Raw genomic sequence first — 72,089 nt, 5'->3', positions numbered from 1 at the left:
GAAAGAGAGCTGGTGAATCAGGAGAAGAGAGAAGGAGAGGATGGCTAACCAGAAAAGAGGAAGGAGGGAAAGGAGGGAGAAGGAAAATGAGGGGAACCGCCGGGTTTTCTTCTTGATCCGCGTAACCCGGTTGAGCTCCAAGGCTGAATTCACCTATTTCTCGGCCACTTTCCGATGAATTGTCTCGAACCATGACCTAGAAACAACTTCCTAGCCTTCCCTCTTCCATTCCCATTCAAAATTAGAAGGAATTTGGTAGTAATTTATTCAAAAACCGAAAGTGGGTGCCGTGAAGAACATTGCTCGAAATCCACCACTTGTGAAACGTTTTCCTTCAATTACCACTACCATTAGACTTCCCTAGAACCCAGGAACAAAGCCCAAGCAGTGGTGGAGGCGTTGGAACAAGTTTGGAGGTCGAATCGAAGCACATCAAATTTTAGGGTCCGCATGGATTTTGGTGAAATTGAAGTATTTCCAAGCCAAATTGGCCTCGGTCATAGGTATGAAAGTTGTTCTACTCATTGAGATCTTCAAATCTAAAAATTTTGGTAATTTTTGGAGATAGTTGGATTTTTCGGCGAACAGGGGTGGTCGACCGCCACCCGCGGCGGCCCGTGCGACGGCGCGTGGCCAGTGGCCCGCCAATGTCATTCTTAGCATGTGTTTAATGTTCTAGGTTCATTTTTGATAATTGATTGACGTAAATTGAGTAATTGAACCAAAGTTCGTTACTATTCGTGGTTAGGTAAAAATATGAATTGACGATCCGACCGTTGGATCGTCACCAAATTTTGATACGTTGTAATACGTAATATTTGAGGATTATAGGTACTTATGGATTGGGAATCCGATTTATGGATCTTTCGGAATTGGAGTTGTAGGTTCATAAAATAGAATGTTAACCGTCACTTGGTTTTGACAATTGACGGAAATCCGACCGTTGGATGGTAAGGAAATTTTAGGATGTTGTTCTAGAGATATATTGTGTATCTCTAGAAGTTATGGATTGGAAATCTGAGTTGCAGATCTTCCGGATCAAACTACGTAGTGACGTGTTTTATATAAGTTATATATTCTATCGATATGGTTTCTGAGGTTTGATTTTGATTATCGTTATAGGCACCGATCGTCATGACGCCTTGATGTGTTGTGCTAGGGAGTTGTAGGGCGAACTCCAGGTGAGTGGGCAGTTTTGTTTTCCGTATATACCTATATAAATGAGATTTTTCCCAGGAAATCAATTTAAGTGAAATGCGATATGATATGCCATGCAAAATGTATGCCTAATTATTTATGCATTAGTAATTGCATACATGCATGATTGGTGCTGCGGACGCACAGGTAAGTGCCAGGTAAGTTCATAAATTAAATTATGTAATTGTTGAGTTGATGTGATTGAAAGCTTATAAACCTGCACTAGGGTGATTGTGATTTAGTAGAGATGATTCAGGCCTGTATATATATAGTCACCCCTGCACCATATGCTCACAATTGGATCCAATTTAGGTGCATATCGTACAGACCATTAGAGGTGGTTCCAACTCGTAGGTGACTAGCGATTTATCGCTTAGCTATCAGGAGAGGATAGCGTGAGCATAACTATATTTCACCCAATTTAGTCGCATAGACCTTTCAGGGGTTCCGACTCGTGTGTGGTGTAGTGTCGTACAAGTCACGTGCGATGACTCCAGTTAGATAAGATTGATGAGATTGATTATGAGTTATAGATTCAGCCGTACAGGCCACTATAGGTGGATCCGGTTGACATATTGTTTGGCATGAGTTACTTATGTGATTTGATGAGATATATATATATATATATATATATATATATATATATATATATTGGCATGGCATATAATTCACATATCACTACTTCTGAGTATGGTATTGAGACAAGTATACGTATTACATATTTCTGGGAAAGTATACGGGTTTTACAGTGAGGGGTTAGCGTTTTGATAATGAGATGATTTTCGAAAAACTTTGTTTTACTGACCCACTCAACTTTGTTTTGCACCCCTCCAGGTTCAAGATAGCAGAGCTTTGGTGGCCACGAGGAATCCAACGGTGTTCTGACAGAATTCACAAAAGTAGGACTCACCCTCGGGTGTTACATCTTAGTAATTATATCTTTAAAGCTTCCGAACTGTGTAAATGGTTACGTCACTCTCACGTGACGGCCAGCATGCCCTCCCTCGGGATGAGGTGTGTCATCATGTTTTTTCCCTGTCTTTTCCTTTGGCCTTGTTCTTACCTGCAAGACAAGAAGAAAGAGAGCAATCAGTCAGCACTTGGAATTAAGCTTCCAGTCAGGAACTGACTGCCTAGAACCCCTTGCCTGATTACTTACCTAGCATTGTTCTCGAGTACTCATCTTCGACATCTTATGTTTCCAGAGAAGATACCACATCTGCCTGAGGAACAGATAGGGCAAGTGAGAAGGATACAATGAAGTATGTGGAGACAAGCGTAACAGAACACGTGCCAATACATTCACTACTTTGTCAACAACCAAAGTATCCCATATCATTAGGGTCGAACGTACTTTAGATTTGATGGACTTATTTTGACCCTCAGATTCTTGAGTCGGCCTTATACTCTGGAGGAAACCAGAAAACCCTCTAGCCCAGTTCAAGAATAAGCCTGTGGAAAGTTACTTCTTCGAAAGCAAAAGTATCTCATATCATCTCTTCTCCATTTGCTTCTCCTTATCCTTGGTGCTATTTACGACACAATGAGAAGGAGAATAAACAACCGAAAGTCGAAGTCGAACCTCCGATCCAGGTTGCTTGCTTGGAAGTCTGATTGCTTACCTTGTTTGTTACCTCCTTCGGCAAATCTCCTAGCTCGGCGACTTGGGGGACTCCTACTATAGGGTTTGTATCGCACTTGACCAAGCCCGAAACTACAAGTAAGCTTCAAGTGAAATTGATACCTTACCTTGTGCATCTTCATCGGTTAAAGATACCACCCCTGGATGGAGGAAAAGTACTTCCGGAGAAGATGCCACATCTACATATGAGATAGATAAGGCAAGTGAAAATGATATCACACTTCGGTACTTAGAAGTTTCGTGATTACGCAATGGCTTGGATCTTGCAAGTCCCCAACCGAGGAGCTTCCCTCACTCGGGAACTTAAGGGAGCACTGTTTGTACCATACTTGACCAATCCCGAAACTACTGAGCACCGGTCAACGTTATACCGTCAAGGACCCAGAAGAGTTTCCCTCCAACCAGGAGGCCAATCATAGCACGACACGTGTTGACATCAGAAGCCAATCATAGCACGACACGTGTTAACATCAGTAGCCAATCACAAAATGACACGTGTCAATGTCAGAATGAAACTAGAAACTCTCTTCTATAAATAGAGATCATTCTCTCACAATATTTACTAATGTCATTTGTACTAAATCATTCACTAGTACTCACTAAAGGAGAGCTTGAACCTATGTACTTGTGTAAACCCTTCACAATTAATAAGAACTCCTTTACTCCGTGGACGTAGCCAATCTGGGTGAACCACGTACATCTTGTGTTTGCTTCCCTGTCCCTATCCATTTACTTACTTATCCACACTAGTGACCGGAGCAATCTAGCGAAGGTCACAAACTTAACACTTTTTGTTGTACCAAAGTCCTCGTTGATTTTGTGCATCAACACAATAGTACTATGAATATGTAAGATATGCATAAAGCATCGCAATACAATAAATCCCCAAGAGAAGGGTTTCACAAATATTTAGCTAAATTTGAAAGTTGATGAAGAAGAAGAAGAAGATTTTTGGCAAAGATAACAATTGGCTGAACGACAGGGAGGTGTGCATTGAAGAGAATAAGAAAATTGAGAGAAGGTTGCTAGAAATCGTGCATATATTTTTTAAACCCTAAAACTAAGGAGTCATTTATTTTCTAAACCCTAAAACTGAGGAGTCAAGTACGTAAAAAATACCTAAAATTTCTACTTAGGAAACACACACACACACACACACACACACACACACACATATATATATATTGGTAGGTATGGCATACCGCCGTCATACAAAATCAATTACCAAAGTTATGTCATTAATTGTCTGTTCGGTAAAATGCCAACCGATTATGAAAATATGCCAAAACTATATCATACCATTATGAGCCGACCGGTATGATTCGGTCGGTAAATTGGTTTATGGCAAAATTTCCCACCCCTAGCTACTCCTACTACTTCTCAATTGCATATAGTCCTCCATGGCGATTTTCTATCCAAGTTAGGTATATCGATAATTTAAAAAGGAAGCGTGATTGCGATATATATGGAGGTTTCAGATAAGTACCGCCAATTATTTTAGTCATTGAATTATTTCCTTAACTTAAACACTTCTAATAGTTCGTTACGTGAGCTTGTGTTTGTGTGCCATCAAGGAGGCTAAGTCCCTGTGATTTTGTAAATCTAAAGCTAAAGAGCATGGCATATATTTTATGTGTAATGACTTTGGTTCTTAAAGAATAGTAGGCAATTCTTATATACTTTGAAAACGGAAATCAGGTATGAATCTCATGCTTGATTTATAAGTGCCATAATATTTTAGATTATAACCATTTTTTAGGTAACGAGTATATGAATGGCAGCACGTTCGTTTGTTTGTTTGTTTTTTTTTTTTTTTTTGTTTTTTTTTGGTGGCTAGTTTTCTGTGAAGATGTAGTAGAAAATGTCAAAGTACAGAACTTAATATCGTCATCTCAAAATTAAGTTTGCTGCCAGTTTTGGTTAACTGGTATCAAAGTGTTATTGTGCTATTAATTCGTGTTACTTCAGTATACCAATATACATTAGTTGGACCTTTTCTTGTAGAGAGTTGAATAAGGAAGCCTTTGGCATCTGATATAATTTATTTTGTATCATTTTTTTTTACCCAAGTGATATTGGCATGCAATTTAATTCAGGTTTAGTTTTTGTATTGTTTTCAATAGCAACGGTTATATTTGTCTAAATTGTCCAACCTGCTAGATTACATTCCAATCTTAAAAGTGTTGAAGGTTATCAGATAATTGCATATCTTTTTTATAATATTTTAATTTCTGAAGTTTTTTTCTGCACTTTGATAAACACAAATTGTACTACTTATTTTATCCTTAAAAATGAGATTTTGTAGTGATATCTTTGCTTTTAGTTGAAGTCATGACATGTTTATGTATTTTTGGACTTAAATGAAAGAAATTTCATGGTTTTATGTTTTGATGGCCAAATTAAGGAGATGAAAAAGATCCTATTATTTTATTTTCTTGTTTGTCGCACATGTTGGTTGGCATATTGTCCATGTTGTGATATGTTTTTATCATAATAATGTTATGTAGTTGTAAACACAGAAATTCTTGAAACGAATGAGACAAGAACACGTGCACAAAATAATATTTGTGTTAATGATTTAGGGGTTACAATCTCTCTCAAATTTGATCCTCTGATTCGATCTTCGTAAGGTGTTGATTTGTGGATGTGTGATTGATCCAAGGGCCGTCGAGGCTTGATCTTGGATGAACGATTGAAAGTTTTTTTCAAGGGCCGTTGGGGCTTAATCTTGAAGGTTGAGGGAAGTTTCTTCAAGGGCCTTTGGGCTTGATCTTAAAGGTTGATGGATGAACGGATCTTCAAGGCTTTTGGGCTTGATCTTGAAGAACTGTTGATGAACGGATCTTTAAGGGCCTTTGGGGCTTGATCTTGATGAACAGTTGATGAATGGATCTTTAAGGGCTTTTGGGCTTTATCTTGAAGAATGGTTGGATATGTAGATTTGTTGATGTTGTTGATCCAAATGGCCGTTGGGACTTGATCTTAGGATGAACGAATGATGAACGATGAACGATTTCTTCAAGGGCCGTCGGGGCTTGATCTTGAATTGGTGGAAGTTCCTTCAAAGGGCCGTTGGGGCTTGATCTTAAAGGTTGGGTTGATGAAGAACGAAGAGCTTTCTTGATCCTTCAAGATTTGCTTGGGAGCTTGGAGTTTCAAAGCTTCAAGGTTTTGGTGTGAGGTGAATTGGTTATGACTTGGTTCCCCAAATGAATGCCTTGGCTTCCTATTTATAGAATTCCAAAACTTGATTTTTGGGTTTAAATAATCAGATGAAATAAATCATTTCTGCCTAGCGTTGACACGTGTCATGTTTGATGACTTTTCTGATGATTCTCAATTTTTTGTTGAGTCACATGCTATGTGTAAAATTTATGTGACACGTGAACGTTGAAATTCTAATTATTGATCAACATTTATTCACCGAAATTTTGATGTCTACAAATGCCCCCACTTCAAGGCGTGCCATATACATGTGCTTGTCACGTGTAGGAGATGTGTTTTGAAGTCCCTTAATGTAAATGTGGATCCAAGGGCCATCGAGGCTTGATCTTGAATTGGGCTGGAGATTTCTTTAAGGGCTGTTGAGGCTTGATCTTGAATTGGGCTGAAGATTTCTTCTAGGGCCCTTGAGGCTTGTTCTTGAACTTTTGTTTCAAATTTCTTCAAGGGCAGTCGAGGCTTGTTCTTAAAGGTTGGAATTGGACCACAAGGAGCTTCGCATGGTAGATGATCTTTGGCTTTGGTAGTGGATGAATCGGCACTTATTTTGTTGCGCTTGTTGACTTTCCACAGCTTTGATCTTGAACTGGGTTGGAGGACTTTCTGGCTTCCTCCGATTGTTGACTTTCCACAGCTTATTCTTGAACTAGGTTGGAGGATCTTTTGGCTTCCTTCAATTGTTGATTTTCCATAGCTTCTTTTGAACAGGGTTTGGAATTTTGAGCGAGGAATATGAGAGTTTCTTGGTTTCAAATCAGACTCCTTCTGCTGGGTTGATTTGAATGTGCAGTCTGCATTCTTCTCTGCTTGTTTCTTTTGCACGGCAGGCAGGCACGACGTAGAGGTGATGGTCTGTTTCCTTTTTCAATCCTTCCAAGTGCCGACCATTTGCTTTCTTTCTCCTTGTCCCTAGCTGAGGATGAATTAGCACATTGTCTCCACATGCTTCGAGGTATCATTTTCACTTCCCTTATTTGTTCTCCAGGCAGATGTGGTAGTTTTTCAGGAAGCATAAGATGTTGAAACATGAGTACCTTGAAAGCAAGGCTAGGTAAGCAATCAGGAAGGGGTTCCAGGCAGTCGGTTCCAGATCGGAAGATTGATACCAAGTGCTGGCTGATTGCTCTCTTTCTTCTTGTCCCGCAGGTGAAAACAACAACAAGGAGAAGGACAAGGAGAAAGCATGATATGAGATACTCTTGCTTTCAACCTTCATGATATGAAATACTTTTGCTTTTGATGAGTTGTTTGCAGAGGTACCCTAAGGAATAATGAACACTGAGTGACTCGAGACGCTTTGTTGGGAATGCATTCTCGGAGATGAAGAAAGGTTATGTATGTCTGCTTTGCCATGAAGGGTGAAGGTCGACATTTATAGGATTTAATAATCGGTACTATTCTTTCACTCTTGTCGGCAACCGTTGGATGATTGAATAGTAAACTTCACGTGCTTTCTACTTCACCAAAAATCTTCGACAAATTGCCCGTGATTTGCACAAAGCTGAGTGTGTATGTGACAGATGCTAACACGTCTAGAAACGCAGATGCCTTTTCGAGATCTGAAATCGGCGCTTAGATAAATTGCCCGTGATTTGCGTAAAGCTGAGTGTGCATGTGACTAATTCTGACACGTCTGGAAAACAGATGCTTCTCTGATTTCTGAGCTTGCCTCTTCAAGTTATGAGCTCCGTCGAGTGCAGAGGTTGCATGTGACAAGTGCGGACAAATCTGGAAAAGAGGATGGCTCGTGGTTTCTGAGCAAGCCCAGCTTTGAGAAAGCTAGCACTTCTTCAATTTTTTGAATTGGCCTCTTCGAATTCTAAGCTTGCCTCTTCGATCTCTGAAATCCCTTCGAGTGCTAATTTTTATAGAGCAGTACGTTTCAAAGCACACTTGAATTTTTGCCTGTAGAAACTCCCTTCTTGCACTTGATTTGTTCGACCTCTTCTTTCTTCAACACTTTTGAAAATGTCTGGCCCCTCCAACCATCGTTTTGACTTGAACCTTGGTGAAGAGGCAGCCATGCCTTCTCAAGACAACATATGGCACCCATCTTTCATATCTTACTGGTCCTCTTATCGTTGAGGATTCGGTGATGAAGAATGATATGACCGATGCGGTGGTGGCCAGGAACTTTGTCACTCCCAAAGATAATAGACTACTTTCCAAACGGTCTGATGAGTTGGCTGTTAAGGATTCTCTGGCTCTCAGTGTGCAATGTGTAGATTCTGTGTCTAATGGCCCAACGTCTATTTGCTTGAACACGTCAAGTTGAATCATTGGCGGCTGAAGTGATGAGTCTTAAACAGGAGATTAGAGGGCTCAAGCATAAGAATAAACAGTTGCACATGCTCACACATAACTATGCTACAAACATGAAGAGGAAGATTGACCAGATGCAGGAATTTGATGGTCAAATTTTACTTGATCATCAGAGGTTTATGGGTTTGTTCCAACAGCATTTGCCTTCGTCTTCTGGGGCTGTACCGCGTAATGAAGCTCCAAGTGATCAACCTTCGGTGCCTCCTCCTCCTGGGGTTCTGCCTAGTAGTGAGGCTCTGAATAATCACCCTCTAGTTCCTCTTCGATCTGGGGCTCTGCCGACTGCTGAGACTTCTCCTGAGCAACCTTTGTGAAGGCTCCCTCTTGTTTGTTTATTTTGATTCATGTATATGTACATATTTGTAACTTATCGGAAATATCAATAAATGAGCTTTATTTCATTTAATGTCTATATATACATATATATTTCATATGGTGCTGATCCACCATTCATTTATATATATATATATATATATTTTTTTTTCTTTTCTTTTCTTGCACATGGTGCCAGATGCACCATCATTCTTTTATATTATTATCATTTATTTTTTTTTCTTTGCTTTCGGTGGTGCTGATCCACCATTATGCTTCATTATCCAATTTTTTATTATATTTTTTTTGTATAAACTTTGATGATGGGCTGGGGAATTTGCAGGGAAGGACGAAGACGGACGGAGAGCTGCAGTCGAGGCTTCATGACCGGCTAGTCGTTTGACGGTGGTTATTAAAGTTTTTCGCCATTGCTGTTTGCCACAGACGGAGAGCTACAGTCGAGGCTTTATGACCGACTAGTCGTTTGAAGGCGGAAAGCTACAATCTCTCTCAAATTTGATCCTCTGATTCGATCTCCGTAAGGTGTTGATTTGTGGATGTGTGATTGATCCAAGGGTCGTCGAGGCTTGATCTTGGATGAACGATTGAAAGTTTTCTTCAAGGGCCGTTGAGGCTTAATCTTGAAGGTTGAGGGAAGTTTCTTCAAGGGCCTTTGGGATTGATCTTAAAGGTTGATGGATGAACGGATCTTCAAGGCTTTTAGGCTTGTTCTTGAAGAACTGTTGATGAACGGATCTTCAAGGGCCTTTGGGGCTTGATCTTGATGAACAGTTGATGAATGGATCTTCAAGGGCTTTTGGGCTTTATCTTGAAGAACGGTTGGATATGTAGATTTGTTGATGTTGTTGATCCAAATGGCCGTTGGGACTTGATCTTAGGATGAACGAATGATGAACGATGAACGATTTCTTCCAGGGCCATCGGGGCTTGATCTTGAATTGGTGGAAGTTCCTTCAAAGGGTCGTTGGGGCTTGATCTTAAAGGTTGGGTTGATGAAGAACGAAGAGCTTTCTTGATCCTTCGGGATTTGCTTGGGAGCTTTGGAGTTTCAAAGCTTCAAGGTTTTGGTGTGAGGTGAATTGGTTATGACTTGGTTCCCCAAATGAATGCCTTGGCTTCCTATTTATAGAATTCCAAAACTTGATTTTTGGGTTTAAATAATCAGATGAAATAAATCATTTCTGCCAAGCGTTGACACGTGTCATGTTTGATGACTTTTCTAATGATTAAGTTGATGCCCGAATGCGGGTGCTTGGAACTAGCATACCAATGGGCCAGCAAGCGTTCCATCGTGGATGAAACAGCGGCCCAACTCTTCTCGCTTTTGATGTCAATCATCAGTGGTGGAGAGTAAATTGGCTAAACCGAGTCTCGTCGAATCCTGGTGGACAGTCTCGATGCCTACCTTGATGACCTTCTGGACTGAGATCCGAGTCGACCGTCCATCTTCATTAAAACCTTGTAGGGTAATATAGCCGACGTGATCATCATAATAGCGGGCCTGAATCATGTTGGTTTCAAACGACTAAGTATCGGCCAGGTGGACCACAACTAATTTACCATTAAAAAAAATGAGAACTTGATATAAAGAAGAAGGAATGCAATTTGTTTGATGAATCCAATCCCTACCAAGCAGAGCATTATATTCGGTCTTGGAGTCGACGATAAAAAATGCGGTCATGTGATTGCGACCTGCAGTGTTGACCTCTAAAGGGAGTACTCCTTTGGTCTGAGACATGTCACCGACAAAGCTACTCATGGTGATTCCTGAAAGGATGAGCTTGTCATTGGATCGTCGTAATGCTTTCATAATGGATATAGGCATGATATTGACCGTTGCTCCGTAATCGATGAAAATCTTGGATATTGGATAGCCTTCAATATGGGCCGTGACGTACAACGGTTTTAACTGCTGAAGATTAGTCGAGGAAGAACGGGGAAACAAGATGTCCAAGGCTGTTTTAAGTTTATCGTCGCCATTTTGTGACTCGTCTTCAGTCGTAGTGACGAAATCAATTTGTGTTGCTTCCTCAGCGACCACATCACCGTCCAAGGAACTTGGTTGGTGTGTAGTCAGCTGAAATTTGGCCGGTAGAACATGGACCATGCTGATTTCCATATTTTCAAGAACTGAAAGGCCCATTGTGCGCTTGTGTGTTAGAGCATCCGCGGCTGGATTGCTGTGCGTCTCAATATATTCGTGTGCTTGTGCCACGCAATCCAACTCTGTGTCCTTTTGACTGTCATCTTCGGGCTTGCAAGCATTTGGTGTCAGACTCTGCTCTTGCCGTATTTTGCGAGCTCGTTCCTCATAGACGATCTAGGCATTCTTAGTGTCCAGGTAAGCGTCCAGACGTGCCACCCGTTTTTTCTCATCTGCCGTTACACCGAACAAGGATACAGCCGAAAAAACTTCGAAGTGATATCGAAGGTTGAAGGTCTTCAAGAGAAAAAGGGAGTTCGGCTATGTTAATATCCGTGTATCGATCGACCTCGAAGCAGAGAACCCTAGCCTCTCGAATGTGCTGGAATTTGCTTTTATTGCTAGATTAGTGGTTTTTTGGATGATCTACTCAGCATCGGGGCAAGTTAATACCAGGTCAAGAGCTTTTTGGCAGGCCTTGGGCAACCCATACAAGTCGTTGGCGGAATATTTCTTGTGAAATTCTTTCATATATTCTAATGATTCACCGAGGAATGGGGGGTGCAGATTCTTCCGAACTCTGATTAGTGGGTCTTTTAAAGGTAATGGGGGCAGTTGGCTTTCGGCCTCTTTCTTAAATTGCTCAAAACGAGCTTTCATTTCCCCAGGCCGAAGAAGAAGTTTGATACGCTTCTCGGCTGCTTCAATGGTAGTTTCGAAGTCCCGATTGGTTTCCTTCTGCCCTTGTAATTCAGCCATGATTATTGGGGTTGGCCGATCATCTCCGCTTCCTGTTGTCTCTTTCAGCTGCCATTTAATGGTCGAAATAGGCTGGGCCGCTTACCGTCGAGCCAAGCAATCTATATGCTGACGTCGACGTTTTTGAGATTTGGAGAGCCTGGTATACATGCCGGTGGGAGAATTGTAGTTGTACCAATGCTGGTCACGTGGTTCAGGTGGCCTGAAGGTTTTTTTATTTGATGATGAGCTTGAACTACTAGAATTGCGTGACTAATAATCCTCGTTGTAAAATAGTGCGTCGAAATCAAGACGCCTTCTAACCGATCCATAACCATCTGTCTGTTTCTTTGGGCCGAGCCTATCGAATACTTTCTAGCGTTGGCCTTCACTAGGTTCTTTTGAAGGTTTCGCCGTAATCGCCGATTGGTGTTGTGATGTCGGCATCTGTATCGGAGGCAGTTTCTTTTTGGGCTCGGGTAATACAACGTGTGCCTTACAATTGCTACACAGAACTATCAGCCCACCATTTTCATCTTCGCTGGAGTCTGACACGGACTCGACTATGGCCAGTCCTGATAGTTCGATGGGTGGTGCATTGGAAAACAGGTCGATCTTGAGTCGAGGCTGGGAACCTTTCTTCAGGATATATGGTATGATCGGCCTACCATGTTCTTCGTCGTTGTAACTTAACATAGGTTCAACTATGGTCGGCCCTGAGAGCTTGGTAGGTGGCGCGTTGGAAAATAGGTCGATCTTGAGTCGAGGCTGGGAGCTTTGCTTTAGGATGTGTTGTACTGGGGCAAACCTGACCTTCTCTTTTCCTTTGCTTTTGGGCAAACGGGCGTCTACCATGCCAACTATCGCCGAAGGGAATGGATCTGCATCAACCGTCATGCGTTTTTCAAGAAACTTTAACTTGCATTTGTCAATCCAGCTCTGAATATCATCACGAAATATGACACAATTGTTTGTGGCATGTTTGGTCGAGTTATGATATTTGCAATATGTCATTCCTTTAAGTTCTTCAGCCTTGGGAATATTATGCCCTGACCGAAGTTTAATGATCTTCGCTGATAGCAATGGATCAAAAATTGCTTCGACCTTTGTGATATCAAAGGTATAAAGTTTTGATGTCCTTGCTGTTTCTTCAGTGGCCGAGCAGGTTTTGACCTCCTTGGAATTAATTTGACGTACTAAGACTCCTTGTCTTCGGTCGACGCGTAATTGACCGTAGGGTTTTTGTAAATAGTCCTTCGAGATGAGGGTTTCGCCACCTTCTCTTCTTGGAGAAAATAGTCATATTGCTCGACATGCTGGGCTAATTCATACATATCCTGAAAGTTTGCCCTCAAAAATTTCTTTTTGTATTCTACATCGAGTCCGTTCAAAGCAAGTCTAACAAACTCGACTTCAAGGAGAGGTACTCGGCACCAATTCCTGGCCGATTTAAATCTGGTAAGATAATCCATTGGTGACTCATCAGATGCTTGAGCCATCCTTGTCAACGAAAAAACTGACATTTCCACCCCTTTGTTGGAAATGTGCCCTAAAACCAATTATATGATGATACTTTATGGACATTTCACATGTTAAACTAATCTAGTTTAATATCAAGGGCAAAGATTATTGTTTGAGCCGTCTCATATAAATGTTATACGCTTAAACGATAAGTCCAAGGAATATGTGATTGGGAGAATGCGATCTAAAGAAGTTAGATTCATGAGACCATTCTTTCTTAGACACATCCTAAACGTTCCTAATCATAGGATTGCCAATTGGGCATTGGCAGTTCGTTAAGATCAGTACTTGTTGTGTCTTCTCTCAGGGAAAGTGACTAGTCTCGAGTCATTGGTGTGTGTGACATCAAGACAAGTACGTAGGTGCTCAATAGAGAATGAGTTCACTGAACATGATCAACAAAGAGTTCTCATATTCATGTCACATGAGAACTCATGGTTGGGATAATGCAAAGTAGTCCTTTGACCTGAGGCATCATAGTTGTCTTGTGGTTAGGTACTTCATCTTTGATTATGTCAAAGTCACCCCATCCGCGAGTGTCCACGACATCGTCGGGGTTAAGCCACTTAGCCATGGAGGCAAGTGAATGCACAACAAGGGATTTCTAACCTTCAAACCGTTTGGGGGAGAATACTCTATGATATGATTAAGAATATCTGGCCAGAGTATGAATGAGATTTAGGAAGTCGTTCCAAATCACATTCAAGGTAATCATATAAGCACACGAATCACATTGGATAGTAGACATGAATAAACTATCAAACCAAACAATGTGGTCAAGAGTATTGTATTAGAGAAATACCGTATTGCATTTGTAATCCTAAACTGAATAGGTTTTCCACCTCTTCTGATTAGCTTGGGTAACCATGATATGCTGCTAGGTGTCACTCATGGTTTGTGGAAGCCCTAAACGTGTATAATCACTAAAGGGAGAATTGAAAGTAAGTTTCAATTCACAATCGATTTGAAATGGTTTTAATCGCCCACTGCCTCGCTAAAAGGAACCTAATGGATCGTACACCGTGTAAGGTGGAGATTGAAAAAACAATGGAGATGAGTAAGAATAATTAAATGGTTTAATTATTTATGGCAAGGATTAATTAATATGTTAATTAATCAAACGAATAAGTTTGTTAAAGACCTCGGGATAGTTTTGGACCTTAAGGCCCAATGGGCTTCTAACGTCAAGCCCATTGAATTAAGTTGTATGACAACTTAATGAATAATGATTCACAAAGGCCCAATTAGCCCAATAATACCCTAAGGCCGGCCATTTAGAGATGGAGTGAGTTTTGGACTTATTTACAAGTTTGCCACTCCAATGAATTAAGGTATAAATATGACTTTATAGCCAAAATTCATTTAGGGTTTTCTTTTGGGGAAAGGATGAGAACATAAGCTCTCATTTCTCTCTAAAGTGGCCGGCCTCCTTGGAGGGTTTAGCTAGCAATCCTACTACTCCAAGGTCACTCATTTCTTCTCCAATCTAACCTTGGTGAAGAGACTTAGAGGTTCTCAATTTTGGGAACTTGGAGAACCATTTTGATCCATCCAAATCCATAGATCTAAGATGCAAGGAATGAAGACCCTCTTTTTGGGTGATTAGCCTTTGCTTATGCAAAGAGGAATCTACAAAGGTATAATTTCTCAACTAACAAATGTTGTTTTAAGTTGAGTTAAGGTTCACCAATCTACTAGGCTTTGAATTTCATGGGTAATGTTTTGTTTTTGAGTGCATACAAGCATGATTCCACCTTTAAATTTGTTAATTGCATGTTATTCATGTTGCTCAAATGAACATGTTTTTCACAAAATTTCCTTCACCCTTGCTGATAAAATTGCTCGTGAAATCTCTCGACCAATTCCTCCCAGCTTTGGATGGAATTAGGGGAAGGTTGATATACCAGGCAAATGCTGACCCTGTCAATGAAAAGTTGAACAGCCGCAGCTTGTGAAAATCACTGTTGACATCTCCGCATTGCGCGGTGAAACGAGCCACATGTTCTAATGAGGATAAAGACCATTCTCTCGACCAATTTTTGAACCGTTCCACATAAGCTGGATATGGATGGATGAATTTAGAGAACTTCGGCCCCTTTTCATGGTCGAATCAATCATTCGCTGGACCTCGGTTATATCGACGGACGTTACTTCCATTCTATGGTCGGGTCCATCTGTCCTGCTACTCGATCTTCCTTTTTTTTCTAAGTCAATTGGCTTGAGCCGAGTAGGGATTGGCTCTGCCTGTACTATTGGTAACAGATTGCTTGGTGGCAAATATGTTGATGTTGTGTTGAGTGCGCGGCCGACTTCTGCGTCTTGCAATTGAATCCGAGAAAGGAACACGTCTCGGCCTCTTGGGTTCTCGAACCTGAAGACAAGGCTACTATTCTTACGAAGTTCACAAATCGTCGTCGTCGAATTCGGTCACAGTGATGGTAATCGTCAAAGTAAACTCACGTCGAATAGACACCAAAGTGTAAGGGCACAAATACTCAAAGAGGATATATGTCTTAACAATAAACGTGGTTCGGCCGTCGGAATGCTGAACTCTAAATCCCACTTGAAAGTATCTAATCATAAATTAACTCGGCATGCAATGTGCCGAGCCTAATAAACTGTAACACCTCACTTCGCCAAGAAGGCTAATGAGATGACCTCGACCAATAAGGATTCAGAAATCCTTTTCGACCAAGACTTGCATAGAAAAGCAGTCACCATCGACGTAATGCTATCTATGCCTACTGAAGATGCTGCGAGACCAGCTGGTTCTACGGTCAGAGCGCGTTCTATGCTGACTGAAAATATCACCGGTTGCCTTCACAGTGCTATTTATCCAAACTGAATGTGTGTCGGCGAAAAAAGAAAATGAAAAAATCTTGAGGTTGTTGAGAGAATTTATGCAGGGCAGTTGTGTGTTGAATTGAAGGGGCTTGTTTCGATATCTTCCTTCCCTATTTATAGCAGGCAGACAACCTGTATTGAATCCTAATCACTCCCGGATTAGAACTCCTTCTCATTATCCAATTTCATTTCAGCCAATGCTATTCCTACTAGGACTCCGAACATAACTCGTTATCAGACCGTATTCAATCTCAGCATCCTGATCCCGTCGAGACTCCCTCTCACAACAGGATTCATCCACATTCCATTTTCTAATAGGAAATGGCTAATTTCGACCGTGCAGCCCATGGGTTAAATATCTCCTATTAAAACCTATACACGACTTCTGGGCCGAGAGAGGATTTAAACCCGGCCTATCCAACACTGGGCCGAGTTAATTCTAACTCGGCTCAAACAATATTTTGGGCCCAAACAAGTTCAGACGAGGATTAATGAAAAATTGTGATGTATATTAATTAAATGTATTGAATGGCATTTAAAAATGTTGTATACAAACAAAAGTTTCCTTTAAAATTTGTAACAAAATTAAATAAAAAAATTATTTAAACAAAAAAATAAAATAAATTTATAGTTATGCGTGACAACATTTTTTAAATATTTGTCGTGCAAATATTAAACAATTCATTTTTTTAAAACTGGTTGTGACGAAATTTTAAACAACTTCGTCGCGCAAACATGAAAAAATTTGATTTTTTTCCCAAAATTGGGCGCATTTGTATTTCGACGCGTTCAATTCATTTCACTGCTTTTGTCTATCTCAAACTCAAGCTTCTCTTTCTCGTTTGTAATTTGAACTCCTTTCAGACCCAAGCTCTGCTCTCTCTCTCTCTCTCTCTCTCTCTCTCTCTCCATTTAGTTAACCTCCTTACTATATCTCTCTCTATCTCATACTCAATCTTAGTGTCTCCCTCTCTCGCCCTCCCTTGGTTTCTCCGTCTCTCAGTCATTCTCCATCTCAAACCCACATCACTCTGACCTGACACCGCATGCAACTTTACTAGGTAAGGACCCAATCTCCCTTAATTCATCTCCCTTAATTCAATTATTTATAAGTGCAATTTTCTGAATTTTGATCTTCAATTATTTTAGTTACAACATTTAAGGATTTAGGGTTGGAATAGGGAATCCTGGGATTTAGGGTTAGAATTGGGAATTGTAGTTGCTCATGGTGTAGGGTTCTTGAATTAGGGTTTGAATTACAGATTTACAAGTTGTGGTATTTTTTATTTTATTTTAGGGTTTTAATTATGAGAAATTAGTAGGGAAGGGAATTTAGATGTCCAATCATCGTTGATGTAGCCCTGTGTTGGATTGGTGAATGTTCTGAATTTTTGTTATAACAAGCTAACAACTAATATTGCTATTTTTCTGTTGGATTCTTGAATCGTACTATATATAGCCATGTGTTGTCATTGTCCTGCAAAAAGGAACCCTAGCTATGAACATCTTGTAATGTGATTCAACGGAAAGGAAAATTAAAGTGAATTTGGTTGTGTTAAATTCCCCAATTTAGTTGATAGGACTCCAAAGAATTTCGTAACGGTTCAAATTGATCTTACCATTCGTTGTATATATACTAGTGATGTTTTCATGAAACGTTCAACCCTGTGTAAAACTAGAAATGAGGTAGCTTTGAATTGTTTAGCTAAGAAGGGAAAAGAAAGTAGTTTAGTTCATAGACGATAACCTCTACAATACCACTTTAGATGTAAGTATTGCTTAACATATACATATACAAAATAAAAAATTAGTTGCATGATCAATGATATTAAATACTAATCTTATAGTGATAATGCACAGTATAGAAAAACATGAATGATACGTTGAGAAAAGGAGTAGTGCTAAAGTATGATTAAGACATTCCCAATTGCATTATATTAGCTGGTCTAAAAGGAAAAGGCTAGGTTCAATATTTTAAGGATGTCCTGTTTCATTTGCTAAACAAAACTCTCACTCACTTCGTCACAATGTCACTGTCTATTTGTCCTTTTTTCCAGTTATATTTAGCAAAGAGCTATCCAAACATTAGTAGTGGGATATGAGCATGATTAACTTAGGATAATAAAAAGATATTCAAAAAACATCGCCTGCATGCATAGATTCCAAAATAAAAGCCTCATAATCATTGCTGCACCAAAAGTATGAAACCTACATTACAAAAGAAAAAATTGAAATGAATTACATCTATTTAAGTTCATGTCCTCATACTATTTTCATTTATTTTTATTCGAATTCACACCAAGGTATTGAGTGATATGAATGGTTTTAGATGATGACATGGGTCATTGGTTGATGTATTATATGTGCCATAAGCTAGTGAGTTGGGTAGTTATAAGGATTGCTTAGTCATTAAGCTTTGTATTTGGTATAAATAGTGGTGAGAATATTCTTCATCGCATCTATAAGTGATCTTCTTCAGTGCATAAAAATGTTGAATGCTTAAAAGTGTTTGAAGACTATTGATTTGATAATATGTTGGCTTTAACTTTGTAATGGCATGCATTTGAAGATTATTGTAGATGGGTAAATTTGTTTGTTTGTTTTCATGAAAAAACATGTTCATTGCAATACTCAATTTTATTCCTATCTCATGTTTTCATTCACCTTATATATGTGAAATGAAATGCATATAATAAGATGATATCTAAACATATTCATGATTGTTTTTGTAGATGTCGAACTTAATATCAAACCAATAGGTAGCTAGTAGGGGCAATCAAACACTTTCTCAATGAGGGAATGTTGCTGCCACCTCCACACCTGATATGGCCACGACGGGTGTCCCTCTAGTTGCGCCTTTGGGGCAATGGTATCTACGGCTGTTGTGTCATCGACTTCTTCAATGACGCATCCTGTCCTAAGCGCCCGACGAACTCATCGACGATGCTGAACTTCTGAGGAGGCTTAGCCATCTGGTGACGCTTCCTCTATCTATGGAGAGGGGTCCCAGATAGGTAAGCTTGCTCCATTCCTCCTTCCTGCCTTCTCCTCCTCTTTTGGTGTATATTAGTGCAAAATAATATTATATGAAAACATATTTAACCAAAAAAAAAAAGGGAACATATAATTATGGAGATGCTCATTTAAAGTGATTCTATATCCTTGATTGTATACACCAATTGAAGTACTTCAAACACAATAATCGTTTTGATCTTGTTTTCAAAGAGCATCATAATTAAATACTATTCTTGATTTTTGAAGAAACTTGTATGATTCATAAGAGCTAAGAACACCTCCCTAAAAAACCAAATGTGATATAAAAGGAAGCATATATTAATTGTTGTAAGTATAATTTTGTTCATTGAAAAATTAAGCACAAATCTCTCATTTATTGTAGAATATGTTTATAAAAAATGCCTCTTGATTAGCAGCCGCCTTACACACAAAAATTATAAAAATATATATGTAAAGAGCATATTATCATGTACATGTTAGAGAATGACTTAGCAACTAGAGGCATAAAGTGCAGATTAAAGTGCATTATTAGTTGTAGATAATCAAACTTCCACTTAAAAGATGGATATTCAAAATCCCACCTTGAAGTATAGAATGTGAACTGATCTTGTGTAATTAAAATGTGAACCATAATATAATTAAGGTATCTTATCCTCTCTAATAATTGAGCACCAAGGTAAACAATATTTGATGCAAATCGAACTGATCTTTGAAATTATGCAGAGAATAACATGCTTGCTAGCTAGTTATTTTGAATTGTGATTTTGACCTATATTAATGATTGTTAAGTAGCACTGAGAAGTCATATCAACAAGTTGTAAATTTTGTTTTAACGTCCCCAATTGGTATAAACTGTTTGAATTGTTGGGTGGATGTCTTGTTTTTGTTGTTATATTGTGTGTAGGTTTTAGGAAATGTTTTAGTTTTAGGGGAGGTTCTGCTGAATTTTTGGTAGAAAATAGAATTCGTCTAATGTTTACTTGTTTATTTGGTAGGTAAAAAAAAAAAACCAGGGGGCCTTGTAAACTACAAAAGACTACACATACCACTCGCACCACGATCTAGAAGATCACCATTATGTGGGATCCTCGACATCGTGCGGCTACAACAAAAGAGCAGCACAGTGCGTTGGCCACTGACATTGGCTGCGTTATCAGGAATCATTGCCCCCTCAAGTGGGAGTCATGGAGAGATGTGCCACAAGAAACCAAGGACGCCGTGCTTTATGAATTAGTATTTTCAACCTCAAATACTAAATATTCATTAAAGTATACAAAGATTATAAATTTTAAGTACTATTTATTTGTTTGAGTTTTGTAGCATCACTATGAGCTCTGCAACCACGATTCCAACCAAATGGAGTACATCAACAACGTTTGCTCTAGTAGGTTCACTCAATGGAAGAGCAACCTCCATAAGCATTATGAGCTATATGACGGTTCGAAGGTCGCTTTAGAAGTTAGGTGCCCTATAGAGTTGCTGGACCGTCGGGATGAATGAGAGTGGCTCCACGGCCATTTTCAAGATGAGAAATACTTGGTACGTATAATTTATATTTCAATAATATATTAATAAAAAAATTTACCATTTAAAAAAAACAATTCATTTTTATGAATATCTAAACTAATACGTTTTTTTTTTAATTCAATAGAAAAAAATGAAGGCAAACTCGATCAATCGGTCGAAGAAGAAACTTCTTCACTGATCCGGGTCACGACGCTTCTCTTATAGGTTGGAGGAACGACATAAGGTAACCGTATATTTATTTTAAGTTTTCAATATTTTTACTCTTTATTACACAATTGGTAATCTACACTTTTTAAATTTTTTCAGGGGGTCAAAGTTTCCTGAAATTTACATGTATATTCAAATTTATAATATTCAATTTGTATTAATATTAATTACATGTATATTCAAATCAATTTGCTTTTTTTTTTCCATTTTTCTAGTCCACCATGGTGGAGAAGGGCCAGACAGTTCTAGAGGAGGTGGCTTCCCAGCTTCCCTTAAAGACCCCGATCAAGGAGGTGTTTCCCCTTGAGGATGCTGGGTTTCAGATCATGATTGACACACTTGATCAGACCTTCGGTCGTCAGCATGGGAATGTTCACCGGGGGCTTGGGAAAGCCCGCATTCGAGACCTGTCTGCCTCATCCTCTAGGCAGAGAATTGAACAAGTTGAAATGTTGACGTCTGAAGTGGCAGGCTTGAAGGAGTAGATTGCGGCCCAGCAGTCTTAGATTGTTTCCCAAAACAATTTGATTCACCAAATACGTCGTGCACTTCAGATCTCTAGCATTCAATTCCTCGACGTTGAACTACCTCCAGAAACGACCTCCCAACCCCTCGCCGCAGCAGTTACATCTTCCAGCCCCCCGCCACAGCAACTACGTCCTCCCAACCCCTTGACACAATAACAACACCACCAGTCAGAGATTGTGACGTTGTAGACTTCTTTTTTTAGTTATGTTTTAAATTGTTTTCGAATTTAAAAATATTTTTTTTCCATTGTATGTACATTTAGAATAATTTTTCAATTCAATATTCTTCTTTACATTTTCTATTTTTATTTTCATTAAATTCATTTTTACATAAACGAAAATAATAATAATAATAAATTATTTATAAAACTAATTTAAAATAAATAATAAATTATTTAAAAAACTAAGTTTAAAATCTTACTGCGACAACCTTTATATCCGTCGCGCAAGAGTTTATGGGTCAAACCTACTTGTCCGTTGTGCAAGAGTTTGTATGTCGAACTTGTATGTTCGTCGTGCAAGACTTTGTGGGTTGAACCCGTGTGATCGCTGCTCAAGAGTTTGGGGGTCGAAACCCAGTTTTATCACTCGGTACGCGCAACGATCAAGACTTCCGTCACACAATCTTCATTTTACGCGACGAAGACTTTTCCTTTGTCACACAATGCCTGACGTCACGAGCTTTGCGAGACGGAGACTTCACCGCCCAATGTTTCCAGCAACAGTTTTTCCCTTTACGTGACAGTTTCCCCTTCGTCGCCTAAGAAGTTATTGCTAGTAGTGTTAATTGTGGCAATGAGAATTATAATATACTAATATTTATCTAATGTGATTTATTGTAGGAGAAGTAACATCCACATTGCCTATTTCTGCTTGCTCTGATCGTGATGATAATGTATCCTGACAAGGTTGAATTGAGTGAAATCTCAAGTTCTATGTTCTTTAATCCTACAATATATCGTTTTGGATTCTTGATTTCGTGAGCTGATTCTTGATTAGATCTAGGTTCTTTCTTAATATTGAGTTGCTTTTATGTTTAATCTGGTTTATTTCTTGAAAACTTCTTAGATTCTTAATAGATAATTGGTAGTATATTAGGATCGTTGATTGTTTGAAGGTTGATGCCATTTCTATGAATCTTGATTAAGAATTGGAAAAATTAGGTTCTCATTCCTATTTTTCCTACTCCATTGATTAAAATCTTATCCATTTTCAATTTTTTATCAAGGTCCTTAGATTATAATAATCGTCATTAATTATTTCAATAATAATTTTTTTATTTCAAATTAAATAAATATATTCATTTAGTGTTAGAAACGTTACATTTGGTATATTTATATTTATGGCTAAATTTTATATCATATATTTTTATTTTTAATTTGTACCCATTGTTAATTTGCATCTCATTTATTTAATTTTTACCCATTTTCTTTTTAAATTTGTATCCATAAATTAATTCATTTTTGTGCCCATATCTTTTAAACTTTTATTTATATTTGTATCCATATTTTTTAATTTATTTGTACCCATTTTTAATTTTTGCTAAATGTACCCATGCCATTGCTCTAAAAATCCCACCAAGGTGCTAGGCGACTGGCCATCGTCCCGATTAATGCCTAGGCGTTTGAAAATTAAGAAATGATGCCTAGACCAGATGAGGCACCCGCCTAGACCACCTAAGTACCAACCTATGTGACAACCTGTTCCTAAATTTACGTTTTTTATTTTTTTTAATCGAGGGAATTGACGAAAATGCCCCTAAAGGCATAGACTTTGACTTCCGTAGAGCATCGTTTAGAGAAACGTATGACTTATTCTTTTAGAACATTTGTGTAGTACTCATTGGTATGAACACATAGGTGAAAGCTGTGTGCGAGTCCGGATTATGACGGTATAGTTACGGACGTTTGAAAATGGTTATTTATATTTTAGATTATAAAGTGTTAAACTCCCACCTTGTGGGAAGACTGACCAATCAAATTAAAGGGTAAGGACCAATCAAGAAAAGGGGAGAAGAGAAGCAACCAATCAGAGGAGAGAGAGAGAAACATCCTTTCCCCATTTCTTCAACTCGTGCACACAACCCGCCGGTGACCCGGGTTGTTTCCGGGCAATCTCCAATATTTTTTTTCAGGACAACTACACCCATTCATCACTTGCAACCTCTTCCATAACCTCTCATCTACCATTTCCACCAAAAATCAAGGGTTTTTAAGGCCTAAACTGAGTAGAACTTCATCGGAGAACCCGGAGGTTCTCGACGGTGATTCCTTCGATCCGGTGAGTTTCACCACTCACCATTACCCTTTATAAACTCCCCTTGGACCTAGGAACAAGACCCAACCAGTGATAGGGGGCCTTGGAACACTGGAGAAGTCGAATCGACGAACACCTATTCTAGGGTTTCCAATGGGCACGTGGCGATTTGAGAAGTCGAATTGACGAACCCCCTAACCTTCCTAAGATAAGTTTGATACCCCAATTCCATAAGTGAAGTCCGATTGATGAAATCTCACCATTTGGACATAGTTTTGATAGAGGTCGCTACTTGATCCTTATATGAATTGATGATTCGACCATTGGATCGTCACCTAACTTAAATACATTATAGTATGTAATATTTGAGGATATTGAAAAATTATGGATTAGGAATCCTACGTACGGATCTTCCCGAATTGGATTTGTAAGTTCGTAAAATAAAGCGTTGACCGCCACTTGAATTTGCAATTGGCAGAGATCCAACAGTTGGATCGAAATGAAACTTTAGTATGATGTTCTAGAAGCATAATGTGGATCTTTGGAAGTTATGGATCTGAAATCCGAGGTGTGGATCTTCCAGATTGAGATACATAGGGCTATGGACCCTACCGCCAACCTCTGACCGACGGTTGAATTTTAGTCAATGGGTTTCAAATCATTCTAGAACGTCCTTGGGGGATTTTTTTTTTTGTAAGTTAAGTGTTCTATTGATAAAAATTTAAAGACATGATTTGATATTTATTTTAAGTAACGATCGTTCGTGACGCCTTGATATTTGTGCTTGAGAGTTGTAGCGCGGACTTCAGGTGAGTGGGCATTTGTTATATATATAAATATACATACATACATACATACATACATATATATATATATATATATATATATATATATATATATAGTTCCCAGAAATGTTTTTATATGGAATTATGCTTGCTTGCCATGTCATAAATAAGTTACATTTTAAATAGTGCATTGTTACACTTATGAACTGTATTGTGTGATGCTACGGAGACTCAGGTAAGTTTCAGGTGAGTATTATGTGATTGAATTAATTGTATTGCCTTGGCATGCATACATTTATTTAGAGCTCATCATGGCTGCACCTCGGTGTTAGTGCTCTCGCCCGAGGCCAGGGCATAGTCATTCACGTGATGTTCACCTCCCACACCGCACGCTCACAATAGGTGGTTCCGACTCGTAGGTGACCCGTGATTATTCGCATAGCCTTCACGTGATATAGCACTTGAGCGTACATATTTATACCCAGCTCTGTCGTACAGACCACAATAGGTGGTTACGACTCGTGTAGCATATATTGATGAGTTATAGGTCCAGTCGTACAAGTCACGTTAGGTGACTCCGACTGGCATACTATTTTATATTGGTTTCACAACCTGGCTTACATCTTTTAGTGCTTAAACCTTATGCTATGGCATACTTTAGTTTTCGCTAGCCTTGTGCATTGGTTTTTCGTACTTACGTAGTAGTATTTTCTGGAAACTATACATGTTTTACAGTGAGGGGTTATTACTTTCAGAAAAGAGAAATGTGTTTTCTAAAGCTTTGTTTTTGTGCCCACTCACCTTTCTGTTTTGTTTTTTTTTTTTTTTTTTGCCCCTTCAGGTTTTAGTAGCTGAGTTTTCGTATCGACGAGGATTATTGGCATATCCCAGTATAGGTGGCTACCTATGGTTACCTTACTGTGCTCTACTTATGCTCTATTATCACGTGTGAAATGGGTTCATACCCGCTCACCGCGCACTCTTGTATTTAGACACTTTATGGCTTCGTCACCTTCCAGGTGTCGGCCAGCACAGCTTGATTTAGAGTCCTAGTGAACATTCCGGGTATGGGTGTGTTAGCCTAGCCCGCCCAGACCCGCTTAGGCACCTGCCTAGGTTGCGACTCACTTAGACAGAAAATAGATAACTTTCAATTTGCATTTAATTTTTTTCAATAAATTGTAAGAGACTTGTTGAATATTTAAATGATCGCACACTATACGCTTGTTCCCCATATTGTCATATGTTCCAATACGTCATAATATATATGTCATTCTATTTTGTAGTTTATGATGAAATTATATATATTTTAAGTATAAACACACTTATTTACATGAAATATAATGGATTTACTTAAATCCACCTAGTCCGCCTAGGCGCCCGCCTACTTTAAAATTGATTTTTAGCTATTTATTATATTTTTAAAATATTATTTGAATTTGTTTAAAATTTCATAATTTGTGGGTCATTAAATGCATAAATACATGAGTTAAATCTCTTAAATGATGCTAAGGACCTCAATCAAAATATTTAAACAAACAAACAAGGTTTCAATCTAACAATTAGATTGATTAGAGATGAGAACCAAAACGACCCTTAAGAATTACTACTGAAGATCTAAGAGACTAAATGCCATTGCTTACGAATTTCTTTTGTAGATTTGTGTTTGATTGAAATTTGCGAAGGCCAAAGACAGTGATTTCATTGAGTTGAGTCTTAGTGTTCAGCAGTGAAGTAGTTGTTTGGCTGCAAGTCTTGATACTTCTAATTCTTGGAAGTAGTATGATAGCTTCTACAACTGTGAAAATTGAAGGCTTGTTGGGAACGTTGACAATTAAACTTGGTGACCATAATTACACAAAGTGGGCTTTTTAGTTTAAATATGTGTTGAAAGACTACAAATTGTTTGATCATTTTGATGACACGGCTGTGTTTCCACCTTAGTTTGCATTGGACATTGAAACTGGAGTAACTAAGGATGTTACTGCTACTTTTCAAGAATGGGAATCCTCTGATTTAGCACTCCTGAGCTTGTTAATTGCTACTTTGTCTTATGGTTGAATTCTTAATTTATTTTGCATGAACACAAGCACGTCGATTAACCACGATCGCATAAGTTAATTTAATATGATTAAACAGAATCCAACTTTTTGCTAACCATGCATGTTAATATAATTATTTATACTGACTTTATCCTCGCTTTCGCACACATCCACATTAAAATAGTCCACAATCCAATATAGAGACAACGGTGGAAACCGTCGCTTATGGCCTTTTTGTACAAGTGGGTAAAAACGAGTCTAAGGAATTCCCTCCTTTATGAGAGTTTCATACCTATGTGTTAGTTATTTTCTGCCCATTACTAACTTTAGTAAACATAAAAAAGACATTCTCAATACCTATTCCACAAAGCAAATATGAGACTTTGATATAATTACTTAACTCATGATCAACTTCATCACAATCAATATAGGTAGGCAATGATAGAAGGATGTGAATTTGATACATGCCTAAGAGTACAATTGTTATCATAACGAGAATGTATCTGTAAGTTAATCATTGAACCATAACATGCTTTCGGAGGCCAGGAATGTGAGTATTCATAAAATAGTCTTCCCAATCAATGCATTTGGGATCAAAGTTAAATTCTTTTGCGTCTATGTAACACTCACTTGTCAACTTTTGCAGCTCCTCTGAATTGTTGTCATCAAATCTACAATTAAAACGTGTTTAATTTATTATTGTCCATGCTCTTCAATAGTGGAAAATGAGAATAAGTGTATGGCTACAAAAGTATAGTATACGTACATGCCCTTGAATAACATGTAGGGTTTGTATAGCTCTACTAAGCGCATCACCAATGTGAGTTTCCGGCTATTGTTAACATACATGTCCTGGAAATATCCCCCTGAAGCTTTACTTACAAACTTTAATCCCTTCAAAATTGCAAATACGAACATACGAAAGGAAATTACTGATCTGAAAAAAACTACCATGTTTGATAGCAATTATTAACAATACAACGAGTATTAAACGGATATTAATTGATTCAAGAGACACTTTGGATGCGGTCCCTAGCTATAAATATTCTTTGATTGAAACCTTGTTAGTTTTTAGTTTTTTATTGAGGTTCCTGACATTAATGTAATAATGTAAGTTACTATAATTTTTAAATTAAAAATTAAAAATTGAAATTTGTAATTGTTTATATTAATGAGATTTTAAATAAAACCCATAATTTATGGGATTAAAAATAATAAAATATAAATTATACTCTCTATTATATTGTGTGTGTGTGTGTGTACATATATGTATGGGTACATTAACCAAAATTAACAAAAAAAGTTATTGTACCAAAACATGGATACATTCTCAAATCAACGAAAAAGAATGTACCCATATAAGTTTAAACACGGATTAAAAAATTTGAATGGATTTTATATTAAAAAAAGGGTACATTTTACGTATAACAAATTGATATATTTGAGAATGGGTACATTTAAGATTAAAAAAATTGAAAAATTATATGAATGGGTACATTTAAGATTAAAAAATTGAGAATCTTTTTATATATATAAAAAAAAAAAACTAATAGGTACAAACTTAATTTAATTTAATTTTTTATTATTTTGGAAATGTTTGAATTGAAAATTAATTAGAAGTTTAATAGAGGTGTGAGTATTAAACCCTAAATTAATTACTAATTTTTATATTAAAAATTATATAATAAACATGTAAATTCATTATCACATTAATGTTACGGACTTGAATCAAAATTTGAGAACTAATAAGATCTTAGTCAATGAACAGTAAAAACTAGGGACCGGATACTAATTTTTCCTTGATTCAATCTCGATCACACAAAGCACGAGATGAAAATATTTTTGTGTACCCAGAACAAATGTGATACACCACATGTTATAATATAGATAGGTAAATTGATATGTCTCACTTTAGAGTATACTTTATAATAACCCTCTACTATGACATGTGATGTATCGCCCTATATTTTATGTACACTGAAAAATCTCTCCACGAGATGAGATGACCCATACTTGCAATCGCTATTATATATTGTGGATTTTTATATTATGTTATATAGCATTGCCGAGGAAATAGAAAGAACAAACCTGCAAAGGTATCATGAAGCAAATTTGCATGTACATGCGAAAAGAAGCCATAGTCCTAAACATTGTGCACTTGCCGACTTTAACAGCGTTTCCATCCTTATTAACCCAGGGACTTTTGGTGAAGTGTCGGAACACAAAATTATGAATATCACAAAATTGGATAGGGTTTCCAAATGAGGATCCCACATGGTAAATGACAATAGAAGATTGATTTGCATTCACAACCATAGCTGAAATAATGGAATTTACCACCATGTCTACGGGAATCTGCGCAATTTATAGAATTTAACCACACTTTAGTTACGTATTAGAAAAATTTTGTTTCTATTAAAATGCTTACAGAAATTTAACAAAAAGAAAATAGAGGAGAAATACAAACCAGAATGGTGTACGTAATTTCCGTTAACTTATCATGCATACATGTGTATGCATATACATGTACATAATATACATATATCTAATTGTATGTAGTGTTGGGAGGCATCAAGAGATTGATTGACTTTGAACTCACCATATCAAATACAGACATAGGATCAACAAGTAGGCATGTCAACTTTCCTTTGCAATAAGCAGCAATAACGCTATCAATGGTTCTGTAATAGGAACAAATATGTGATTTTTGTTTTGTGGGATCGCCATACATTTTTGTTTTCGTTTGTCTTTCAAAGGCTATCAATATTGACACTTATGTCTTTTAATTATTGAATAACGAGATATATTTCAAAAACTAAGAATTTTATGGTGCATGATGCAAGATCATTACCTGAAACCTTGAATCCAACCTGGAAATGGCTCCTTATAAGTGCTGGTAACCACGGTTGGACGGATGATGACTAGCGGTAAATTCTCTCTTGAGTTCTCTAGAAATATTTCTCCCATTGCCTTCGTAAATACATAGGTGTTTGGCCATCCATAAAGTTTGGCCCTGATAATTAGGAATTATATTAACGAAAAACGAAAGATAATTAGCATAAATCAACTTTGGAATGGCACAATATAGTTAAGAGTTGCAAACTTCAACCAGCACTAGCATTTCTTTTACTTTTTATGTCATCAATAAATGGGGAAAATAAGCCAAAATATAAAATTTATATGTGAGGGTCAATAGGGCACAATTAGGTATTGATGCTCAACAACCTTTCAATACCAAAATCCTTCATGGTGCTTCTAATATTTTCTTCTGAAGCACCTCGTGCTTTTAGTTCATTCAATTTCTTCTCTACAACTTTCTTTTCCCGTACTTGGAAGTTAAATTTGGTGGTGCCTTTAGCTTTCTCATCCATGAATGAAGATGAATCCTCTGGTACGAGTCCTTCCCTTTCACCACACACATAAGCTGGAAAACAATCATTGATCACCATCAGTTAAGCAAAATGTATCCAATTAAGGACACAAAACCCAAAATAAAAAGGTTTCATTACCCATATATATTTAAAGATAATGTATCTAAAAAAATGATAATTGAAGATGACTCAAAAAAGAAGAGGATAACTACAGTATGGGACAAACAGAAAATAAAAGGAAGAGGAAAAGGCTATACTGATTGAAAAACGTAAACTGACCGGTTGATACGTGGAGAAGCATCTCTAGTAATATACATTTCATTGCAAAGCTCAACACATGCAGAACTCCAAATGTATTCACGTCTAGTGCAATATCATATCTGCAAATATGTATACACTTGGTTGTTTACTTATCACTTTAATCAAGAGATTGTACATACAATTACTAACAGTGTATGTGCTGTACATTATACATGTAAAAGATATTGTAGTATGTACATAGGATTTCAATAGTGAAGTTTGTGATTAATTTTTTTTTCTTCATACAAGTGGTAATTGGGAAGGACATAAGTCAACACATGACCCCAATTGCAGGGTGAAAGCTCTTACCGTTCATCAAAATTTGTCGTTGCTGCAGAATTAAGTATAATTTGTATTTCAGTGAACATTTCTTCCCTCAATTTGAAGTCTTGCACCCCCAGGTTTTCAGAAGTTACATCTCCTGGGACAGCCACAACTTTTTCCGAAATAAAGGAATCAAAATCTGCACCTAGCTTCTCCCTTAGAACCTTGAACAACGCCTTTCCTATGATCTTAATATATAAATGTTTATCAAAAAATTAAAATAAAGTGAACGTCATTAACTATAAAAACGTCATTAACTATAGAACTAAATAAATGAAAATGAAATGAAGCGTTATGTATATACAAACCTCATTATGCATTCGATCATTGGCTGAGTTGGTATCCGGAGCTCTTAAAAGAAGGTAGACCTTTTTCACATCCGGTTGAACCCTTAGTATTTTCTCCAAAAATACTGCATATGCCATATATTAGCAAGTAACTCAGAGAGAGAAAGAGAGAGAGAGAGAGAGGTGGTATACCCATTGCAAGGAAGCCTGTGGCTCCAGTAACCAAAATAGTCTTTTCTTGAAGATATCCCAGAATGGTCTTCAACTCCATTGGTGAAGTTTAGAATAAAATCAAGAGACACAGAGAAAGTGAGTGGTATTTTGTTTTGAGTATATTCAGACGCTTCCTTGGATTCGGAGCCTTGGAGGGAATTAAGTCGTTGGGATATACCAGTACTTATACTAAAATTTAGAATGCATTCATGTACCACGTATTCAAAGTGATAGTTGCAACTTGGAAGACGTGGTTGAGTACTCAAAACGAAAACTTGGTTCTTATTAATAAATTTAAATTAATTTTTAAAAAATTAGGTTAGGGAGGGCATTTAAAATCTCCTTAACAAAATATAAGTACACATATATTCAATCAGTGAGGCATTGTGCTTGGGTAGAGCGGAGTTGTGCTTGGCTAAGTATCAAGTGAGATATTGCCCTAAATTTATAATAGAATATTTATGCTAATGTCGAAAATAAAATTTTGATAAATTAAAACCCAAATTATAAAAATCATGTATTGAACTAAAATATCCTTTGGTCCTTCATTATATATATTTTTAGAATAATATGATTTAATATCCGCATTTTCTTTTAGCAAACGGTATTGTCTACATTAAAAGGGATGAGAAGTGAGCTAAGCCTTACAATAGACTAGCAATAATGTGGCCAAAATTCGTATTTGGTGAGAATTGAACCTAATACCACTTACTTACAAGTAAAGAAGAATATCACTAGACTGTATTACTAAGTGACTAATACCCGCATTTTTAAGTATATAGAAAATTTTGTTATTTAAGCTTGTTTGTAAAGGGGGAAAATGATGATTTTCCTTTTGTTTTACAAGCAGAATACCAACTTTTATTAGAAAAGTACTAATACCACACCCTTTGAGAACTTAGGACAGCTATCTACACCCATTAATAATTGTTTTTTTTTTTGTGCTTCTAGGTATACCATTCTTGGATTAGAGACACACGTACAAAGTGCTGTTGTCATGGACAGTGTGTGTTGTTATGAGCTGACTACTCTTCATACGTGGACATAAGGGTTTTGTGCTACGTCCAGTATTATATGATGTAATGCTGCTTCTAATTAGTTGACTAGTATTGCTGTATCATGTACACATATAGTTATTTTCCTACAGGATAATGCTCATAACTCAATCGGTCGGGGAGTTTGATTTTAATTATTATCAATACTATTTGAGGTTGTGAGTTAGTTCAGCTGCATTAGAAAGAGAAAATTGGATTGAATACCTGGAGCTTTATTGACCCGCGATCAAATATAAATCTTTTGGTTTTTTTTTTTCGAATAATTGACATATCCAATAAGCATATATACTGTGTTAATTAGGTGTTGACCTATTTTCAAAGTAGGACTCGAACGGTTCGATTCGGTGCATTTTACATTCATATCGATTTTTGAGGAAAACCGTCAAGCTCATCCTATTTTATCGATGCATTTTATGCTACATCTCGTTTAGGTATTACTATTTTTCACCAAAAACTACTTTACTTTAAAGTTAGCAAAAAAAATGCTTGGTAAACATAAAAGCAACCTCCAGATGAACCTTTAATAATTTTTTAAATTCCCTTCATTAGTAGCTTGCGCGGAGGAAAAAATATTCGTCACTCAAAAATGCCAGGAAAGGGGAAAAAATCGCAAAATTATGCGACGAAAGACCTCGGTCTGGGTTGGTGAAACATAAAAGCAATCTCCATATGGGCTTGAAGTCCAGAGTCCACCAGCAGACCCTAACAGCCTTGCTGGGCTCTGCTCTGCCTCGGCCCACTACGCATGTAGCAAGCTTAGGCTTGCTAGGCTTCGCTCACACGACCTGGCCCGCCTATAGCAAGTTTTGCTTGCTGGGCTTGTCACCTATCATGGCCCGCGATCACCAAAGCCAGCCCATATGTTGAGGTTGTTTCCCCACGGCCCAAATCGAAGCCAGCCTGCGTCTGGGCTTCAGGCGCACCATCTAAGCCAGCTTCTATGCTGGGCCTGTGTCCCCTCGCACCAAATTTGGCCCACAACCAGTACCTTGGGCTGCTGGGCCTATCCCAAAACCCCGGCCCGTGGCTTGCAACCATGCGAGGCCCATATGCCCCTTTAGATCTTTGCCCTACTCACGGCACCCAAGCCGAATGCTATTGGGCCATGGTTTTTCGAATCCAATGCTAATTTTTGGCATTTTATATAATTTTAACCCGAACATTATTATTATTTTTTACTTCTACAATCAACCATGTAAGGTCCAATCTATTGAATTAATTAAAGTAACCAGCATTCCATTAATCTGACAATTAATCCAAAATTATTGGCTTGAAGTCCACTTTTTGGCATTAACAATTCAATAAATTATTTCATTTCTTTGAACCGCTGGCTCCCTTTCGTAGTCGCGAAGCACTCACACTTGAGTTTCTGAAACAACCTGAATCCACTACCCTTAGTTATATATTGTATTCTGTGTTCTTACAGGTACCTCTTTTTATAAACCGGAAGTTCATAACTAAACTCGAACATGTAGTTTCGAAGTTAGTGCATTTGAAACCCGAAGTTTTCATAAAACAATACACCGATGAAAACCTGACATTTTTCATGTAAACCATATCTTAGAACCCGAATGTTCTAACTTTGATGCTTTTGGATATCTTATTTCCATAGCACCAATCACAATCTTATTCCCTCCATTCAATGAATTGTCGAACCGTAACAAGTTCAATTTCACTGACTTGGATGTTTCTTAACTGAAACCACTTTATGTGAGTACAAGACGTGAATCTCCACTTGATTATCAAGAAGCTGAGAAACCATTGTAGCCAACAATGGCATGGAAGAGCTGAATAAGCCTCCGCCCTGATCTTTATTCGAAGACTTATGTCCAAAGCATTACCCACTGAAGTACCTCCCTAACGAGGATTCCATGGCTCTTTGGCTCACTCCTATGAACCGTTTAATCATGAAAGACATTGCCTTAAGCATACCATGTTTACGTCTATGAATGAGTACGATCCTGAAGTTTATAAATCCAATCGAATTTTGACTAGAAAATACTTTTCTCATCCTTCCAAGTTTCTACCTCGCTCCTAAAGTAGTAGTGTAGAAAGTGGAAGTTTACCAAATTCTCGGATCTGATTACTACCACAAATGTGAGAGAAAGGTTTAGACCCAGCTTCGGTTGGAGTCTACCGAACGTTATAGACCTAGTTCGACAAGAGTCTACCGAATGGCTTAACCTAGTTCGGTCAAAGCCCACCGAATCGTGGTGCTCTGCTTCAGCAGGGATGCACCTAAGGGCATGCTCTGCTTCCACAGAGGTTCACCGAATGTTTACGTCTAGGTCTGTCTCTCTCACTATCTAATTTCGAGTTTATTTTTACAACATATGGTAGAATTCGGGCTTGCTAAGGTGTGGCATCATGCTCAAAGGGTGATCCTTGGCACCTAAGACCTAAAACTTCATGAATAAGGGATAATATTTCCAAACCTTAACCTTACATAATCTACTTTCATCTTGATGGAATAGATCATTGGTTATGCACCTGTTTGTGTTCCTACCAATGTCATTGAGGAGTACCATTTTAGTAATCAATATGTGAGACTAATTTTGCTCCACCAAACATCGTTGGAAAAGCAGACTTTTGACATAGATGACCTTGTTAGCCGAATCCCCTTAGTAAACCATGTACTTTGTGAACACTTTTCCATGTTCTTGGATTCAAGTTTGGTGTATGTTTTAGTTATGGATAATCTTATCGATATTGTCCTTGAATATGAGTTAATTGAATCATGTTTCTTGTACATATGTGACCAATGTTCAAGAGATTCGAAAACCACGACGAAGGAAATTCCAATGTTCAAGATTTTGGACCACGATGATCCACATGGTTCAACGCGATGACGAGTGGAGTGGCACCACCCCCACAAGGCACCACCATGGCAACCACCACGGCAGCCACCACCATGGCAACTTTTGGCAAGCCCATAACCCATAGTGAACAGCAAGCCCAAGCACCGAGAACAGTCTAAGCTCAGCGCACGACCCAAGACATGTAGGCCCAAGCTATGCCAAATACAACCAAGCACCTCGTGCCTCTCCAAAACACATGGGCCCAAGCCCAGGATGAGTTGACCCTAGCCATGACCCGGCGTAAGCCCAGTGCACATCCGAGTCGAGCTCAGGCCCCACTCTCACGCATGCCGCACGTGCAACAGCCTACTCCTGTGGCCCAGCCCATTCCCGTGGCTTCCTAAGCAGCCCAAACCAGTCCAATAGTGGTTCAACCATCCCGGCTTCAGATTTCTGGACCGACGATTGAATCAGGGGCATTTTCACCCCATTTTTCTGCAAATTTGATGCTTGCCAACTCAAATCTCGAGCTCGGAGTCTACCACACTTCCACTATTCAAGGAGACGCATTCCTTCCAAGTTCTTCTAACTCAAATGGTGAACAACACTTATCTCGACAAGTTATAAAGTTGATAAGCACCATTGCACAACAAATGACCTTCGTGAATTAGCTTTTGTAGCGCCCCAAGATGCAACGTGCCTTAAACAAGGTGTCCCAAAGTAGGACAAGGGAAGACGAAGAACCTTTCTAGTAGCGTTCCGGTAAGCAACCACTCGACCAGCCACGAACCTAGCTTTCCAGCAGTGTACACTCTTAATTGGGCCCCCGAGATAGTGTATACTCTTGTCTTAAATCGGGGAAGAGTATGCACTCTCAGTTAGGCCCACAAAAGAGCATACACTCACTGTTGGGACTACACTCTGATAATCAACATGAGCAACCTTCCAGGCGAAGTGTTCATTTGCAGCTAGGCTGGCAAGGAGTATTCTCCACCTCAAATCAGAGTAAGCAGCATGATGAACAGAGATAAGCAATCACTCAATCTATCTCAAGTTCAACCGGCAGCCTACGAGGAATTCCCTCGTCTGCTAGGAACGAACCACATGCACTACCACCACGGTATAGACGAGCCGAGCATATAGAAGAACAACCTAGACCAATAGGTCAAGATCGGGGGCAGTTGAGAGCTCCACTACCCTAACAAAAACAAATTCTGCAAAAAGTAGAGAGGCTCTTGACCAAGCAGTTGTGTGATTTCTAGCGCAATGAGATCACTAATGTAGCGCTACGACAGGACATAACTAACATGAGCAGGTCATCCTTCACGAATGAGATCGAGTAGGCAGAGCCTCTACATAAGTTTAGCATGCCATTTCACATCTTTCAAAGAAAATTGAAACCTGGAGAGACACTTGAAGCACTACCGAAGCAACAATCATCTTATATGCAAGATATTAACTAACACTTTACAAGGCGAGGTGCAAGATTGGTTTCACACCCTACCGCCATGATCTATCTGGAGTTTTGATGAACTTTCCTTGGCTTTCAACAAAGAATACTCATTCCACCACTCGATAAAGAAGAAGTCTGATCATTTGTTCAATGTGAAGAAGAATCCAAATGAGTCACTCTGCGACTACAAGAAGAGGTTCAAAGTAGAAAAGACGAAGATAGTTGGTAGCAACGACTTGATAACAAGTGCAGCTTTTTAGAAAAGGCTCCCAACAGAGCACCTGCTGTTTGAAGAATTGATCATGAAAGAAGATCTAACTTTGGCAGACTATTTCGCTCTGGCAAAGAAGCATGCACTTTGGTATGAGGCTCGGCGAGCAGACAAGGAACCCAAGCAACCTGGAAAAGAATCGGTAGTAGCTAAAAAAAAAGGACGAAAAGCAGTACAACAATAAAAACAAGTAAGGGGCAAATTAAAGGACCGATTCCTGATTAAATGAGGCCCAACGCCCAAGAACTATTCTAAGTTCTCAATCCCGACCTACCAAATCCTTCGCAACATCAAGAGAGAACCATGGTTCAAGCTGCCGAAATAATCAAAATGAGATACTTCCAAGTTGGAACACACCAAGTACTGCACATTCCACCGAGGTCCCGATGACACAATTGACGACTGCTACACTTGGAAGAATTACCTAGAGAAGCTCATAAAGGAAGGCAAGGTCAATAGATACTTGGACAAGCCATCTATGCAGCTTAGAAAGAACATAGATGTCAACGAAAAGATGCACAATAAGACGATTCGAATTAATGGAATCTTTGCCGAATCTGAGCACTTGGGGGCCACCAACAATTCTAAGAAACGTAAAACCCAGCAGGTTCTGCTAGTCTCACAAGCTAGGTAGTCAACACCTAACATGGACCCATCGTTGGCTTCACCGAGTAGGATGCCAAGGGCGTCAATTTCCTGCATGATGACGCACTAGTGGTATCTGTCCAATTAGTTCACGTTGTATGATGGTCAACAACGAAAGTGCAGTAAACCTACTTCAGCTCTTAACAATTCAGAAGATGGGTCTGGAAAGCACAATCATACACTGAGCGGAGGTACTCATCAGATTCAACGGACACAAATCGACTGTCATCGACTACATCACACTATGTGAAAACACCACCAATTGTCTCAAAGTAGACGTTCACAATAGTAAGCGACCCATCTCTCTATAATGGGATTCTAGGACGACCTTGGTTGATAAAGCTGGATGCCGTCACTTCCGTAAAGTATCAGAAAATCCAAAGAGATGTTCACAGAGAAATCATGTCTGACCAGGCCGCATCTTGATGATGCACCGTGCAAATACTGAATGAGTAAAAAAAGTAAACCTTTAACCCCATAGAGGCTACCGAGGTCCAAAGAGACGATGAGGCTACTAAATAGCAATTACAGCAGGCAGATCAAGAATATGGCGTCCAAATCAACACGTTAGCAAATGAGACGGGATGGAAACCCGAAGAGGACGCCGAACACATCATTCTTAATCCTCAGTAACCAAAAAAGACTGCTAAAATCAGCTCACATTTAAGCCCGAAGGAAAATAAGGAACTTATGGTTTTTCTTAGGGAAAATTGTGACGTCTTCACGTGGCCACCTTTTGACATGCCTGGCATTGACCCCAAGATAGCTTGCCATAAGTTGCACGTCAACTTCGTTGCCAAAATCGATGATCCAAAAGAGAAAACATTTCGCACTCGAGCAGGTGGCAATCATCGTAGCAGAAATTGATAAGTTATTGAATATCGCATTCATAGAAGAGGTAGCACACTCAGCATAGCTAGCCAACGTCATGCTAGTAATGAAGAAAGAGATGGGCAAATTGAGGGTTTTTGTAGACTACACCGACCTCAACAAAGCATACCCAAAAGATCCTTATCCAGTTCCCCGAATCGATCCATTAATAGATTCAACTTCTGGGAACCAGCTGCTCAATTTCTTCGACGCATACTCTAGCTACAACCAAATTGCCATGAACAAACCCGATAAGGAGAAAACTGTGTTCGTGATTGAGTGAGGCACCTATTGCTACAACGTCTGCCCTTTAGCCTCAAGAATGCAAGAGCCACTTACCAAAGATGGGTAAACATGATGTTCAAGAAGCAAATTGGAATAACCAAGGAGGTCTACGTTGACGACATCATGGTGAAGGGCAAGCAGTGATCAGACCACATCAGCAACTTGGAAAAAACTTTCTACATCCTTAAAAAGTACAAGATGAAACTCAATCCCACCAAATGCACATTTGAAGTATCTTGAGGTAGATTCTTAGGGTACCTAGTAACCCAACGAGGAATCAAAGCACATCCCAAGCAAATTTGAGCAATCTTACAAATGAAATCTCTAACTACCTTGAAAGAGATCCAAAGTTTGACCAAACGAACAGCCGCCCTTAACCATTTTCTCTCGCGGTCCACCAATCGATGCAATCCTTTTTTTCAAAGCAATCAAGAGGGTACAATGATACAAATGGGATGACGAGTGAGAAAGAGCTTTCCAAGACTCGAAGAAGTATCTCACATCACCTCCCTTACTATCCAAGCCAGAAGTAGCCAAGGACTTATACATTTACTTGGCAGTCTCGGAAGTAGTAGTGAGCTATGCCTTTATACGAGAAGAGATGGGGTCCTAATTGCTGGTATTCTACACTTCTAAAGCTCTTCTCGATGGGGAAACTAGATATCCAAAGATCGAGAAATTAATTTTGGTAGTTATTACGGCTCGAAAGCTCAGACCATATTTGTAGGCTCACACAATTGTCATCACGACTTAGTATCCTCTACGATCAATTCTACATGGTCCAGACGCTTCTCAACGAGTGATGAAATTGCCGTTGGAACTTGGCAAATACAATTTAGTTTTACGATCGCGCAAGGCAATAAAGGCCCAAGCCTTGGCGGACTTCATAGCAAAATTCACGCCTAGCCTAGGCGACGTGACATAGTGGCCCAATGACATCCTGGAGGTAGCTGAGCACACCTTAGCTACGCCTGTTTCACTCGATGGAGACTTCTGTCATTAACATGTCGACGACGTATCCAACTACAAGGGCTTAGGAGCATGTGTGGTCTTTGTCAGCCCAGACTATTCAATGCTTGAATAGGTAAACACTCTAGGCTTCAAAGCATCTAACAATAATTCGAAGATGGCGTAATACCTAGAGAAGGTACGAAAGCAACTTGAGGCATTTCAGACCTACACCTTCACTCAAGTTCCGCAGGTAGACAATGCTTACAGGAACACGCTAGCTGGCTTAGGCTCCGCCCTAAACCACCAACTCAAACACTTTATTCCAGTTGAGTATCTAGACAAGCAAAGCATAGAGGTAGAGCCAGCAGCCAAGGTGTCACAAGTTAGTATAACTCCAAACTGGCAAAGTTCCATTATAAATTATCTGGTTAATGGCACACTCCCCACGAAAAGATTGGAGTCTAGAAAACTCCAAATGAAGGCAGCATGCTACTACATATGGAACGACATTCTCATACGAAGATCATACACTAGTCTACATCTATGCTGCCTAGCGCCTCCTGACAACCTAAAGGTCCTAAGTTCAATCCATGAAAATGTATGTAGAAATCACTCCAAAGGCCGATCCTTAGCACAGAAGGCTCTTAAAGCAAGCTACTTCTGGCCTACTATGCATCAAGACGTAAAGAATTTAGTACAAAAATATGACCACTGCCAACGCTACAAGCCGACACCAGCACTGCCTGTCAACGAACTACACCCACAGACGAGTTCTTGGCCATTAATGCGGTGGGTGATTGACTTGGTGGGGCCAATGTCGTTGTTAATGGGGGCAAAGGCATAATGATCGTGGCAACCGATTACTTCACCAAATGGATAAAAGCAAAGCCCATGACAAGACTCAGACAAACATAGAGCACTTCATATGGAGGAACATCATTTGCCAATTTAGCATCCCTTAATCCATCGTCAACAGCCTGTAATTCGTAGGCAAAGATTTCGTGAAGTTCTTCCAAAAATATGGCATCAAGCAGCACACGTTCATGCCAATGTATTCTTAAGGTAATGGGAAGGCCGAAGCATCCAACAAGACAATTCTCGATTGCCTCAAGAAATCCCCCTCCGACTAGAAGCGAAAGTAGCCAGACGAACTCCCCGGATGTCTATGGGTGTGTCGCATAACCAAACGACGAGCAACCAGTAAGACTCCTTTTTCTTTAGCATTTGGTTCTGAAGCAATCATTCTTCCTACTATCATCATGCCAAGTGTTAGCACTTTACTACCAACCATCAAGCAAAATGAAAATGAGATGGCCACAAATTTAGATTTAGCAGAGAAGAAACACGAGAAGGTCATCACCCACATCGTAGCCTATCAGCAGCAGATCCTCTCTAGCTACAACAAAGGGCCAAGATCTGGCAATTCCAGCCCGATGATCTAGTCCTAAGAAAAGCCTTCATCACTACCCGAAGAGACGGCTCCAAAAAGATGGATCCCATTTGGGAAGGTTCGTACAAAATCAATAAAGTAGGCAGCAAAGGTAGCTACACCCTCGCCACCATGAACGACAAAGAGATCGAAAAATGGTGGAACAAATCTAAGGAAGTACCATGCTTGACCTCTTACTACATAGCCTGAAGACTTAAGCAGCTCAACAGACACCACCTCGCGAGCCAATGATTATCCAGTTGTTATGTAGTTTCTACTTTAAAGCTAAGTTTTCGTTCGTTTCACTCATTTTTCAATGAGGAATTCAAAAGTAATTTACAACTTAGCTCGACTACATGCTTACAACAACTGATCACTCCTGCACTTCAAAAGAAGATCGCGCCCTTTTTAGGGACTCAGCGCAAGAATTGCGCCCCCTAGGGACCAACCATACTCTCCAGTATGAGAGGGTAAACCAATTCCCCGACATTCACATAGGTCTGCTCTCCATTGCAGGAGGATAAACTTTGCACTCCGAATATCCAAACGTGGATGAGTCAGGCTGCCCTGGTATAATTAGGTGTATGATGGCTTGCACCCAAATTCCTAGAAGTAACCATAACGGTCTTTTTCAAGGCTTAGGTAACGGAAGAATTTTGGGTCTCTTGGCCTAATCCGTGGGGAATTGGGCCTCAGAGACGGAGGAGGCACATTATGTAGTATGCCCTATGGCCGGTTGACCTAAAGCCGCTACTGAGTGCACTAAGGTAGCCTACAGTTTTCAGAAAACTGCCTACGGCTTGCCCTTCGAGCAGTGAGCCGTGCTAAACTTATACAACCACATATTTTTGTAAGATGTTAAACAAGTTAACGTGCACATACGAGGCTTATTCGCTGTCGACATGCTACGCAACCAAAAAGCTTTACCTCTGCCAAAGCGCAGGATGATCACTTAAGATCTACATTGATTCCTAAAGTGTTGTGATACTTGCTATGCAACCCATGAAATTGGTTACATAAAATCAAGTAGTTCTCTCAAACCTTTGCTTACAAAATTCTATACAACTACATACTTTTGAAACTAGAGGTTGGCAAATTTCATATCCCAAAAATCTTTAGTACATTGTGATGCAGGCCACACAATTTAAATGATTGAAGAAAGCCAAGGTTAACAGCCAAGTGGTCACGCTGACTTGTCTACTTCTATAAGTAAGGCGTCCGGCTGCCGACCTAATGGCTAACAACTTTGCAAAGTTCTACGCCAACACTCACGGTTGCATAGGCTACGCGAGTTTGTCTACTTATAGAAAAGTAGCATGCCTGCCGTTGGTTTAAAAGCCAAAGGTTGGGCATGAACAAAAGAAGTAAAGATGAAGAAAAATGGAGGAAGCAAGTTTATTAAATTTTCTAGGCTAGAAAATTTGATAAACAACTAGCAAAGGCCTAAAGAGTTCAAGCAAAGCAAAAAAACAAAAAGGAAAACAAAGAAAATTCTAAAGGCTACCTAGAAGACCACTCTGCATCAACTTAGACATCCCACAACTACTCGGTTGCCACACCTTCAGCAGCGGCATCATCTAGGGCTTCACCCCCGGCTGTTCTAGCCTAGGCACCAACTTCTCCTACTACTTCACCAATGGAAGCCTCGAAAGTAAAGACAAGTAAGTCTTCCGGAGAAATAGAGAAGCTATCACCCTTCAACTACTCGTTTTCCTTAAGTAGACCAACACGGATACGCTGCAACTCATCCAATTCCTTTTTTAGAATTTCTTTGATCTTCAGTGCATCTTGGAGTTCCAACATTTGGGATTCAAGCCTATCAACAACTTTCTTGAAGTGGATCACTTGATTATAAGTAGCAATTAGCTATTCATCCTTCACGTAAGCAGCGGAATAAAGCTCAGAGATGGCACGCTCAAGATCTTGAATCTGAGGTATGTAACATCCAATCTCCTTCTCTGCACTTTCATACTTAACTTGGATTGTGTCAAGCCTAGTCTTCAAATCAACGATCTCTTGGCGAGCAGTCTTAAGTTGCAGAGAAGTGAGGGTAGAGATGTTAGACCCATTCAAAGTCACAAACACAGACTCCAACCTTTTGACCTTCTAGACTAAAGAATAAGCTCCAGCTGCCATAGTATTTCCCACCCCCTTGGCAACCTTGGTATTCTCTTGGTCAATGAGCATGGACTCGGCAGCTAGAATTGCCAGTTTCTGCATCATAGCAAGTGGAGCAGTCCTTTTATACTCCGTCGTATGCTTCGCAAAGGAACTTAGGCAGACAGCCCCTTTAACACCATCAACAAGCTTGGCACATGCATTCATGTCTTCAAGCAGATCTTGCTTCAAGAGCTCACAAATCTCAGCAGCCTTCCCAGAAACAGGCTTGGTGGATTTCTCACAACTGCCCATGCGAGCAGTCTCCTCTTTACAGGCCTGGTGGATTTCTCACAACTGCCCATGCGAGCAGTCTCCTCTTTCTCAGCAAGGGAATCAGTCTCAACAGCGAGGGGAGTGGTTTTTGGCGTCACTCTAGCAGCAGAGTTCACCTTAACAGACACTAGGGGACATTTGGTGGATTGGTTAACAAGACTTACTAGTGATTTATCAAGAGAAAGTTTTGATTTGTTACTTGTGCTTATTTGGAGCATTTGCAAAGAACATAACTCATTTTTATGAAAGAGAAAGACGCTTGAAACGTTGGAGTTGGTTTGCATAGCATAAAGTTGGTTACAGGAATTCTAGCAATGGCATGGGAAGAACCAAACAGGTAGCAGCAATGAGCCAAAGAAATAAAAGAAACTGGAATTAGACTGGGTAAAATGTAACTTTGATGCGGCCTATGATGAACAACATAAGGTAGGTGATGTTGGGGTGGTGATTCGAAATGAGAATGGGGAGTTTATAGCAGCAATGGTGTCACATCACACTGCCATTCGCTCCCTGCTGCTGGCTGACATGATGGCAATAAGGGACGCGGCTCTGTTTGTCAAGGATTGGCAATTCCCCAGCTTTGGATCTTGAAGGTGATGCAATGCTTGTGATGGCATGACTAAAAAAATGAAGGAAGTGATGACACCTCACATTTTGGAAACATTATAAATGATGCGCGTTCAATTGTTCATTCATTGCCAAGTGGAAGGTTGAATTTAGTGGAAGGATGACAAACAAGGTGGCACACATGCTAGCATGTATGAGCTTGAGTTATGGTAACACTGTGGCTTGGTTTGAGGAACCCCTTGATGTAATTATTGATCTTCTCTTTGAGGATAGCAATTCCTAATTAATTATGTTGGTGCGGAATACTCTTTTTACCTTCGACCGGGTTGAAAACCCTGGCAAGATTTTATCGAGGCCCTTTGTTTGCACTCTATCCTCATTGATGTACGTATCCATTTGTTATTGATGAGTATTGTACCTTTTCAAAAAAAAAAAATTGGGCTTATTATATTACATCTCAACCATTAAAGGTGTACAAATCTAATTGTCTAAGACTTGTGATTTTTTTTATGGTGCCATAGATCCGCCCCCTATAAATACATATACACAAAACATATATTTTTTTATCAAAATATATACACAACATATTGGATAATATAATTATTTTTAATCCTCCAAATTATGGGTTTTATTTAAAATCTCATTAATATAAACAACTATAAATACAAACTTCAATTCTTAATTTAGAAATATAATAACCTACGTAAAGATACATTATTACATTAATGTCGGGGACTTCGATAAAAAATTGAAAATCAACAAGATTTCAATGAAAGAATATTGATAACTAGGGAACACATCCAAAGTCTTCCTAAATAATATTTCCATTATGTATTTATGTAATAAGTTATAGTTTTTATTGGTCTCATTTTAGAGAAACATGGATCCACAATACTTGGCGCTCAAGGAATCTTATTTAAGAAATACAACAAACATTAAGAATGAACAAGTCAATATATAATATTTTTTAACTACAACTTATTAAGTAATAACCACCCTAAAGTTATACTCTTAATTTGATCCTAATTGTACAACTTTAAAAGGGTTTTAATATATACATATATAATCATGAAATTTTTTCAACGAAGTGTAAATAATTATCATACATTATACATTATTGCAGCCCCCTTAATTTAGGCATGTACTTAACTTTCATTCAAAGAAGTTCTGTTTTCCCATCAAAGAAGACAATGGGTTTCAATATATACATATATAATCATGAAATTTTTTCAACAAAGTGTAAATAATTATCACTACATTATACATAGGCACGTACCTAACTTTCATTCAAAGAAGTTAGGTTTTCCCAACAAAGAAGACAATAGGTTTTATTATATACATATATAAGCATGAAATGTTTTCAACAAAGTGTAAATAATTATCACTGGTAGCCCCCATAGTTTAGGCACGTAGCTAACTTTCATTCAAAGAAGTTCGGTTTTCCCATCAAAGAAGACAATATGTAGACCGTAGCAGAAATAAAGTAAAAAGAAGTTTGCAAGTTGCATTTTTGTCTAATTTCATCATACGGTTAACCCTACATTTCATCTAAGCACACATTCGACCAATTGATGGAATTAGTTACCCATTTTTTTCTGGTTTTTTTCTTCTTCTTGTTTTTCCTTCATCTAGCTAATTTTTCTTGAATAAAAAAGCGTACGCTTCAAACTCAAAACAAAACCATAATCGCAAGTTGCATCTTTTCTCTAATTTGATCATACGGTTAACCCTATATTTCATTAATCACCTGCTAAAGCACAGCTGACAATTGATGGAATTTTGTTACTCGTTTTTCTTGTTTTTTCCTCATCTACCTAATTTTTCTTGAATAAAAAAGCATACGCATCAAACTCAGAACAAAACCATAATTATGGATAACATATATTCAAGGAACCTTGCCAAGAAAAATTTATGATTTAATCTATCCAATGTAGATATCGAAAATGTGGCATGTTGGTCGACATTCAAAGGGTGATGTATCATAAGTGAAAGTGATTAGCAAAAAGTACGAATAAATTAAAACCAAAGTTTAAGGTTAAATTAAACTAAGAGTGCGCAGTGTGGAAATGTATTCTTAGTACTATGCATGCAGGGTCAGAGCATAGTTAAAAGTGTAGCAGAATTACAGAATATTCTCACCCTGGATAGGATGGGTATTTATACAAATAACGGGAAATAACCTCCTACATTATCGGAAGTCGATGCCAGCAAGTGTCAGAAATCGTCATCTCCACTAGAGTACATCCACTAAGTCCTGGAGGGGTGCAAAACAGAAAACGTGAATGGCAAAAATAAAAATTTTGTAAAATCTATTGTTTTTTGGGATAGCCTCTCATCGTAAAATCTCGTATTGTTTCCAAAATCATACTATGTAGTAAGTATGGAATCCAGGATACCAAAATAAACCACAATAATCCCAAGGATACAGGTACAGTGCAAATATCTCAACAATATAATATGTTATGCTCACCTAAACTATGCAAGCACATGAGTCATGCATAAAGAAGCTACATGAAGGGCTAGGTTTAGAAATTTACATTATAACAACTGAAGTTGATGCTAAGCGCATTACATATGAGTCCTACTTGCCTAATGCAAAAGTAGTACAAGCTGGAACCTACAATGCATTCAATGTGAACATAATGATACATGTAAACATACATGTGAAGCTAGTCCTGGCCACAAATAGTACTATACACACTGTGCAAACATATTTGATGAGGAGATAAAGTATATGTATTATTATGCCATAGTTGGATTCATAAATCGCTATAACAATAGTATGTAAAACATTTTGTACTACATATAATAATATAATTAAAGAAAAAAATCACTCGATGATATGTCGTAGGATCGTAGACCCATTGTTTGCCCTCTATAGTTTTTGAGATAAGTATCTCCTATATGAGAAATCACTATAATAATCATTAATAATCAACAAATGAGGAAAAGACTCGAAAATTCCCTTGCTTGCTCATTTCGTTCGGGAGTTAAAGGTGTTTGAAATAGGACTCACGTGTTGCCATGCCCCGATACGAGCCGACACGCTCCACCACGCACCAACATGTGCCGCCACACGTAGACACCAGCACGCATTTGAGGGAGACCGAACGAAATATTTGGAAACCATCAAGGAACATTAGGAATATTCAGGTAATGGAGTCTTCAGGTAATTGACCAAAAAAAAATTAGGAATATTCAGGTAATGGAATATACCTGCAGTTTAACGCAATATGTTGAAGTCAATAGGAATATTATATCATCTGACAGAATATTTCGTCTTTCTCCTCTAACCGGTCACTAGAGTTGTCGTGTGCGGCCGTCATTCAGCTGAAACTTCATCGGGTTCTGGGGTTTTCCCTTGATTTCATCACAGAGTAAAAACAAGATATTTCTCAGCCACTTTTTACATACAATATGTCAAAACGAAGCTTTGAAGAGTAGGAAGTTGGGAGTTCAAAAGGTGGCCGGAGATGACTTGAAAGTCATGACCGTATATGGAATTCTTGGATTTCGTCAATTATGATGCAGATTCGAGCATGCTTAATTTTGAAGCTAATGATGATGGTGAGTAGATTTTTGGAGGTGCTCTCGCTTGACTCAACAAATTTAGGCCAAAAAATCATCAGTAAATCTTGCAACTCGCCCAAAAATGAAATCGTTATATTTTGTTCAAAAATCATTATTCTAAAGCTAATCGTCACATGAAAATGATCCAAAGGTTACTTGAGGTCGAAATAAGCCAAATGAGACCACCCTCATGGTCTACCGTCACCTACAACGTCAGAAACTTGCTAGAGAGGACGTACTTGAACTGGCTTCATGGCTTCTCGGGTTTGACTGTGAATTCGGGGAAATGGACGCTAGGGATATGTTTATGGCAAGTTGAAGATCACAATGGTGGTGGTTTGGTAGTGTGGGTTTGAAGAGATCCAAAAACAATAGTGGTATTACCGCCGCCTCACTGTGATTGCAGAATGAGAAGAAGAGAAAGGTTGGAGGCAAAGAGAAAGAAGGAAAAAAAGAGGGAGAAAAGTTTCTCTTAAGGTGTGTGTAGGACAAGTTCCCTTCAAGGTAAAAATGCTTTTAAAAGGTAAAAACCTTGATCATAAAACGTTGAATTCATTCACACAGTTTTCTCAAGATTCCTGTCTGGCAATACCCAAGTGTGGTACCATGATTTTTCAGGGTCGGAGTAAGGCTGATTCGAAAGCAATTACCTCATAAGTCCGGTCATGGACTCACTAGCTCCAAGTGAAGTTGCGTCTGACGGGGTAACAATACCACCATCACCCTATTCTAGGGCAATAAGCAGAGCCCTAGCAACTCCGCTGGATGACCATGCTTGTTCCACAAGACACGCGATCTAATCCAAATATGGACACAATTAAATCCTTTAAGTCTTAGAATTCCTACAATCTAGAAATTAGCATACACCGCAAGTAATCATAATTCCGAAGGTGGTCCAATACCTATTATAAGATATCCTCTAAGATTCTCTCAGTTTAGAACAAGGATTCTATCCTGAAAGGGTTTCTTCCCCACGGTATAAATACACATGTCTATGGTTCATTTCTGGTAACGTAATCTAAACAATTGAATTTTCTTGCCCACTGCTTGAGTCTAAAATAGTTCACTAACTTGCTGTTGGAGAGCCTTTGGTGCGCACAGCCCCCTAGGTGCTAGACTTGTTTATGGTTGTTTATTGTTTTGCAGATAGTCGGGTGTGAATATTTTTGCCAGACTTGTCAGTGCGCGAATTTGGTTCCCAAATTGGTGCTTTCATTGAGAGTGAACTCCTATTCTTCTTGACCAAATCACTTTACTCTATGGAAACTCTCCCACGATAGTCACCCTACGGTCAAGCCACAAACCCAAATAATGAGGATGCCTCTTCCATGGATCAAGTTTGGAATGGGGTGCTAAAGATATATGTGTCATTGAAATATCTTTGAAAAAATTTACGATCCAGAGAGCTGACAAGACTTTCCAAGCTAGACAAAAGGTTGAAAAATATCAAAGATGTGGTCACTTGTTTTAAAAATCCATCTATCCAGGCACCCCCAAGGACGACCGGTCAAAGTTCAAGCATACTAACCCAAAAACTCGTCTTCAAGGGCATGGGTAAAATGATGGGCATCCTCAATAGGGTCAATTTTAGAAGAACTACTATCCAAACCTTTGATGAGACTCCACTCTACATTTTCTATAGGAATAATGCAACTTATGGTACAAGAAAAACCGTCAACATTTGATAACCTTCCATGTCATGGACTACCCATCTCCTTATAACACTATCCTTGGTCGAGAATGGCTGTTTGGATTAAAACTTAATTTTTGGCCCAAGGATGGAGTCGGCCCAAAGGGAGGCCTGGAGGAATAGAAGATCAAGGCCCGGCCGAAACTTGGGAAAGCAGGAAATGGCCTTTTCTGACTTGATACAATTCATAAGGGCCACTTGCCTACCTACCCAAGGATCAAGTGGTGTAGACTAATCAGACTGCACAGCCCATAAAGTACTTTATGGTGGCATTACATGTAATAAGACTGATGAGTCATCACCCTCAGACCGCATTCGGGCAAAGCTGTCGCTACAGGAGCCAAACCGAGTCGTCTATAAAAGGAGGAAGAGACAGGAATAAAGACACTCAATCAAACAAACAAAGACACTCAATCAAACAAACAAAAGCACAAACTCTGCTCAAAAAGCCAGATTTGCCTTTCAAAACGAAGTTGTAGTCAGCCCAAGCCTTCATCCCCCGCGGGATAATCTTTTCTCCCAACCTCTGTAATAGCTCTGCTACCTTGTTCGAACTTGTTGTAGTATTAATTCACCTTTTGTATTCTCCTCTCCCCTCTCACCCTCTAAGCTTTCAGACCTTTGACAGAACTGCAAAGATAGGGACCTGCAAGACGATCAGCCTTAATTGATAAGGTTTAATCTTGCTCGACCTGCTTTGCTCTGTCTTTGTCTTCTCTTTCTTTAAAGTCTAGCAATATGTTGTATATTTCCAGTTATATGCAAGTTGTTTCTAGCAAAATCACGATGACAAAGCTTTCTCAGTACTTGGATCCGATTTAAATATATCTTCATTGTTTAAATCAGATCCAAGTCCTAAGCCCTCAGGCATGTAAATCTGATTAGTTTAAAAGTCCTTGGCCTCAAGGCATAAAAAAGAACTTTATGTGGACTTAACCCATCCACGACAATCCTTGATAAACGAGAAGTCCGAAGTTACTTGGGGCGCAAGTAATCGACCTACCTCTTGGTTTTATTTCTATTATATCATGATTATCATAGAACGCTTAAGTATGGAATGGATTCTGATAGGAAGCCTCAAGGCCTACACCTAAGGCCCCACAAAGGCACTTATTTGGATTCATTCTATTCTGCGGTCTAGATGGTTTGAGTATAAGAACGAACTCTAATGGGAAGCCTCAAGGCCTACACCTAAGGCCCCACAAAGGCACCTATTTGGGTTCGCTCTATCTCTCAGACTCGGATAATCAGAAATATAATAGTTATAAGACTCCGACAACCATAAAGACCAAATATAATATGCTCAAGTACTGGTTTAGTTTGACAGGAAGCCTCAAGGCCTACACCTAAGGCCCCACAAAGGCACCTGTTATATCTAACACGGTTTCTCGGGCATATGCATATTCACAACTAAAACTTGACATCCATTCGACATCTTCCATGCTGAAGATGGCAGTGGCACGCCTGAGCACTAAAATGTTAACCTTGATTGTGAGCCTCAAGGCCTACACCTAAGGCCCCACAAAGGCACCTCTCAAAGTTAACGCTGTCCTTCTCTTTCAGCCTTGCCCGAAGAGTCTTGCCCGAAGAGTCTTCCCCGACGAGTCTTGCCCGACGAGACTTGCCAGACAAAGCCCGACAGGAAAACAGAAGCCCGACAGCAGCCTTCAACCGGCGCCAATCTCCCAGGGGAGCTGTGTGCTCGTCGGCCAGAAAGTCATCCCCGACGGAAATTCCTGCCACGAACAATGGCTATATAACATAGGAAAAATTCCCTCGGCCAACTCCATTTGCCCCACTATCCAGCCATAGTGATAAGCAATAGAAGATCGAATGCTACGAAAACTGAAGGTTTGATGATGGGAGGAAGAGCCCCTGCCAACGAAAGACAAGCCTGTAACAGACCTCTTTAAGTGGACTAAGTAAAACATTATCCGAACTATATGCGGTTTGATTCCTTTCCCAGGATATGTAGGTTGCCCATTCCAGACTCAATCATAACGCCGCCATCTGGGCAAAGATAAATCCATGGAGAACTATCTTCCAGCACCCTACCATAGGCTCATCGTTAAAAGTAATCCCTAATGTAATTTTTACATTATATCAGTTTTTTTCTTAGAACTACACCAGTGATTTGATTTTCCTCAGGATATGTAGGCAATCATTCCCAGATTCAATCACACCCTGTTGTCAACCAATCCTATTCTCGCCATAAATAAAGAGATTTTATTTGTCATGATTTCAATGATTGTTACTTTTTTCCTTTTTTTTTCGATGATGCAGGGAATACCCACACAGTTCAAGCAAGGCATATACTTTGAAAACTTCACACGAATGCAAGTCTAAAATTCAAAGCAACACTATCAGAAGAGTCTCTCTTAGCCCATTATGTGTTAAACGGTTAGTACTTTGGCAAACTCGAACTTAATAAGTGCGGTTACGACTGGCGAGATACTGGCACATGGCACCCTAACCTGGAAGTTCAATGCTTCATTCGGCCTTTGGAAAGTATTTATAGCAAAGTTGTAGGTTATAACATTCAAACCTAAGCTCTACGTCATTCAAGGGAATAATCGAAAGGGCGATCCGGAAATCATCCGAAGGTGGTTCTTGACGTTGAGTACAACTACATCTATCTTGCATCAACATACTAAGTTAAGTATGCTTTGCAACATCACATGTTTGCAGGTCTGAAGGGGGTATCCAAACTAGGCAATCCCCATGAGGAATTTTATTTGAATGGAGCTTCGGTATGCATAAATGATTTGGCTAAACTTGTCAAGGTAGTCCGATTGAAAACGCTCATGTCCGACGACCAAGTCTCCAAAGAACTTAAGTTTAAGCTTCACTGGAGATGGACATGTAATTCAGGCAAGGATATACCCCTCTCCCTGGCACCACATTGCAGGCATTAATGTCCTTAGCCCAAGAACTGGGGCACGACATAGAACAATTGGCCTATTTTTACAAGTTGCCTTCAATTACGATTCGAAATTCTTGATCTGGTAAATGCGCTTCAATAAGTGAAGAGCACAAGTTTTCTAATGGGTTTGATGTTTAAATCCTGGTACTGGAGTAATGTGATATTCCGGATATCGATGAGAATAATGCTAAGTTGGCCTTAAATTATTTGTGTAAAACTGGATATATATATATATATAAACAATCGTACATGTAGCTAGTCAATAATCAAATAAATGAAACATTTTTATAATGCCTCCATTGGAAATTCATGGTTCTACCGCTGTGAACGACGTATTTTCATTATATATCCATAATCAAAACTGTTTAATCTTTCAATCTTTATTAAAAAAAATATTTAAATCAATTATCATTTTTCAAATCAACCCTTCTTGAATTGGTGGTTTCTTCAATTTAACAAAGATTTTCCACAAAAGGACCAAAACGATTGACAAAAGACAATCTCAAGGACCACTTCTATTGTTTTCTAAACGAGTATGTAAATCTCGAGAACCATTTTGACTAAAAAGTGTAAATAAATTGTTCTTTTTAGTTACAAGTCTCTCATATCACTTGCTTTGAAATCCCTCTGCGAAAAAAAAAATATCAACCTTTTTTGTTTGATTGGTCGGTTCGCTTGTCAACAACCAAAGTAGGGATAACACATGGTAACGGTATCTAACGCGCATACCTTCGGCCTTGCAATCTGCAGACCACGGGCAATGGTGGGTTTTCAGACAAAGTAAATGGAGAAAAAATGGTGACTTCCAACTACTAACTCCCCCATTTATATATGACGGCCATAACGCATGCCTACCAGTACTATTGTATAAAAAGATAACAACATACATGAAACAAGTTTTAACACGATAATTATACATCATCAATGCATTATTAAATTGAAACATTATATAGCGGTAAACTTATTCTATGAAAGTCCCTCTCCTTACCGGATATAATTGGATAGTGATTTATGCACCCTCCTTATGACTTTTTAAGCTCACTCTTTTTTAGCCGAAAGATTAAATAAATAAAAGAGTTAAAGCTACATAATTTATAAATAAGAGTAAAAACCTAAAAGAAATCACATAGCTCACTTCCAATTGTAAATAAAGCTCACTTCCAATTGTAAATAAAGCCTTATTTTTAGCTATCCCGGTACACAAAATCACACTTTACTTGTACGCTCTGTTATGTCTCACTTTATCCTCCGTACTTTCTTTTGTGTCTCGCTTTACCCATTTCATCAACTGAATTGAAGGAGAGTACATAATTTATAAATGCTAGCAACTTCGTCGTTTTGACCTTCTCGTATAACTTTCTCATTTCTCGTCCTCATCTTTCACATCACACAATGATCCAATTTTCTAAATCACCTTGTGGAACTTTTTCTTTTTTTTTTTTTTTTTTTGGGACAACAAAATCACCTTGTGGAACTTAACTCGGCAAAAAACACTAAATCCGAAATCGTTGTCACCCAACAATTATCCAACAGATTTCAGTTAAACTGAAATTATGACAACCTTAATCAAATGATGAAACAAAAAGCATATAATATTGGAAGTGAATAAGAAATTGCCAAAGAAGAGCATATAATATATAGAAGTGACATTAGAGGAGAGATTAATTAACCTACACAATTACCACTCAACACACAAAAACCGTACAATTTCAAATGTCTTGTCGGGAAACAAGCTGGATCTTACAACAGAATCCCCTAGTTTTTCTTTTCTTCATATTTTGGCAGAGGAAAAAGGACTAAATACACGTTAAACTTGAACAAAAATAATCCTTACTCGATATTCAAGCTTCACCACCGGCCAGCTTCAGTTCGTCTTTCCTTTCACTGCTAAAGTCGACTTTTAATAATAAGCCGACATCAACAAATCTTTGTAGGGAGATGGAAATTGCAGCATGTTTGAGACACAGTACAACCTCAAAGATACTACTCATAGAAGGGAAACTGGGCTCAAAACCTCAGATGCAGGTCGTTTTGCCTTACAGCATTCCATCTTGATTGTCCTAGCGCATTACTCAGCCACAACCATTTACAGAAGTTATCATCTCCACAGAAAGCCGGCAAATGAAGGCATCCTGCAAACAGTACCTAGGCAGGAGAAATATTTATACGGGAAGGAGATGGTGACCTCTCTTTTCTTTTACCTGTCACAAATGTGGCTTTATCACGGTGACTGGCAACAGGCTCTGATGTGCATGATCTTAGTAACTCATGGTTGTTGCAAATAACACCGTTCTGAGAAGATGCCAAATTCTGTGAGACTTCACCACAAGCTTTCGATACACTTGGCCGTGTAATACAGAGCCAGGTTCTTGCAGGCTCCTGACAGCTTTCATCTGCTATGGGCACATGCCATGATCCATTTTCGGATTCCTAAAACACATTTAAGGGGTCAGCTAATCACCAACACAGACTAAGAATTATGCACCAATAAGCCATGCTCTGTCTTCAAACATTTAAAGCAATCATCCACTCATGGAGATTATCATCATTTTATAACGCAACTGAGAATTAATTTGAGACCATTGAAACCAAATGTTAAGCACTCAAAGTGGCCCAGAATAAAATGGCAAATCAAAACCGAGTTTACTGATTAAGGTGACAATTGAGGGGCAACTTAGGGGTCGTAATCTATCTATAGCAAAGTTCAACAATGGTTTAAAAGGCGAAGGCGAAGCCAAGGCATTTAATGGATAGCATTGCCTAGGAGATAGCCTCAAGGCATATCGCCTCATGGTACCTAAAATTATTAGAATACTTAATATGTGTGTATATCGCGCGTGTGTGTGTGTAGTACAATACTTTGTAAAACAATTAAGCAAGCATGCCAAGCAATCAAATATTTAACTATAATTATTATTTCTCCAATTCACATAATAAATTCATAATAACCTACTAGCATCTAAGTTAGAAACATAAAACTAGCATGATTTTTATAAAAACCCTGCCCAAAACAACGTCGTTTTGGGTTTGGGTTGTTTTTAAATAAAAAATTCGAACGCCCAGGTCACCTAGGCGCCTGAGGCGATAGCCTGGGCATTTAGGCTAGTCTATAGCCCACTACCACTTGGCAGAAGCATTTTCTTCATAGCCCCACCCCAAAAACCGCCTAGGGGTTAGTCTTAAAGCTAGTGTTTTGAAACCCAACTTAATTCTGTTTTAACCAAGGTGCCAATTCATTAACATGCTGAAAGCCATATCCCTACAATCCAACTGCTGTTGAATAGATTACGACTAACTTTTACGCAAAAAAAAACTATTGCCCTCAAGCTTGAGGATAAGAGATGGTCATCGCATCAGCATGAGAGAGACTATAAACCTAGAAATGTGAAAATTAGAAGCAATATATTTAATGCAAGGTGAGCATCTTTATGTATGCAAGAAAAGCAGTAGCTGAAGGAATCACTCAAAATTGTACGACATACTTTAGATTTTAGGTTTTGCCCATACAAGTGTTTTTATCCTGAATGATTTATCTTAAATTTAAATCTTGTGTATTTCATTACTCATTTATTTCCATAATCCTCAGTTTATTTTCCATTAATTTCCTATCTGAACAAGTATGGCAGTCCTATTTGGACCCCAAATTTCCAACAAAGCAAAAAAGAACAAGACTTGGAAGTGCCCAAGGACTAGATGGTGGAATCTAAAAGAAGAAAAACAAGCCATTTTCAAAGAGAAAGTAATCACCCAGTGTGTGTGGGATAGAGAGGGGGAAGCTAACCAAATGTGGGATTCCATGGCTAGTTGTATCCGTAAAGTAGCAAAAGAGGTATTAGGAGAGTCCAAGGGCTTTGCCCCACACCAAAAGGAATCTTGGTGGTGGAATGAGGAGGTACAAGCAAAGGTGAAGGCTAAGAAGGAATGTTGTAAAGCCTTATATAAGGATAGGACCGATGAAAATGGTGAAAGGTATAGAAAAGCGAAGCAAGAGGCGAAGAAAGCTGTGAGAGAAGCTAAGTTAGCGGCTTATGACGATATGTATAAGCGACTAGATACCAAAGAAGGAGAGTTGGATATCTATAAACTAGCTAGAGCAAGGGAAAAGAAGACAAAGGACCTAAACCAAGTGAGGTGCATCAAGGATGAGGATGGAAAGGTTCTTGCTACAGAGAACGCGGTTAAAGACAGATGGAAAGGTTATTTTCATAATCTTTTCAATGAAGGACATGAAAGGAGTGATTCTTTAGGGGAGTTGAGTAACTCAGAAGAGTGTAGAAACTACTCTTTTTATCGTAGAATCCGGAAGGAAGAAGTGGGTGTAGCTTTGAAGAAAATGAAGCATAGAAAAGCAGTAGGCCCAGACGATATACCAATCGAAGTGTGGAAAGTTTTGGGAGAGATAGGTATAACATGGCTCACTGACCTTTTCAATAGGATTTTGAAAACGAAGAAGATGCCGAATGAGTGGCGAATGAGCACTTTGGTGCCTATCTACAAGAATAAGGGCGATGTACAAAATTGCATGAACTATAGGGGAATTAAGCTAATGAGTCATACAATGAAGCTCTGGGAGAGAGTCATTGAGCATAGATTGAGGCAAGAGACACGGGTTTCGGACAACCAATTCGGGTTCATGCCAGGGCGCTCAACCATGGAGGCAATCTATCTCTTACGAAGATTGATGGAAAGATATAGAGATGGGAAAAAGGATTTACACATGGTCTTTATAGATTTGGAAAAAGCGTATGATAGGGTCCCAAGAGACATTCTTTGGAGGATTTTAAAGAAGAAAGGAGTACGAGTAGCATATATCCAAGCTATACAGGATATGTATGAAGGAGCAAAGACTGCCGTAAGAACTCATGAAGGACAAACCGAAAGCTTTCCCATAACTGTAGGATTACATCAAGGCTCATCCTTAAGTCCTTACCTTTTTGCGTTGGTAATGGATGAGTTAACAGGACATATTCAAGGTGATATTCCTTGGTGTATGCTTTTCGCAGACGATATAGTGTTGATAGATGAAACTCAGGAAGGGGTAAATGCAAAGCTTAACCTTTGGAGAGAAGTGTTGGAATCTAAAGGTCTTCGCCTAAGCCGATCAAAGACAGAATATATGGAGTGCAAGTTCAGTGCAAATGGAGGCCAAAACGAGTTAGGGGTGAGGATCGGAGATCAAGAAATACCAAAGAGCGACCGTTTTCGTTACCTAGGATCTATCTTGCAAAAGAACGGAGAATTAGATGGAGATCTCAACCATAGAATACAAGCTGGATGGATGAAGTGGAAGAGTGCATCCGGCGTGTTGTGTGACCGCCGTATGCCACTGAAGCTCAAGGGAAAATTTTATAGGACGGCAATAAGGCCGGCGATGCTGTATGGCACAGAATGTTGGGCGGTGAAGCATCAACACGTACACAAAATGGGTGTAGCGGAGATGAGGATGCTTCGTTGGATGTGTGGGCACACGAGAAAGGATAAGATTAGGAATGAGGATATCCGGGGTAAAGTAGGAGTAGCCGAAATTGAAGGAAAGATGAGAGAAAATCGGTTACGGTGGTTTGGACATGTGCAAAGAAGGCCTACTGACGCTCCGATTAGAAGATGCGACTATGGGACAGAGGTTCAGGGCCGAAGGGGCAGAGGAAGACCTAGGAAAACTTTGGAAAAGACCCTAAGAAAAGACTTAGAGTACTTGGATCTAACGGAGGACATGACACAGGACAGAACACAATGGCGTTCTAAGATTCATATAGCCGATCCCACTCAGTGACTTGGATTTTCCAAGTCTCCAACCGAGAAGTTTTCCTCACTCGGAAAATTAAGGGAACACTACCTCAACCTATATGCTCCACTCACAAAGCTTCAACATACAAGCTTCAACAAAAGAAAATTCAAAGAACTTAGCGAAGAAGGCTTTGGTGTATTTAACACAATACGTTGAAATGAAGGAAAGCTTATTTATTGATATCCCCGATAAGTTACAAATATGTACATATACTTGAGTCAAAATAAACAAACAAGAGGGAGCCTTCACAAAGGTTGCTTAGAAGAAGTCTCAGCAGTCGGTAGAGCCCCAGAAAGAGAAGGCACCAGAGGGGGATCATTCGGAGCCTCAGTACTGGACAAAACCCTAGAAGGAGGAGGCATCAGAGATTGATCATTTGGAGCTTCATTACGCGGTACAGCCCCAGAAGACGAAGGCAATAAATGCCTTTGGAAAAAACCCACAAATCTCTGATGATCAAGTAAAACCTGACCATCAGATTCCTTCATCTGGTCAAGCTTCCTCTTCATGTTTGTAGCATAGTCATGTGCGAGCCGGTGCAACTGTTTATTCTCATGCTTGAGCCCTCTAATCTCCTGTTTGAGACTCATCACTTCAGCCGCCAATGATTCAACTTGGCGGGTTCGAGCAAATAGGCGTTGTGCCATATTAGACACAGAACCTGCACACTGAACACTGAGAGCCAGAGAATCCTTAACAGACAACTCATCAGACCGTTTGGAAAGTAGTCTGTTATCTTTGGGAGTGAGAAGGTTCCTGGCCACTACCGCAGCGGTCATATCATTCTTCATCACGGAATCCCCAACGGTAAGAGGACCAGTAGGGGAGACGAAGGATGGGCGCCATATGTTGTCTAGAGAAGGCGGGGCTGCCTCTTCAACAAGGTTCAAGTCAAAACGACGGTCGGAGGGGCCAGACATTTTCAAAGGTGTTGAAGAGAGAAGAGGTCGGACAAATCAAGATCTTAGAAGTGCAAGAATGGAGCTTCTACTGGTGGATATTCAAGTGTGCTTTGGAACTTAATGTCAGCCCCTATAAAAATCTGCACTCGACGAAGCTTCAGAAATCGAAGAGGCGCCTGCTCAGAAATCGAAGAGGCGTTTGCTTTCTCAAAAGCTGGGCTGCTCAGAGACCACGAGGGTCGATCTCAGAAATCGAAGAGGTGTTTGCTTTCTCAAAAGCTGGGCTGCTCAAAGACCACAAAGGCCGATCTCAGAAATCGAAGAGGCTTGCTTTCTCAAAAGCTGGGTTGCTCAGAGACTACGAGGGCCGATTTCAGAAATCGAAGAGGCACCTACTTTTCCAGCCTTGTCAGCACCTGTCACACGCACACTCAGCTTTGCGGAAATTATGGGCATTCTGTCGAAGATTTCTGGCGAAGTAGAAAGCACATGAATCGTACTGTTCAATCACCCACTTCCCACACGCAACAGTAGCTCATGGGTACCACAGATAACTTTGCCAAAGTTCTCTGACAAAGTTGAGACACGTGAAGCTTGCAGCTCCCACTACATCGCTCTGACCAAGAAGGGTAAAAGAATTGCAAAGAAACAACACTAACAAAGTTTAGACACATAAATTTTGAAGGTCTAGCTACCATATTATTACCCACAAGGGTAAAGGAACAGTACCACTGCTGGATAATTGGAAAGTCCCGGTGTGTCAACCTCTGTGCTTCGTGGCAAGGTAGACTAGCAAACATGCCCAACCTTTACTCACATTCGAGAAAACACTCCTAACAAGATTGCTTGCTCCAAAATCGAAGAGGCACCGCCCTCCGAATTTCGAGAGCCAGACTCCCAACATGATTACTTTCTCAAAAATCGAAGAGATGGTAAAGGAACAGTACCACTACTGGATAATTGGAAAGTCCCTGTGTGTCAACCTTTGTGCTTCGTGGCAAGGTAGACTAGCAAACATGCCCAACCTTTACTCACATTCGAGAAAACACTCCTAACAAGATTGCTTGCTCCAAAATCGAAGAGGCACCGCCCTCCGAATCTCGAGAGCCAGACTCCCAACATGATTACTTTCTCAAAATCGAAGAGAGGGTAAAGGAACAGTACCACTGCTGGATAATTGGAAAGTCCCTGTGTGTCAACCTCCGTGCTTCGTGGCAAGGTAGACTAGCAAACATGCCCAACCTTTACTCACATTCGAGAAAACACTCCCAACAAGATTGCTTGCTCCAAAATCGAAGAGGCACGGCCCTCCGAATCTCGAGAGCCAGACTCCCAACATGATTACTTTCTCAAAAATCGAAGAGGCATCGTTCTCCGAATCTCGAGAGCCAGACCCCCAGCAGGATTGCTTTCTCAAAAATCGAAGAGGCATCGTTCTCCGAATCTCGAGAGCCAGACCCCCGACAGGTCTGTAATCTTCACACGCAACATCAGCTTTCCAGATACCACAAACCACTTTTTCAAAGTGCTCTGACAGAGTTAAAACATGTGAAGCTGGCAGCTCCCACTACCGTGCTATAACCAAGCAGGGTAAAGGAATAGCATTATTACTTGATGTTAGGGAGACTCCTATATATGTCGACTTCCATCCCTAACGGACAGGCAAACCTGCAAAAATGCTCAACCCTTTCTCTTATCTGAGAGGGCACTCCCAACAAAGCCTTTCGAAATATTCAGCTTTCTTTCCCCCCGATAATACCTCTGTAAACAAGCTATACTAGAGCAAGATTATCTCATATCATCAGGGTTAAAAGCAAGAGTATCCCATATCATGCTTTTTCCCTGTCTTTTCCTTTGGCCTTGTTCTTACCTGTAAGACAAGGAGAAAGAGAGCAATCAGTCAGCACTTGGAATCAAGCTTCCAGCCAGGAACTGACTGCCTGGAACCCCTTACCTGATTACTTACCTGGCATTGCTCTCGAGTACTCATCTTCAACATCTTATGCTTCCAGGGAAGATACCGCATCTGCCTGAGGAACAGATAGGGCAAGTGAGAAGGATACAAGGAAGCATGTGGAGACAAGCGTAACAGCACACGTGCCGATACATCCACTACTCTATCAAAAGCAAAAGTATCCCATATCAGCAGGGTCGAACGTACTCTAGATTTGATGGACTTGTTTTGACCCTCAAATTCTTCAGTCGGCCTTATACTCTGGAGGAAACCAGAAAACCCTCCAGCCCAGTTCAAGAATAAGCCTGTGGAAAGTTACTTCTTCAAAAGCAAAAGTATCCCATATCATCTCTCCTCATTTTTCTTCTCTTTATCCTTCATGCTGCCTGCAAGATAGGGAGAATGTGAACAATCAGCCGGAGCTCTGATTGCTTACCTTGTTTGTCACCTCTTTCAGCAGATCCCCCAGCTCGGCGACTTGGGGGACTCCTACTACATGGTTTGTATCTCGCTTGACCAAGCATGAAACTACAAGTAAGCTTCAAGTGAAATTGATACATTACCTTGTGCATCTCCACCAGTTACAGATACCACCCCTGGATGGAGGAAGAGTACTACCTATGAGACAGATAAGGCAAGTCAAGACGATACCACACTCCGGTACTTAGAAGTTTCGTGGCTACGAGATCATTCTCCCACAATATTTCCTAATGTCATTTGTACTAAATCATTCACTTGTACCCACTAAAGGAGAGCTTGAACCTATGTACTTGTGTAAACCCTTCACAATTAATAAGAACTCCTCTATTCCGTGGACGTAGCCAATCTGGGTGAACCACGTACATCTTGTGTTTGCTTTCCTATCTCTATCCATTTATATACTTATCCACACTAATGACCGGAGCAATCTAGCGAAGATCACAAAAAGTGACCGTTTTCGCTACCTAGGATCTATCTTGCAAGAGAACGGAGAATTAGATGGAGATCTCAACCATAGAATACAAGCTGGATGGATGAAGTGTAAGAGTGCATCCGGCGCGTTGTGTGACCGTCGTAGGCCACTGAAGCTCAAGAGAAAATTTTATAGGACGGCAATAAGGCCAGCGATGTTGTATGGCACAGAATGTTGGGCGGTGAAGCATCAACATACACAAAATGGGTGTAGCGGAGATGAGGATGCTTCGTGGGATGTATGGGCACACGAGAAAGGATAAGATTGGGAATTAGGATATCCGAGGTAAAGTAGGAGTAACCAAAATTGAAGGAAATATAAGAGAAAATCGGTTCCGGTGGTTTGGACATGTGCAAAGAAGGCCTACTGACGCTCCGGTTCGAAAATGTGACTACGGGACAGAGGTTCGGGGCCGAAGGAGTAGAGGAAGACCTAGGAAAACTTTGGAAGAGACCCTAAGAAAAGACTTGAGTACTTGGATCTAACGGAGGACATGACACAAATGAGCGCAATGGCGTCCTAGGATTCATATAGCCGACCCCACTTAGTGGGAAAAGGCTTTGTTGTTGTTGTTGTTTGTCATATAAACTAAAATTTTAAGAGATTTGTCATATTAACTTTCCAAAATCATTAATTGGTCATCTCACCCTAACTCCATTAAGTTTTACATCCAAAAGAAGTTTTGTGCAAGACTTGGTTTCAAGGTTATTTCAAACTTTCTAACTCCCCACAACCCTTCAAGATTATTTCGGACATTCATCTCGCTTTTTTTAAGAACAGGATGGACAACGTTGAATTCTCAAAGCTTAGTTAAACTCCATGTTAGTGAGCCTAATGTACATTTTTAGCAGTTCACCATAAGTTTCTGAAACGAACATGACATTTTTTTTACTAGGTAAAATTTTTGGGTTCATACCAAAGAAAAGTAGAGAACTTGTGAAATGAAGGTCAAATGACCGAAACCAATTTATTCCTTCACCTCCTAGTGTAAATATATCCTTGTATAAAATTTACAAAAAAAAAAAAAAAAAAAAAAAACCTTATGAAAATGAGGTCAAAAGTTCAAAATAACTCTAAAGCAAGGCACGTGACTTATTTTGGATGGAAGACTTAACTTTGTTAGTGTGAGATGACAAATTGATTCTTTCGAACAATTTATATGACAAATCACTTAAAATTTTAGTTCATATGACAAATTGAAAAAGGTGTAAGTTCAAAAGAAATTTCAAAAAAAAAATTAAAAATTAAAAAAAAATCCCTTTTTAAAACTTTATAGTGCAATTTCCCCATCAAAACCTTTGAACAAAATTGAAATAAATAATAAGAGTAAACTACATAATTGATCCCTGAACTTTCATTAGAGTTTAGATTTTGTCCTTGATTAAAAATTCGTTAGTTTTCATCCTTGAATTAGAAGTCCGTTAATTTTCATACTTGAATTTGACAAAATGTGGAGAATTGCTCCTTCCATCCTAGCTCTGTTAGATTTTCAGTTCTGGTACTTATGTGGCACCAAGACTTGAAATAAAAAATTAGTTTTATTAGAAAAATGGTATTAGAAAATTTTAAAAATATTTAAAAAGCTTCAAAATAAAATCATACACAGACCTCTAACCTCTCTCTGTCTCTCCCTTAAGGTATCTGAGGACCTGGGGTGGTTGTGGGGTAAAACTTGGTTAATTTTCTTTTTCACTTTTCAGAATTTCTATAATAAAAAATATTATATTTTGACAGAAACTTTAACCAAAGGACCAATGCTTTACCTTAAACAAAATTAGGGACTAAAATAAACAGATTTTTAGTTCAGGGACCATAGTGAGATTTCAGGACCAATTCTATAGTTTACTCACTGTTGCACAAGGACTGACATCACCACTCTGGGTTTCTGCAACTTCTCTAGAAACCAGCAAAGGTGCCCTGCATCCTTTTTTTTTTCTCAATTATTTGTGTTTGACAAAACATAAGATTTGGAACAAAATAAAACTAATGAAGGTTACCGTTGTATTTTCAGTAACCAAAAGAACATTTTACAAATTAAGAGCTTCAAATAAAGCCATTCAATAAAAAATAGCCTATTAGCATAAACAATTAAGAAGTGTACCATACCAGATAAATCAGATAGACAAAGAAACCAAGATAGTCACAGTAAGGACAGCCTATCGGAAGTAACCAAAATGGGAAATTCAAAACGGTACCTGGATGACTGAAGAATATGGGGGCGGCATCTTAAGTTTCACATTGCCTTTGACAAAAGTGTATCGAACCTGAAACACAAGATGCAAGAGAACTTTTAGCATTAAAGATTCAATGAGTGAATAGATCAGTTTTACATTTTAAGCAAACCAAAAACCAATCAACTAGATTTGACAAACCATCTAACATAGCAAAAAACAAAGGGTAGTGGTATCCACACACCCATTTTTACTTCTCATACACCCAACTCAATTTTCGGCCGTCAGATCAAATGATTTGAAGAACAAGGGTGTGTGGGAGGTAAAAATGGGTATGTGAATATCAGTTTCCAAAACCAAATATGCAGAAACATCAGTTGGATTGATTACGTTTGACTTTATGCGCTTTTCTACATAAAGTTTAATACGCTTTTCTCTATGTTACATCAAGAAACAACAAATGCAATGTAATGACAGTGATTTTGCTTGTAAATCGTTACAGGCTGATGGTAATGTAAAATTTGGGGAGCAGAAAACTCTTGACTTAGTGTTTGCCTTTGATTTATCCAAATCAAAGCATGTGGCGGCTACACTGGCTAGAGAAGGAAATGGAAAGGAAGAAACATCTCAGCATACATGCAAGAATATAACTACTAATACCTGTAGCTCACCTATAAATTAGAAGAACCTGTCTCAAATCTGCTTGGAAAATATAGACATAAAAGCAGTGAGAAACAGATGATTGTGCACAGATAGGAATAGCAATCGAATCGTATCATTCTACGTTCCTATCGAGTACTAGTGATCCTGATCCCAATTATGACTTGTTCAATGAATCGTGTCAGATGACTTTGGCAGTACCTTTACACGGTATCGATAAGGCCAAAAACAACAGGCATTACAATACACATAGTTTGATATCATGCCAAACTATATGGATTCTTCCATACCTGTTCTAAATAGGTAACTAAATAGAAAATATCTAATGATTTGTAGATGAGATTGTGCAAGAGAATGAGATAAAACATGAAAAGCCAATAAAGTTTGAGAGCATATGCAATAACATTTAGAAAGAAGTTGAGGTTGCCCTAGTACACGTACTTGGTGTCTCTCTTTCCACTTGAGAAAGAAGCTGCTTCCTAGGAGTTCAAAAATGTGATCTCGCATTTCATCATTCGTAACAAGCAAGCATTTGAGTTTCACAGCAGCATAGAGCCAATACCTGATTCATAGCATAACAGTCGTGATGTTTAAAATGATGAACACAACCACTATAGAAGAGAATGTGGCCACGTAAAGTTTTTTTTTTTTTTTTTGAGAGAGAGTGAGCACTGCAGAAGATTGCACTGTATGAGGAAACAATATATTCTTCAACTTAAATGCAGGAAACTGGTAATAACATTCAGTGAGTAGTGGATTGCAGGCTCATACCAATCATCATTGGAACCACTCGGTGTGGCATAAAGAATGCCTTTACCCATCCACTCCTCGACCAATTTTCTGTGGTAAGGATTTTCCACAAGTCCCCGGAAACGTCTATTATGCATGACAACAAGTGGCCATTTCCCTCCACTCCTATTGTACAATTCTTTTACAACAACGTCGAGCTGCTCTATTATAGAACATAAACATAGTGTCATGATTACATGTGCCTAAGGGGGCTACGAAACAACAGGAGACATAAGCAAAAGGAGAGAAACCATCATTTTGAGATGTACAACCTGAGTAAGACTGAATCCACCATCTGCGAAATTCTGCTGGTAAAGCCCAATATTAGCTCCATCCACTATAGCTTCATACTCAGCATGCTTGTCCAGCCAATCCTTCATTAAATTATTTGAGGGAAGATGAATTAAATATGTTCACAAAGTAATTTTGCCCAGGAAAATTGAACACATAAAGTACATGGCTCAACAACTCTAATTCGACTCATAAATTTTTGGTTTCTGTCATTCCAAGACAAAACAGACATGGACAGATTAAACCAAGACAACCAAAAATGAAAGATCGCCACCCCAAAGATTATGCAGCAGCATATCCATGGAATCAGAGGTTTTGATTGTTCATTCCTTCTAATAGTTAGATATGCAATCAAAAGTTAAGCAAATGCATTTCAAAGCTCGTATTGTTATTTAAGCATCTTCATAATCCAGCAACAAAGTAAATGAACTCATGCTTTACACAACTTAACCCCAATATGACGGGAATATATGAAAATATAAAGCTCTTTAATTTATGATTGTACTCATCAAAAAGACATAAATGCCTTGCATGATCATTGTATATAGTTACAGGTGTATTAAATCTATGACTCTACCTCTAATAAGGAGTCAACTTAACAGACTCAAACTGTAAAGCATCTCAGTTCCTGCAAGTTCTATCATTAAAATCTCAACCTACAAAAGCCGAATCAAGAAAGCCTTTATACAAATAATGTGGGAAACCGGCATCAAACAATAACATTTTCATCAATGTCTAATGAATTTTAAACTCTGCTCTCAATTCCTCAAATTTGAATCCATGGAATCTATGACCTCATTACAAACAGCACCACCAACAATTAAACATCTGCATACACAATTATTAAAGTTCTAAATGAGACATTGAAAATTAAACAAATAGAAAGATTTTGGCTCACCTGGAACTCACTGAAATTCAACTTAACCTCCCTTTCCATTGCCAAAGCAGCAACCGACTGCGCAAACCTCTCGGTCTCCCCGCAATCAATGTCAACACAAACCAAACGCTCACCACAAGAGCTACATTGACTGCTGCTCAAATCCACAGTGGCTCTCCTAACATCCCAACCGCCCTTCCCAATCCACCCCTGCCCGTGCCACCCTCCTCCATTCCCCAAAACCAACTCTTTAACCCGACTCGAGTCCCAATTCGCCTCACCCACCTCACAAGCCGCGCCGCCACAAAACCAATCCTCAATGTTCTTCACCGTTGATTCACTAACACACCTCCCGACATTCCTCAACTTATGCAAGTACCCATAAACCCTCTCCCCATTTCCTGTCTCCGCGCTCACCTTCAATAACGCCGCAATCTCCGGCTCCTCCAGGCTCACCCCCACCATACCCATATGCTCCTCCACCTCATACGCCTTCTCCGCCTCCGATTTCTCGCAAAAGAAAAACAATGCTGGGTCATAACTCCGCAACTTCGGAAATATGTTATACTTCTCCATACCCTTCACCAGCCCAAACGCGTAATCCCCGTCGCCCTTGGCCGCAGCGAGCCTGGCCACGGCGGTGATGGTGGCCTCATTCGGAAGTATCCCGATGGACAACATGTGATCGAACATGCGGAAGCCATTTTCGGAAGCCAACTGCTTGAGAGAGGAGTCGGAGACGGAGTTTGAGCAGAGGTAGAGGAGGGTGTTGAAGTGGTGGTGGTTGAAGCGAGTGTTCTGAGAAAGGGCGGATTCGTAGAGGGAGATAGCGGCGGGGAGGTCTTTGTGCTTGGAGCAGAGAGTGAGGGAGGAGTGGAATTGGGTTTCTGGAGTTTGCTTCTTCCTGATCTTCTTCGGGGTCCCCATGGGCATGGGCATGGAGGAGTAGGGTTTTGGGGAAGACAAAAACCGGCGGTTTATGGTTTGGAATGTTATTTAGTATGGGCTGGGCATAGAAAGAGCAAATAAGAACGTTGGACTTATGTGAAGATGGGCTGGACTTTGAATCCAAACTAAGAGCTTGCTTTTTTTTTTTTTTTTTAACAAATGATATTATCTACCATAACCGATAGGCGGTGTGGCCTTAGCCTCATAATTTCTTAACAATAATGTGGTTCAAATTTTCTTTTGAGGAAAATCCAACCTAAAACCTCTCACTTACAAGTGAAAAAGAATATCACTATAATATAGTACTAAATGGTAAGAGCTTGCTTTTAAATGCTCAATTATAACTTGTTTTTTTGTATTTTTCTTTATTTGAAATATAAATTGATTTAAAATTGTGTTTAATTAAAATAATTTGAAAAAAAATCAAACTAAGTTTGTAGCAACTGCTTCTACGTGGGTTTGTTCTACTACTAGTTTGAATTTTAATTCAAACATACTATTTTACCATTTTGCATCTTTTAATTAAATTGTTTTCTTCAAGGATGAAATGTAAAGAGGGGCATTTTAGAGGTAATCACCAAATTAGGGTGTCAGCTTTATATATAGGGATTATGCGCGATAATTCTACAATGATTGAGTTTTTTAAGGGGGGTTATGTGAGAACTTTTAACACAGGTTGTCTGATTCGAGAGAGAGAGATAGACAGACAAAGTATGAGACAGGAGCGGAGATGGCTAGTGATGGCGGTGGACATCGCTAGATAATGTAGTCCGCATTCTCTTCCGCCATCTTCTCCTTAATCACAAACCCACAAAATTACACTAACTCACTACTCCAAAGCCCAAAAGTTCAGTGATCTAGAATTTTTGTATTCAAATTCCACTGGAAATTGGTGCATTTTTCTTGTTGAAAAATAGAACGAATTTGGTATCGAATTCATCATCCACGAGATTCGAACTTAAGACCTCTCACTTCTAAGCAATTTGAATGCCATATTAACAATATCTAAACAAATATTAATGATAGGGAAATTTTATTTGAACCCATGTAACCTCTTTCTACACCAAACTTACTCTCTAAACTCATATTACTTTTAATCAAACTATTAATATCACTTTAAACCCAAATTTACTTCCTAAATTACTCTCATAAACCCACTTTAATATCTAAATTTATCTTTACACCCATTTAGAAAATAAAAACCTGAAATCAATATTCTAGAACTCGTTCAAGGTGTAAAGAGAGTAATATCTCTTACCTATTTGTCTCATACGTAATCTTTGCTGCATATTTGCCACTCTAATATACAAAGGCAAGGACCAAGTGGGTACTGGAAATGGTGCAGTACTCGTCAGTCTGATATTAAATTAAGTTGAGTTTAAATAATTGTGTCATCTCGGTGCTAATGTTTGATCCTTGCTCCTACATTTGTCAAGTTCAAGCTTAATTAATTAGAGTTAGGTATAAATTATATTCAATGGTTAAGTTATATAAAATAGACAACATGCAGTTTAGAAATCATAAAAATAGCTTGTTGTGTGTCAATGTTTTAGTCAATTTTCTCATCTTACTTGCCCAGAAGATTAACTGCTTTCACAGAAACAAGTAGAAGGCTTTGGATAATATAAGCCAAGAAAATTACATCTCTAGTGTAGGCTATAAATTGAACATTTATTGTTACGGACTTAAACTTAGATTTAGTTTTTGGGCAAGTGTAATAGAAAATGTGTTAATTTTGTTTCTAAATCCTAAAAAAATTTGAAATCAAATGAAAAGAAACTTGCATAAATCAATTCATACTTTAGTTGGAGGATTCAAAACTTCAAAATCATCATCCATTGGTCAAGAAGAGCATATTTTTCTCTATGAGAGCGTTTTAAGTGTTTAGCTATAATGAATGTATGATAAATATAGCGTGATCGTAAGGTTTGATGTGATTGTATAGTTTGATTATTGAGTGGGTTTATTAATAAAATTTAATTTTATTGTTAATTTCATCTTGTATTTGATGGTAATTATGCAATAGGGTAGAAAAGATAATTCACATTTAAAATTTAAGTTGGGTATATAAATAGGTTATATGGGTTTAAATAAAATTTTCTTTAATGATATTGATATTGTTAATATGGCATTCAAATCGCTGTGTATATCATAAATATTTGTTTAGATAATGTTAATATGGCATTCAAATTGCTCTGTTTATTGTAGTAGGTCATTTTCGACATGCTCATATTCATCCGATTTTAATCAATTGATACCAAAAACCCCGCAAAATGTAAATAGAAGCTCCCTTACATGAAAAAGGAATGCATTTTTTCTACACTTAGTGCATTTACATTTTTATTATCGTTTTCGTTCATCGATTTTGTCTTTACAGATCTTGGCACAGTCCCTCGCTTATATCAATGTCCTATGTGGGTTTGTTCTAGTTTGAATTATAATTCAAACATACTATTTTACCTATTTGCCCCTTTTAATTAAATTGTTTTCTTCAGGGATGAAATGTAAAGAGAGGCATATTAGAGGTATTCATCAAAATAGGGTGTTCGCTTTATATATATAAATTATGCACGATAATTCTACAATGATTGAGTTTCTTAAGGGGTTATGTGCGAACTTTCAACATAGACCGTCTAGAAAGAAAGAGAGAGAGAGAGAGAGAGAGAGAGCACGAAGATGTCTAGCGAGGGTGGTGGACATTGCTGGAGAATACAGTCCGCATTCTCCTTCGCCATCTTCTCCTTATTCACAAACCCACAAAATTACCCATACTCACTACTCCAAAGCCCAAAAGCTCAGTAATCTAGAATTTTTGTATTCAAATTGAAGTTTCGTGTAGATAATATCGTTTATTAAATTAGAGCGAAAACGCCATGTATAAAGCCCACTCATTATAGAAGCTCCCTTACATGAAAAAACAATGCATTTTTTTACACTTAGTGCACTTACATTTTTATTTCGTCCATTGTTTTTTGTCTTTGCGGGTCTTGGCACAGTTACTCACTTGTATTTTTTTTAGTTTACTTTCATTTATTGTCAATAAATTTGGTGGAGGAGGGATGGACAAGGAGTTTCCGAGTGTCGCACACCTCTCTTGCCGAAAGGGCTAATCTTACCTAATCTTTCTCCATTTGAAAAGAAAAAAAAATTACATTTCAAACTAGTTTTTTTTATAAGAAAATAGAAAAAAAAATATATAGTTTGGATTGAAAACTGTCTGGCAATATAGCACCTCAATCAAATTTCAATCCACAATTTCCTAATTATGAGCATCATACTTTTTTTTTTGGTCTATGAGCATCATACTTGCACGAGAGCTCTTTTTGAGGTCCGACATTCTCGTCAGTTCAGAATTTTAGGGTAGTAGAGTATCAGATACTCATTATTCCTCTTGCAAGTACTCATTATCTCTTATTCTGATGTTGATTGGGCTGGTTGTCTAGATACTTGATGCTCAACTACTTGTTATCTTGTTTATTTGAGTTCTAATCTCATCTTCTGGTACTCCAAAAAGTAGCCTACTATTTCCCACTCCAATGCTGAATTTGAATATCTACCTTGATCATGCGTGTGCTGAAGCCACTTAGGTTTGCTTTCTTCTTCGTGAGCTTGGGCTTCGATTTCCTTCTATTTTATTACATATTGTGATAGTTTGAGTATCACCTATTTTGCTGGTAATCAAGTCCATTATGCTTGCATACTTCACATCGAACTCGATTATGACTTTGTTCATGAAAAGGTTGCTATTGGTAGGCCTTACGTTTGTTATATTCCCTCTACTGACCAACCCATGATATTATCACTAAGGCCCTTCATCATCCTCATCATGGATTCCTTTGTTCCAAACTTGTCCGATCAGGCTCGTCCAATTTGCGAGATGTTAGATTATCCATAATTACTCTGTAATCATCTCCCTAATTGTAGCTTGTATTATAAAATGTAATTACAATTGTAATTAGTGTAGGATTCCCACGTACATGGGTTAATATAGGCCTATATATTGTACTAGTTTTCATACATTACAAGGGTCATAATTCTATACTATATTAGAAAGAGAAACAATTTTTGCACACCTTTATTTTTACGTTTGAAAACCCTTTTCCAATTATTAGATTGAAAATTAAAAAAAACAAAAGCGAGAATCAAGAGAACGTGCAAATGTAAAAATGGTGCGTAGTTTGGATAAAAAAAAAAAGAAGTTTTAACGAAAAGTTTTCGGTACTGTTCACTTTAACAAAAAACCATATTTTTACACTAAAAAGTCAATCATGGTACTATTCACCTTACCTTTTATTTTGTTCTTATTATTATAACTCAAAGTTTTCAAACCATTTTTATTAGTTTTCCTAAAAAAAAATGGTGCGTAGAATCATTCTACTATTAATAATATACTTACTTGGACCGAAAAAAAAAAGTGATATACTTACTATTTAGTTGTATCATTATTTGTACTATCTCTCTAATAGATGTAGGATTGACCCATGCATATAGATCTTATCTCTATTAGAAAAATTGTACAAATGATGGTACAAATAGATGGTAAGAATAATATTTTGAAAATAAAAATATAATTGCTGGAATATGCTTTCCTCAATAACGTACATACAATTCCAAACAACTTTGACCCAGTTATATCCCATTCTATCCCACACGCAGGTTTCTAAGACAATCTGCAAAGCACCAGCTATATCTCATGCAGTGGTCAGGTCGAATATGATAACTCGTAACAACAATTACGTACACAAAAACAGCATTCAGTTCACAACGTTAACCAGAAAACGAATATCTATCTATTATCTATCTATTATATACAAAGAGAATGGAAAAGGGGAATAATGATTTGGTGTCACCATGTTTCAACAAAAATATTTGGATAAAAATGCCCCAAAAACAAAAAACTTCAAAGGCATCCCAAAATAATGCATCAAATAAGGCAGGAGCATTTTCATCATTTTAATAGTATTTTTTTTAATAATTTACTTTTTTATGCTTTTTTTTTTA

At 38.7% G+C, this 72,089-nt stretch overlaps 3 protein-coding genes across 5 annotated transcripts; all 3 read right to left on the bottom strand.

Annotated features, from left to right (window-relative positions):
• Positions 1-26,681: 26,681 nt before the first annotated feature.
• LOC126589777 (alcohol-forming fatty acyl-CoA reductase-like) lies at positions 26,682-30,951 on the bottom strand. Its single transcript, XM_050255172.1, has 10 exons — positions 30,796-30,951; positions 30,625-30,728; positions 30,302-30,504; positions 29,972-30,072; positions 29,547-29,745; positions 29,173-29,334; positions 28,921-29,002; positions 28,410-28,676; positions 27,088-27,215; positions 26,682-26,992 (listed from the first exon to the last, which is right to left on the bottom strand). Exons 1-10 carry the CDS (start codon positions 30,872-30,874, stop codon positions 26,836-26,838), a joined length of 1,482 nt encoding a protein of 493 aa, XP_050111129.1. The 5' UTR covers positions 30,875-30,951; the 3' UTR covers positions 26,682-26,835.
• A 22,466-nt stretch (positions 30,952-53,417) lies between these two features.
• Positions 53,418-67,146, bottom strand: LOC126589776 (proteinaceous RNase P 2-like). 2 transcript variants are annotated; one of them, XR_007611927.1, is made up of 7 exons: positions 66,162-67,146; positions 65,245-65,346; positions 64,955-65,130; positions 64,625-64,745; positions 63,548-63,616; positions 53,554-54,186; positions 53,418-53,473 (listed from the first exon to the last, which is right to left on the bottom strand). XR_007611927.1 is itself a non-coding variant. In XM_050255171.1 (6 exons), the coding sequence occupies exons 1-6, from the start codon at positions 67,077-67,079 to the stop codon at positions 53,902-53,904; spliced, it is 1,671 nt and encodes a 556-aa protein (XP_050111128.1). In that variant the 5' UTR covers positions 67,080-67,146; the 3' UTR covers positions 53,418-53,901. The 2 variants fall into 2 exon arrangements, 1 of the variants encoding a protein (XP_050111128.1); XM_050255171.1 differs by having other exon boundaries at positions 53,418-54,186.
• LOC126589779 (uncharacterized) lies at positions 57,697-61,926 on the bottom strand. Of its 2 annotated transcripts, none has more exons than XM_050255173.1 (2): positions 59,689-61,924; positions 57,697-59,253 (listed from the first exon to the last, which is right to left on the bottom strand). In XM_050255173.1, exon 2 carries the CDS (start codon positions 58,462-58,464, stop codon positions 57,790-57,792), a length of 675 nt encoding a protein of 224 aa, XP_050111130.1. In that variant the 5' UTR covers positions 58,465-59,253; positions 59,689-61,924; the 3' UTR covers positions 57,697-57,789. The 2 variants fall into 2 exon arrangements, 1 of the variants encoding a protein (XP_050111130.1); XR_007611928.1 differs by lacking the exon at positions 57,697-59,253 and adding an exon at positions 59,260-59,471 and having other exon boundaries at positions 59,689-61,926.
• Positions 67,147-72,089: the final 4,943 nt, after the last annotated feature.

Source organism: Malus sylvestris, chromosome 11 (assembly GCF_916048215.2).
Source record: "Malus sylvestris chromosome 11, drMalSylv7.2, whole genome shotgun sequence".
Taxonomy (NCBI): Eukaryota; Viridiplantae; Streptophyta; class Magnoliopsida; order Rosales; family Rosaceae; genus Malus; species Malus sylvestris.
Note: the sequence above shows the minus strand (reverse complement) of the source record. Positions and strands in the feature narration are given on the sequence as shown.

Excerpts from the sequence above, each read along its gene's own strand:
- LOC126589777 (XM_050255172.1), bottom strand. The coding sequence starts at position 30,874 with ATGGAGTTGAAGACCATTCTGGGATATCTTCAAGAAAAGACTATTTTG. Across the intron at positions 30,073-30,301 it reads ACGACAAATTTTGATGAACG|ATATGATATTGCACTAGACG; the intron begins GTAAGAGCTTTC and ends ACATATTTGCAG. Across the intron at positions 26,993-27,087 it reads TACATGTTATTCAAGGGCAT|ATTTGATGACAACAATTCAG; the intron begins GTACGTATACTA and ends TTTTAATTGTAG.
- LOC126589779 (XM_050255173.1), bottom strand. The coding sequence starts at position 58,464 with ATGTCTGGCCCCTCCGACCGTCGTTTTGACTTGAACCTTGTTGAAGAG.
- LOC126589776 (XM_050255171.1), bottom strand. The coding sequence starts at position 67,079 with ATGCCCATGCCCATGGGGACCCCGAAGAAGATCAGGAAGAAGCAAACT. Across the intron at positions 64,746-64,954 it reads AGTGGTTCCAATGATGATTG|GTATTGGCTCTATGCTGCTG; the intron begins GTATGAGCCTGC and ends GCTATGAATCAG. Across the intron at positions 63,617-64,624 it reads AGTGGAAAGAGAGACACCAA|GTTCGATACACTTTTGTCAA; the intron begins GTACGTGTACTA and ends CTTGTGTTTCAG.